This window comes from Sciurus carolinensis, chromosome 3 (genome assembly GCF_902686445.1).
Source record: "Sciurus carolinensis chromosome 3, mSciCar1.2, whole genome shotgun sequence".
Taxonomy (NCBI): domain Eukaryota; kingdom Metazoa; phylum Chordata; class Mammalia; order Rodentia; family Sciuridae; genus Sciurus; species Sciurus carolinensis.
The window spans coordinates 41,845,250-41,915,976 of record NC_062215.1 but is presented as its reverse complement, the minus strand read 5'-3'; the positions used below and the strand labels follow the sequence as shown (position 1 = coordinate 41,915,976).

General features: G+C 40.9%; 1 protein-coding gene and 1 long non-coding RNA gene across 3 annotated transcripts; one reads left to right on the top strand and one right to left on the bottom strand.

Annotated features, from left to right (window-relative positions):
* Positions 1-26,636: 26,636 nt before the first annotated feature.
* On the bottom strand, positions 26,637-28,385 carry LOC124979619 (uncharacterized). The gene is made up of 2 exons (XR_007107654.1): positions 27,620-28,385; positions 26,637-27,486 (listed from the first exon to the last, which is right to left on the bottom strand). It is a non-coding gene; the product is annotated as an uncharacterized LOC124979619 (long non-coding RNA).
* Aldh3a2 (aldehyde dehydrogenase 3 family member A2) lies at positions 28,020-51,725 on the top strand. 2 transcript variants are annotated; one of them, XM_047544068.1, is made up of 11 exons: positions 28,020-28,384; positions 29,819-30,050; positions 30,806-30,891; positions 32,774-32,982; positions 34,229-34,346; positions 36,297-36,438; positions 38,116-38,282; positions 40,092-40,191; positions 44,563-44,798; positions 45,751-45,867; positions 48,156-51,725. In XM_047544068.1, exons 1-10 carry the CDS (start codon positions 28,232-28,234, stop codon positions 45,829-45,831), a joined length of 1,524 nt encoding a protein of 507 aa, XP_047400024.1. In that variant the 5' UTR covers positions 28,020-28,231; the 3' UTR covers positions 45,832-45,867; positions 48,156-51,725. The 2 variants fall into 2 exon arrangements, with proteins under 2 accessions (XP_047400024.1, XP_047400025.1); XM_047544069.1 differs by lacking the exon at positions 45,751-45,867 and having other exon boundaries at positions 48,156-50,153.
* The last annotated feature ends 19,002 nt before the right edge of the window (positions 51,726-70,727 follow it).

Genomic DNA, 70,727 nt, shown 5'->3' with positions numbered 1-70,727 from the left:
TTAGGCAACCACCAGACTGCCAAAAATTACAGGTGTCGCATGCCTGTAACGCCAGCAGTTTGGAAGGCTGAGGCAGGAGGATCACAAGTTCAAAGCCAGCCTCAGCAAAAGTGAGGCACTACGCAGTTCAGTGAGACTCTGTCTCTAAATAAAATACAAAATAGGACTGGGGATGTGGCTCAGTGGCCGAGTACCCCTGAGTTCAATCCCCAGTACCAAAAAAATAAAAAATAATAAAAAGTCTGGCAATATCAAGTGTTGTTACAGATGTAGAAAAACAGGAACACTTATGCACCTCTAGGGTGAATATTAACTTATACAACCACTTTGGAAAACAGTTTCATATTAGCTAATAAAATTGAAGATAAATAAGATTCATGATTTTTTAGTTCAATTACTATTTATAGACCCTAAAGAAAATTATGTGTGTATATGCCATGAATATAAATGAATATGTATGTCCAAGAATATCCATTGCAACATCCTAATAGCCCCAGGTGTAAGTAACCCAATGCTTGTTTATAATAGAATAGATCATTGTAGTGTATATGTTCAATGGGATTCAAAGCTTTGTTAGTCTCTCTCCATGGCCATAACAAATAGCTGATCCTCAGCTGAAAAGGAGGAAGGCTTGGCTTACAGTTTCAGAAGTTTCAGTCCATGATCAGTTGGCTGCAAGACTTTGGGGCCTGTTGTGGGAGTGAATGGCAGAGCAAACCGCTCACCTCATGAGAGCCAGGAAGTAAAGAAAGAGACAGGAAAAGACTGGGGTTCCAATATCTAGCGCCTTCAGGGGAATGCCCCCAGCGAGCTAATTTCTTACCACCAGTCCCCACCTCCTAGACTCCACTACCTTTTAATAGAGCCATGGGCTGGGGACCAAGTCTTCAACACCTGGGCCTTTGGGGACATTCAAGACCTGAACTATAGCAATAACTAAAAGTGGAAATGAATGAACTATGGCAGCATGCAGTATGATGGGTAAATTTTAGCAAAATAAAGCTGACATAAAGAAGTAAGGAGCAGCCAGGTGTGGTGGCTCATAACTGTGATTCCAGCTATTCAGGAGGCTGAGGCAAGAGGATCCAGAGTTTGAAGTCAGCCTGGGCAGCACAGAGAGAAGCTGCCTCAAAACAAAACAACAGGGCTGGGGAGATAGCTCAGCTGGTAGAGTGCTTACCTCGCAAGCACAAGGCCCCGAGTTCAATCCCCAGTACCGCAAAAAAACACAACAAAAAGGGACATCGTGAAAATCATAAGGTAAATCAGTAGAGGAAAATCATAAGGTAAATCAGTAGAGGAAAGGGATCGGGGAGGGAGGGGAATGTGCTGGGGGGTGATATTGGCTAAATCATACCATTTTATTGCATCATGTATGAATGTGTAACAACAAATCCCATTATCTAATGATAATGCATCAATGAAAACTTTGGAAAGAGAAAATTAAGGAACAAAATGATAAAAAGAATGCCTCCATTTAGAAAGGAATAACATGCAAAACCAGAATAGATTGTTTCTGGATGGGTTGATCCAGCCACACTTGCTATCTCTTGAAGACAAGGAGGGGAAGTAATGGGCGATAGGATCCTTTCATCTTCAACTTTGCAAGATAATGTGGTTGTGGGAATCTGTGGGAGTTGCCATGTTTCTCAGGGAAGTAGGAAACAAGGCTCTCAGTTGAGAGTGTGATTAGGAAGGAGGCTTGGAGGAGGTTTGAGAAGAGAGGGAGTGCGATTGCCTGGAAAATAGACTTATGATTCTCAGACAGCAACAAGGGCCCACTTAGGGTTTCAAGTCCTGAATTTAAAATGAATGCAAACTGCAGAATTAGGTGTTTTTCTTCTGGGTACAAACTGATAAATATACACAATGATCACAGAAATGGTTTTATATTCTAATTTTAAAAATCAAGTCAGTATGAAAAGTTAAATACTCCTGTCACCACCAGCACCTCACCCTTAGCCACCAGCCCAATTATACATAGGAAACTTAATTTCTTCTGTAACTTTCCAGTTTTTCTCTGAGCAAAACCAAGGATGTTATTTCTTTCATTTCTTTTTTTCAATTTACTTTAGTTGTACACGGACACAGTATCTTTATTTTATTTATTTACATTTTATGTGGTGCTGACCTAGTGCCTCACACATGCTAGGCAAGCCCTCTACCACTGAGACACAACCCCAGCCCTATTTCTTTCTTTATTATGCAAACAATAGCATAGTATACAACATGCACTGTCTGGCTTTTTTTTTTTTTTTTCATTGAATCCTATAACTCAGAGATATTTCCATGTTAGTACAATGAAAGCTTTCCTGTTTGATTCCACTGTGTGGTTGTACAATGGTTTATGTAACCATTGGTTTATGTATCTGTCCTATAAGACAGATACTCAGATTATTTCCAATCTTTTGCTATTATAAACAGTGCTGATGGTATATATCTATTTGTTCATTGTCCCTCTCATTATAATGGCCTGTGAGGGTAAGAAGTTTGTGGGTCTAGTCACTGGTTACTTCAGGTCCAAAACAACATGGCATACAGTAAGTGCTCAATAAATGCACAAATGAATGAAATAAGGTATCCTCAAATACTCTATTTTCAGTACTCTTGCATGCTCCACTTTTCTAGTTTTCTCCACTGCTTGGTGCAGTTTAGTCATTGTATTAGGGTTCTCTAGAGGAACAGAATCAACAGGAGGTATGATTATAAAAAGGGAGTTTATTAGGTTGGCTTACATGACCAGAAACTGAATAGTTCAAAATGGTTGTCTACAGGCTAGAGAGCTGGAAGAACCAGTAGCTGCACAGTCTAAGAGGCGGAAACCCCAGAACAAGAGGGATCAACAGTGCTACCCTAGTCTAAGACCAAGGCTTCTGGAAACTCCCTGGAATATCACTGGCAGAGTCCACTTTGGAAGAGTAAAGAAGCAAGAATCTGATATCCTTAGCCAATTGAAGCAGCAATCAAGAACCTGTTTAAGAAGAGTTGACCTTGCATCTGCATCTGCTTCCTTGTTCTTCCAGCTTTTATTCCATCCAAGCCACCATCCTATTGGGCAGCGCTGCCCACGCTTAGGGAGGGTCTCCACTTCAGTTCACCATCCCACATGCCAGTCATTCCTAGACATGCTCTTATGGACACACCCAGAAGCCTCTTAATCATCAGCATCTCTTAATCCAATCAAGTCGACAATTCAATTTAACCATTACAGTCATATTAGAGGGATTTAAGATGAAGCCCTGGTGAAGCTAGAACTAGGCAAATCTAATGAATGCCCCTACTTCTCCTTTATAAACAACACTATAATGAATAATTGTCTACACACTTCATTTCATATGTAGGTATTTCACATAAGTGCAGATATGTCTTTAGGGATACAGTTCTTCCTTTAAATTTTATTTTATTTATTCTTAGTTATACATGATAGTAGAATCCATTTTGATAGAATCATACAAGCATAGGATATATCATATTCTAATTTGGACCCCATTCTTTTTTTAAATTTTTTTAATTTTTTAATTCTAATTAGTTGTACCTGACAGTAGAATGCATTTATACATTTTGATATATCATACATAAATGGAGTGTAATCTCTCATTTTTCTGATTATACATATTGCAGGATCACATCAGTCATGCAGTCATATATGTACATGAGGTAATAATGTCTGTTTCACTCTACTCTCCTACCTACCCCCATACCCCTTTCCCCTCCCTTCATTCCCCTCTACCTAATCTAAAGTAAGTCTATTCTTTCCTAGTCCCCCCGCCCCACTTATGAATTAGCATCCACATATCAGAGAAAACATTTGGGCACGATGGTGGGGTTCACTTAGGTAATTTCATATGTGTACATAGGAAAATTATGTTAGATTTATTCTACTGTCTTTCCTATTCCTATCATCCCTCCATTCCTTTCATTCCCCTTTGTCTAATTTTATTCCCATCGCCTCCTTTATTGTGGTTTAGCTTCCACATATCAGCAAATTCAATCTTTGGTTTTTTGGAATTGGCTTATTTCTCTTAGCATGATATTCTCTAGATCCTTCCATTTGTGAAGGGTTGACATGTTTGACTCCATGGAAATGCTATAGGCCAGGCTCTATGGGCGATAAAGACTAACAGACTCCATTTTACCTTGAGACTCCATTTTGTGTAGGAAATGCTTCTCCCATGGGAACGCCCCACCTCTGTTTCCATCAACAGTTGCTTATCTTGACTTGTTCGGTAATACAAAATGATGAAATGACAATTTTTGTATAATGAAAAATTGTTCTCTTTTTGATTCCTACTTTCCTAAACAATGTACCATGTTAATGGTGATGTCAACAGTGATTGTTTAGATGTTGGTAACCATTCTTCAGTTTGTACCTAACTAAGTAAGGTTCATTTTGACCTACTTCCCCCTCTGCTAATGATTTCAGATCCCATGATATTAGTTTGTAATTTTGAATCATAGCAACAGACACTTATGATTGGTGTACTGATTTATGGTATACAAACCCCTGCAATCCTATCGTCAGAGCTGTTCTCCGAATAGCCATTTTTTGGGCATTGTGTGAGACAGTCAGCCAGTCAGCTTAATAAAGACTCTCAAATTTGGGACTTCACAGTGGTGATTGGTCTGTTCCTAAGTTGCACTCCACAACACATTTACTGGCAAATGTCATAAAGTCATTCTTCTTTAAGACTGAGTAATATTACATTGTGTATATAGACCACATTTTCTTTAACCATTCATCGGTTGATGGGCATCTAGGTTGGTTCCATAGCTTACCTATGAATTGAGTGCTATAAACATTGATGTGGCTGTCACTGTAGTATGCTGATTTTAAATCTTTTGGATATATGTAGAGGAATGGGATGACTGGGTCAAATGGTGGTTCTATTCCTAGTATTTTGAGGACTCTCCGTACTTCTTTCCAGAATGGTTGCACCATATTGCAGTCTGATCAGACACGTTCGAGTGATCCCCTTTCCCCACATCCTCGCCAACATTTATTGTTACTTGTATTCTTGATAATTGCCATTCTAACCAGAGTAAGATGGAATCTCAGTGTAGTTTTAATTTGCTTTTCTCTAATTGCTAGAGATGTTGAACATTTTTCATGTATTTGTTGATCATTCATATTTATTCTTTTGAGTGCTGAGAACATAGCCCATATTTCTTCTTTTGAGAAGGGTCTGTTCAGTTCTTTTGCCCATTTATTAATTGGGTTATTTGTGGGATACAGTTCTTATAAGAGGACTTGCTGGGTCAAAGTGAATTTGTATTTTTGATAAACTATTGCCCAGTTACTCTCCAAAGTGATTACACCATTTTTATACTCCAGCAGCAATAGATAAGGATCCCTTTATCATGATGACATTGACCACAGAATATATTGGGAAACTTGTATTTTTGCCAAGCTGATAGGTGATAAGACATTTCAGCGAACTTTTAGTTTGCATGTCTCTTATTAGGAGAGAGATTAAGCACCATTTTATATGTTCAAGGGCCATTTGAATTATTTTTGTAAAAACTGGTCATGTACTTTGCCCATTTTTCTATCAGGTTGTTGGTCATTTTCATCTGGACATTAAGAAGCTCTATGTAAGGGTAACTATATAGAAACTTGCCCACTAATAAACATGGCTTTATCAGTGTCCTGGAATCCAACTTATTTCAGATGAACAACTGTTCCTTTTGGTAAAGAACTGGAAGGGAGGCAGAAAAGGAGTGGAAGCTTTGGCTTCATTTATAACTCAAATACAGTTCAAAAACAACAATTCATTTTGAAAGGAAATTAGATCAAATGCAGGAAATTAGATCAAATGCAGGTGGACTCCCTTGTATCATTCTTCCTTCTGCTCCAAATTCCAGTGAAATAAGTGATAGAAAATACCATTTGTGAGTCAGAATTCCCAGACGATTAAAAAGTTGAAGGAACCAGAAAACTAGAGGGAGGGGGGAAACAGCCCAAAGTCCTAAATAGAAGGTTACTATTATAGCACTTCTAACAAAGTTCCAGAGTTATACAAGACCACAGGAGGTTCTGACAGAAATGATCAGGACAAATAATTTTAAAGTTTTATTTGAAGGAGTTGGGACAATTAGGCCTTTTTCCTTCCTCAGTCCATTGAGTTTCTGGTAGCTGCCATGTTTGCTCTATGATGGATCCCTGAAAACTGGTTTCTCAATAAAATAAACACTCCACTAGATGAGAACTTATGGCATAAATGCCAGGACAGGAAAGGGCAGCAGAACAAAGCCCAAGGTAACTTTAGAAATACATGGAAGACCACCAGCACACTTACTCTTCAACCTAACCAATGCAGTAAGACAAAAATATGAGGTGAAAATGTGGGAGAAAAATAAGAAAAAGTACCATTATTTGCATATGATGAGGTCACCTACCTAGAAAATGCAGAAAAGCTGAAAAGGTATTAGAATGAGAGGTTTCAGAAAACTTGTTAAACTATAAAGTTCACTTCCAAAAACTCCATAGCTTTCTTACATTTAATCAGTTACCAGTTAAAATTTTAATTAAAAATATATTCACACTGGGCACAGTGGTGCACACCTGTAATCCCAGCAGCTCCAGAGGCTGAGGTAGGAGGATCGTGAGTTCAAAGCCAGCCTCAGCGATGGCGAGGTGCTAAGCCACTCAGTGAGACCTGGTCTCTAAATAAAATACAGAATAGGGCTAGGGATGTGACTGAGTGGTTGAGTGTCCCCAAGTTCAATCCCTGGTACCAATAAATAAATAAATATATGTATATATATTTATAAAAATATATATGTATTTTATATATATATGAGTATATATATGAGTGTGTGTGTATATATATATATATATATATATATATATATATAGTCACAATAGTGAAAACAAACAAACCACTAGAAAAATCTAAACACCTATGAATCAGGCCTCACAAGAAGTAGGCAAAATCCACAGGAAGACACACTGCTGCTGACCTGCTAAATCTTCTCATGGGCTTGAAGTTGGTAAGCTGCTCCATCTTTCCTTGGTTCCTCTACTGGTGCCTCTGACCCTGGACCAGGTATGTGTGGTCAGCTCTTTGATGAAGGCTTTGGCTTCTGCAAGATACTTGTCTGTCCCCAGGATCAAAGATGGTAGAAACTAACGAGTTTCCATCTGTCTTCATGGGGTCCCAGCTTACGTGTGGGGCTTGCATCATTTTTGATCTCTTCCACTTTGTATCCATCTTCCCTTCCTGCTGGCTTACTCCAGCATCAGATACAGCAACAAGGAGAGATTTATTACCCAGCTCCCACAAGTGTGTAAACCAGTTCCCTGTACTGAATATATATGAAAATGTACACACCTAATCCCCAGTGGTTCTGCTTCTCTGGATGAAGCCCAATCAATACAGTACATTTCAAAGGTTAAGCATAAAGCAAATGGTATAAATTATACTACATGGGCAGAAGTGTGCTCTTAGGAAAAAGGTCATTGTTGATCTGTAGGACCAGAAAAGATAATATTTCTGAAAATTTTTGGAAAATTTTTCTGTCTAAATCAGTCTCAGTTACTGTTTCAGAATTATAGATGTCAATAATCCAAATTTCATAGTATACACAGAATTACTTTAAATGTTAACCCAACTTCCTTTCACCCAACTTCCTGTGTCATCTCAGACAATACAAGTCAGTAAATAAATCATAGTATGATTTGCAATAGCACAAAATAAAGCACAGAAGCTTGGAATCAGATTCAAAATACTGACCCCTTCAGTTATTAGCTGAGTCTTTAAACAGGTTCCTTTTCTCGGTTTGCTCAATTATAAAATGTGGACAAAATACTGCCTGTCTTATAGTATTGTAGGGAATATTACATATAAAACTCTTTAGCAAAATGCTTATTACAAAGCAAAAAATCAACATTAGTAATTATTGTTTTAGTCATTCTATGTCACAAAAAATGTATTTTTCAAATAGCCAAATGTTTACAGTCTGCAGTCTACAATATCCAACTCTTTTTTAATATTTCTTATATTTATTCTTTTTTTTCTGTTTATACTCTGCGTGCTTTAACACTGAACTACATCACCAGATCTTTATATTTTTAATTTTCAGACAGGGTCTTGCGAAATTGCTTAGAGCCTTGCTAATTTGCTGAGGCCAGCCACAAAACTTGTGATCCTCCTGCATCAGCCTCCAGAGTCGCTGGGATTACAGGCATGTGACACAGCCCAGTCCACATTTCTATGTTTTTTGTTTGTTTGTTTGTTTTGCGGGCTGGGGATCGAACCCAGGGCCTTGCGCTTGCAAGGCAAGCGCTTTACCAACTGAACTATCTCCCCAGCCCATTTCTATGGTTTTAAAAGACAATATTTTCTGATTGCCATCACCTTAGTAATTACAGGCAATACTTAGATAATGATTATTGTATGCCAAGCGATGTTCTAAGAGTTTACCATAAACTAAATAACTTAGTCCAATGAAAACAACCTTATGGCATAGGTGCTACAGCTTCCCCAAGTTGAAGTGTCTGAGGCATGGGGCTATTAAACAACTTGACGAAGGTCCTTAGGTGGCTCTGGACTTCTTGATAAGCCCTTGGTTCTTGCCATTCGCTCCCTCTACCTACCCTCAGAGACAGTCATTGGGACGTACACAATATCTACAAATAAGGATTTAATTGTTCTTTCCCGGACTGAACATTTGCTAAATTCTATCAAACTCTTGATTCCTAATTTTCTAACTTGATAATACTATGAAAAACATTTTCACTAACTGGAAAAGGACCTCTTATGTGCCAGGCACAGAGGGTGAATAGGAGGAATGAAGGATGGGGTAAAAAGGTAACACATGACTAAAAGGTAAATTATGATCGCTTTACTCAAGGAGCTTACACTTACTGACTTATAACTAATCTCATTTTTTTTTAATAATTTGTGTTAAACTGTGCTTGAAGCATATGATTAACATGAGTCCCAGGAAGGAATGCATTCCTGGAGTGGAACAGGAAAAAACGCACTGTCGTGCTCCTCCAGTGCTTAGTTGGGTGTTCATGCATAGGAAGAACCTGAATTCTAAAGTTTTGTGGTCAAGGGTAGAGGAGACTGCTTGAGGTGGGGCACCTCAGCCTACTCTATCAGTAGTCTGGGATTCGGAGACTACCCCTCAGGCCCATCTGTATTCCACTCTTCCATATTCATTTCAAGTAAGTGGGAAAAAAATGTCCACAAATGGCCTCTCTATGAATGTTTCTGTAAGCTTTATTTTGTAATAGCCCCAAACTACGAATAATCCAAATGCCCATCAATAGGTGAATGAACAAACTGGTATATCCATAATATGCAATACTGCACAGCAGAAAAAAGGAATTGACTCTTGATACATGCAGCAACATAGATAAATTTCAAGTGTGTAGGCTGTTCACCAGAAAAATCAACCATGTAATTACAGAGTTGAAAATTTCAGCCACACTCCCCAATATCTGGGGAAGAAAAAGGAACTGCAGTTCAATCATGTGACCAATAATATTTGCACAATGAAACCCCAAATAAAAAATCAGGGCTATAGAGCCCAGAGGAGCTTCCTGCTGGTCAACACTTGATACGCTGGGAGGGTGACACACCTGAATTTCAAGAGAAGAAGGCCTGGAAGCGCTATAACTCCCTTGCCTGTGTGTCCCTTTCATTCAGCAGTTCCTTAGTCATATCCTTCATGGTACAATTGCAATCATAAATCATAACTACCACCTCTTCAGTGAGTTCTGTTAGCTATTCTGGCAAATTACCAAAGCTGAGGGATTGCAGGAAACTCTGAATTTGTAGTTAGTTTGGCAGAAATGTGGGTAGCCTAAGAATACAACTTTGCAGTTGGCATTGCCCTCTAACTTGTGGGATTTTATTGAATTGAGGAATATCCAAGAGGTGTCACTGGTATCAGAACGGCCCTATCTTTGGTTTACTGATTCTTCCGTCTGCTCCAATTTGGTGTTATATCCCCTAGTGAAATTTTTACTCAGTTATACTACTCAGCAACAGGTTTATGTTTGGTTCCCTTTTATACTTCCCTTCTCTTTTTGCTATTCCTATTTTTGAGATATCAAGCTCCTAGTTTCCTTAGTTCTTTGTTAATGGTTCCCTTTATCTCTTTGAGTATACCTAAGACAGTTGCTTTAAAGTGTTTCTCAGGGAAGTCGGTTAACTGGGGTTCTTCAAGGACAATTTTTACTGATCATTTTAATTTTCCTGTGAATGTGCTATCTGTACTTAAGTATACATCTGGTAACTCTGTATTGAACACTGAACATTTTGTTTTTTTTTTTTTTGTTTTTTTGTTTTTAAAATAGCATTTATTTTTTAAATGTTAATGTGTGCATTACAGGAAAAATAAAAACACAAGCAAAGAACAAAGTCATTCAGTCACAAGCAGCTTAGTTGGACGTGTCCCTCCAGGTCGTGCATATACATACACAACATCCCATTTGTGATTGAGATTGTAGTGTGTATCATGCTTTTCCACACATCATGAATACTCACCAATTCAAAATCCCAAAGCTACATGAGTATTTTTGATAACCAAGAATACACTATACCAACTCAATCTGTTATCCTTTCTTGGGGACAAAAATTTCATTGAAGACAGAAATGGCAACAGGCCTCTAGGATAGACATATTGGCAGAGTTACAACTAAAATAATGCATTCCCTTAATGCTCAATTTAAAATGAGACAAAGCAACAGGATACACCAAGCTTGTTTCATTACCAGATTTCTACTAAAGTATTAGCAAGAATGCATGTTCCCAGTGAATTAAAGTATTCCTATAGTATAGCCAGAAGATGCACACACCAGTGGCTCACATGGAAATGTCAATCCTTGAGCACTTGCTCCTGTGTCTCCCTGTGTGCGCCCCTGTGCCCCTTTGCTGCCAGCCTAACGAGCAAGTCCTGATACACAAAGCCCAGAGACAAAGCAATTCCATGTCCCAGATGCATCTTTTCTATCAATTATAACTAAAAGTTATTTACAAATTGGCTAATTCACTAGCTCTACTTTTTATGATTCACTGTTACCCTCAGGACATCTAGAAAGCTTAGATGTTGTGAAATAAAGTATGAACTTTGTGCACAATAAACACAAGTACTTTACCAAAAATGCATATAGATCTATGGTTATAATCTAAACCTGCCTTCCAGATATGGAGCTACTAGCAAAGAGCATGTCCCCTCACCCTTTCTCTTCTCCCTCAGCACCATTTCAGTGACTAAATTCAGGACTACCCTTAGCTCCAAGAGGTGGATTAACAAGGGTCATTCCCAGAAGACAGTTCTTCCTAAAAACTAACAAGGATATTTATAGGGATTATTTTGCTACTTCTAACAAACTTTGGGCATTAGGACTTATCCTTTAATACCCAGCAATACTAACTAAAATGCACATATAACAATGGCTAGACAATCGGAACTAATCTAAGGGCACAGAGTGCTTCTCTATGCATACTTTCTCATTCCCCCACCCACCACCCAGTGAATCTTCCACATATTCTCCAAGACATCAAGTTCAACAATTCCATTCTCCTAAATGGCAACCATTCCTATACAGTAACAAAAAATACTTAAAAGGCATTACTTTAGTCCTTAACTTTTACCATGTGTTGTGCACCTTTAAACATCTAGAAACACTAGATGTTTCCAACAAGGACCTAAGTTTTAAACTATACATACAGTAGCACTGAATAAACTGCAACTTACTGAACAAAGGCTACACTCTGAAGCAAAACCCCCTCTTTTTAAAGGCTAGAATTTGAAAGTGTCTTCCAAACAAGAACATTCTGGCCTAGAACCCTTCCCCTTCTAGTTTCTTATCAACATAGGGGTCAGATATATGCATCTGTAATGCTGAGAGATGACTAACAATTTCACTTCCTAAGTGGTTTTAAGAACAGTCTTTCCTATGAATTTAACATGAAGTATACTCAATGTGTTAGTTTACTAACTCTACTTGTCATACACTGGCAACCTGTTTAACATCTAGATAGACTAGATGTAAATTAGGACTTGTGTCCTTTATATACACTATTTACATAGTAAAACAAAACTCAGATATAAGAGACAATGGTCAATCTTGCTTCACAGAAAATACGTTGGTATAAAGCCCTTTGCATTTTCTTTTCCTTCTTCCTCCCTGAACAGCACAAATACAACGTGTACTGCTCAGAGAACTGTTTTGATCATTCCATTTCTAAAAGACAGTTATTTCATTATGGATTTTAACAAAAAGATATCTACAAAATGTTTTATTTACTACCTCTACTTTTAACATACTTTGTGCACTTCTAAACATCTAGAAAGACTAGATGTTTCAAATAAGGACTTAAGTTTGTCCACTATGTACATAGTAGTGTTAAATAAACTACACACATGTAACAATGGTTACATCTGAAAGTGTCTTCTAAGTAGGATCACTCTGGCCTAGAATCCTTCATTTCTTCCACTTCTTTCTCCCATGTCACATGTGCCACATCTGAGTGTCACATGATGTTATAATTTCACTTCCAAAAGTCCTTTTCAGAAGACTGCCTTTCTATGAATTTTAACACAAAGTGTACAAAATGTGTTAGTTTACTAACTCTACTTTTGTCATACATTGGCAACCTCTTTAATATCTAGAGACTAGATATTATAAAATTAGGACTCCTTTGTCCAGTATATATACAATATATACAGCACAGCAAAGTTAAATGAAATGCACATCACAGGGCAATGGGTAAGCTGAGGTTTTCTAGCACACTCTTAACAAAACATCCTTGCAACTTCTTCCCTCCCACCTCCCTCAACCCAGTGAACAAGTACAGACAGTATTCTGTTCAGAGGTGGCTTAACAATCCCAAACAGTATTTCCCATCACTTTTTAAAAGCTATTTACAAAGTTTTAATTCTACCACTTCTACTTTTAAATATATCAAGCACTTCTAAATATATAGAAGGACTAGATATTCCACATAAGAACCTGTCCACTATGCACACAGCACTGGTAAATAAAATTGTACACGTAGCAATGGTTAGAATCTGAGGTATTTTCTAATATGACCATTTTGTCCTTGAACCTTTCTATCCTCGCATCCCTCTCTTTCAGTCCAGTGGACAATTACAGGCATATGTAACGCTTAGAGATGGCTGAACAAATTCATATTCAAAAGTCATTTACAGAGGACAAGCTTCCCCATGAATTTCAACACAAAGTGTACAAAATGTGCTAATTTTACTAACTACTTGGTCATACACTGGCAACCTCCTTAACATCTAGAGACTAGATGTTGCAAAACTGGGACTCATTTGCCCATTATATACACTATATACACAGCAAAACAAAATGCACGAAACAAAGAAAATTGATGTCTGAAAATGTCCCAGGTATGAACACACTAACATTTTACCTTTTGCAATTGCTTCCCTCCCACCTCCTCCACATCACTGAACAAGTGCAGACAGTACTATACTGCTCACAGAGGAGGTTTAACAGTTCCCTTCCCCAAAAGACTATTTCATATGAATTTTAGCAAAAAGATATTTACAAAGTGATATTTTACTATCTCTACATTTAACATACATCGGGCACTTCTAAACATCTAGCCAGACTAGATGTTTCAAGTAAGGACTCAGTTTGTCCACTATGTACACGACAGTCTTGAATAAACTGCACACATGTAACAATAGTTTTAATTTTAAAATGTCTTCAAAATACGAGCATTCTGGCCTGTCACCGACCCAGTGGGCTATAATGCTCAAAATTTTCAGAATACAATCCTTCCTAGGAATTTTAACACAAAACATACAAAATTTGTTTACTAATTCTACTTTTGTCATACACTGGCAACCTCTTTAACATCTAGACAGACTAGATGCAGATTAGGATTCACTTGTCCTTTATATACACTATATACACAGCAAAGTAAAACAAAACCCATAGACATAAAGTACAAGTCTTAGCTCACGGTAGGCACACCCAAGGACCAGCACACAATGTACGACTCAAAAGGGGGTTTGGCTACTGCCCCCCCCCAAAAAAATTTCATAAGAATTTTAACAAAAAGAAATGTACAAAACGTGTTGCATGTTACCACTTCTACTTTTAACATATATCAGGCACTTTAGAACATCTAGAAGCCTAGATATTTCCAAAAAAGTACTTATCATTTTCAACTATCTATACAGTAATGAGGAATAAAATGCACACACAAAACAATGGTTACAATAGGAAAATGTCTTTGACATAAAATCAGTCTGCACAGGACCTCCTCCTCCTCACGGTCAGTCTTCTCCACGTCCTCCAACCCCCTTAACAAACGTGGACACGTGCAGCTCCAGAGATGGGCTAAGGAATCCATTCCAAAGCCACTTGCAGAAGACATTTCCGATTTTTAAAAACAAAAGGCCATTTACAAGACGTTATTTTCTAACCATCAGACCTCGGCAACCTCTTCACATTGAGATGTCCAGACGCAGCACGGTTTTAACAGGTTGGGGGCAAGTTGAGAGCAGCTTTTTCATATTATATACACAGGCCTTCTACACACGGCCAGGACCTCTCCCCAGGGTGGCGGCCACGCACGTGACGACCGCTTCTCTCGGGAGAACGCACACCAACCGCCCGAGGCCGCGAACCGTTCCACCCGTCGTCGTCTTCGGGGCTTCGCTCACCTTCTGGGACGGTTAAGGCCTTTGTTCGCCCGTCCCGACCGGGCGCGGTCTCGAGGAGCCGCCCCGAGCGGTCGCCGAGGGCCCTTGTCTGCGCGGCTCCTCTGTCCAACGCGCGGCCGAGCTTTGGCGCGTCCACTCTCCTCCGAGGGCCCTCGAAGCCCCTGCCGGCCTCCGCAGCGTCCGGGCGGCCGCCATTCTTCTCGCCCCGCCACGCCCGCCGCCACCCAAAGGCGCCACGAGCTCTGCGGCGGCTTCGGCTGGGACGAACAGGACTGGGCCACGAGACCCGGCCGCCCGCGGGGTCCGGGGGCCGGGATCCGACAGGTCGCCGCCGCCATCAGGTCATCCAGCCAGGGGAAGAGGCTCGCAGGTCCTTCACAGGCAGGGCCAGCCAGTGGGCAGTCGCAGCGGGAGCTCCGGATGTCTGCAGGGAAGAGGCCGCGGCCTGTCCCCGGGCCCCCCAGCTCACCCGCCGGCCGGAGGCCGGAGGGCCCCAGAGGGCCCGGAGAGCAGGCCGCACTCCGTTCCTCACCACGCTCTCGGCCGGAACTCGAACATTTTGAATATAGGGTGTGACAACTCAAGAAACTGACTTCTTCCCACTCCCCAGAGTTTGTTACTGTTGCTTGATAAGAATTGTTGTTTTTTGTTTGTTTATTTGCTCTGCTACACTATTTTTGTTAAGACAGGACCCTTTCTTGTGGGCGGATGTTGAAGCCTCTTAAGAGATTCACCTGGTGATTTGCAGAGATTTCCTTAAACATTTTTGACTCTTATGAACAATAGCACCACTAGAAATATTCATGTATAAATTTCTGTATAGACATATATTTTAATTTCTCTTGGAATACACCTAAGAATGGAATTGTTCTGTCATATGATAACTCTGTTTAACATTTTGAGAAACCACCAAATTGTTTTCCCTAGTGGTTGCACCATTTTGCATTCCTGCCATCAATGTATGAGGTTCCAATTTCTCCACATCCCCAGTGACACTGTTCATCTGCATTGTTCACAACCATTTAGTGCGTGTGTAGTGATATCTCCCTGTGGTTTTCATTTGTACTTATCTAATGGCTAAGATGTTGAGCATCTTTTCATGTGCTAATTGGTCATCTGTATAACATCTTTGGAGGAATAGCTATTCAAATTCTTTGTTCATTTAAAAAATAGCCAGGTGTAGCATACTTATAATCCCAGCTACTAAAAAGCCTGAGTTAGGAGAATTGCAAATTAAGAGGCTAGCCTGGGCAATTTGGAGAGATCCTATCCCAAAACACAATATTAAAAGGGTTGGGGATGTAGCTCATTGGTAGAGCACCTCTGGGTTCAATCTCTAGTAACACAAAATAAGTTTATTTTTATATCAATTTTAGGTTAAAGAAAAATACATAGAAGGTAGGATTCCTATAAATGCTGCCTCTGCAACAGAGTTTCTCTTATTATTAACATCAGACATTAGAGTAATAAATTTGTACACTATAAATGAATATTGATACATTATTAACTAAACTCCACATTGGAGTTCACTCTGGTTTGTCCAACTCTGTGGGCTTTGACAAATGTATAATGCCATGAATCCACTATCACTGTATCAGAGAGAGTAACTTCACTGCCCTAAAAATCCCCTTTGGTCTGCCTACTCCTCTTATCACAATCTGGAACTCCTTCCTGGCAGTCACTATACTTTTTTAAAGTCTGTGATTTTGCCTTCTCCAGAAAGTCATATATTTGGAATTACAGAAAATGTGACATTTTGAGACTGGATTCTTTCACTTTAAAATATGTATTTAAAGTTATATATACTCCATGTATATGTAATATGCCAAAGTACACTCTACTGTCATGTATATCTAAAAAGAAAAAATTTTTCAGAAAAGAAAAAGTTCTCAAAAGGCCTGGAAAATGGCAGGATGAGCACCCAGTACAAATCTGCTCCTCCACAGAATAGAAACAAAGCAACAGATGTGTAACTGTTTGAGAAGGTGAGTGGTCACGGGTAACCTTCGGAAATTGACAGCAGAGAAAATGAATCCTAGTAAAATTCAGAGAGTAACAAAGCAAGAGAAACAGAATACCCCAGCACCTGGCATTTGGCACCTCTCTTGGGGGTAAAGGTGAAAGAGTCAGAGCATGACTCAGAAGTCTGCCTCCCACACATACACAGCTTAAATTAAGGTGAGGGCTGGGGTTGTAGCTCAATGGTGGAGTGCTTGCTTGGCATGTGTGGGGACCTAGGTTGGATCCGCAGCACCACATAAAAAAATAAATGGATGAAATAAAGGTATTGTGTCCATCTACAACTGAAATATATTTAAAATAAATAAATAAATAAGAGAGCTGGAGTCTGCACAAGAAGCTAGCTTTGGAAAATCTCGCTGCATCTCTCAGCTATAGCCAAGACCATCTTGGAAAAATTCCCATTGTCTGAGATTATACTGCTCTTGAGGATCAGAAAATCAGGCACAAGCACATCTCCAGGTTTCTGTGGACACCTCCCTGCATTGACTGGGCAGAAGGCAGCCATCCAAGACCCTCTTGGCTTGGGGGAGTCTCTTGACACAAATCCCCAGAGAGTTTTATGCCACAGGAATGTGACAGGGAGATAAATAAAGGGCAATGCCCTCTGGAATCAGCAGTTTCAGCAAACCTGCCCTCTGTGACTGGGAACACCAGTAGTATGTAGTTACAGCTGGGGCCAAGTCTGAAGGCAGTGGGGTCAAGAGTAGCAGATCACTCAGTTTCTGCAAACCTCCTCCAGCATAGAACTTGGTAGTTCAATTGCTCCCCAGTCCTCAGAGGCTTTGGCCTTTGTCACACCCCTGGGCACATAGACTGAAAACCTCTGGAATGAACATAGACCTGGAGTGGGCTGCATTCTGCCCAAACTTGGTTGGCAAGAAGGTCTGATCCACCACCACCTAGGTTGCACAGACTCTTCCTGCTGGACACAGAACTAAAATCCTCCAGGGAAGAAAGAAACACTTATACGCTTATAAGCTGATCCTAAGGAAAGGTTCAGGAATGTTGTTAATGATTCATATCTGTGATATTTCTAAAGAGGAGTCATTCAGAGGTCCCCTCTTACGAAACCAGTAAACAAATGACATGAAGAAAATATTAGTAATGACTAAAAACATCATGTCTTTAACAAGTTCCTGGGGATAAATTACATATTCTGTATAACCTCACATTTGTGAATAGCAGAATTATACTGAAATAAAATACACTGAAATACCTCACCTTTTGTAGCTGAGAAATGAAATTGTAGGTGACTTCAATTTTTTAAATATTTTTAGGTTTTTCCCCAATTTTCCATGTTAATATAAAACTTCAGTAATTAAAATGTTATTTAATAAATATGAGCATTTGTTATGTATAATAAATAGCAAGCAGCTCATTAGTAGGCAAAGAAAAAATCTGACACGTCACTTTTTCCAAAGGAGCTTAGAGTTTAATAAGCAAATTCTTTTTATTTATTTATTTATTTTTAAGGAAAGGTGAAATAAATATAAAACCTCAGTTCATTGAATAGTATTTCCCCGGTGTCCATCACAGTGCTTTGGTAGAGAAGAGACAATAGCAAATATTTGGCAGTTCTGTTACCAAATAAAGAATGATGAATTCCAAGTTGACAGTGAAGTATCCCATGGGTCCCAGACTTTACCTGTTATTAAAAAGAGACACAAAGCCAGGCATGATGGTGCTTGCCTATAGTCCCAGCTACTTAGGAGTCTGAGGGTGCAAGACCACTTGAGCCCATGAACTTGATGGAGGCTGGGCAACATAGCTTTAAAAACAGTAGGAGAGAGAGAGAGAGAGAGATGACATTGAAGACAATTACTTCTTAAGTCACCAAAAGATCTTTCCAAGAAGACAGATAAGAAATGAAGTCCCTGTGTTTATAAGACAGAAGAAAGTTCTTGTGATAGCTGCAAGATCAACATTTCCATCTAGAAGTGAGGACAGGGTAAAATTTTTTTATCATGTAAAATTTTACCTATGGTTGGACACAGAGCAAAAGGAGTTATTTAAATACGCATTGCAGCATTCATTCTGTTGTCTCATTACACTATTTTTTTCTAAAGAAAATAAAATTCATTGTTACTAAAATCAATATGAAATACAGATATGAATATAGGCATGGAAAACACATAACAAAAGCACATGAATTATGTTCAAAATTCTATACATTTTAGAACCTCAATAAAATGGGTGATTTTCTTCCCTCTCTCTCTCTCTCTCTCTCTCTTTCTCTCTCTGGTGCTGAGGATTGAACCCAAGACCTCATGCATGCTAGGCAGGTGCTCTATCACTGAACTATATCCCTATTCCAAATTTCTTAAAAATATAAATGAATAACATTGATACAATTAAGGTTTCGGAATGATTTTCATAAAAGAAATTGAGAAATTTATAAGAATGAGTTCATGACAGTTCTATAGAATTCCACCAATAATTTATGAAATTGATTATTTTATAAATAAAGCATATAAAAAAGACCTTTTAATTATTTATGAAATGAGAATAATGTTAATACCAAAATCTAATAAACAAAAAATAAAATTAGACTAATCTTGCTTATAAATACCATTGCAAAAATCTTAAATATTTAACAATGTGAATTCAGCTCCTCAAATAAAAGAATATCATAATCAGAATAGATCAATATGAGGAGACCAATAATTATAATTTATCATCACAATTGTTCTAAGGAAAAAAAAATAGGCTCAACTTCATTGGCATTAAAATGGCATGTGACAGAATACTCAACCCTTCTTTTGGTAACATTCAAAAAAACACTCCATGGACACTTCATAACTTTTTTTTTGTGTGTGTGTGTGTTGCTGGGGATTGAACCCAGGGCCTTGTGCTTGCGAGACAAGCACTCTACCAACTGAGCTATCTCCGCATCCCCATAATTAAAAAAAAAAACAAAACACATACACAGACAAATCTTTGTGTATGTAATGTGCATATATTTCAGCTCCAAATTTAGCATGCTATTTAACTGAGTAACATTGGAAATATTAACACTGAAGTCATAAGACAAGAACTTCCACTAATGTCACAACAATTTATTATATTACTATAGGCATTAGGAAAAAGAAAGAGAACTATGAATTTGTGGTTAAAAAATCTGTAAAGAGTATCAAATTAAGATTATTCACAGAATATATGACTATATACCTGGAAGACTGAGAATTGACTAGAAGTCACTGTAAATAATAAGAATTCAGAATTGTAACAAGATTCAAATTCACACACTAATTAATGGCCTTCATCTGTAATGTTAAAAGAACTGTGGGAGGTGAGGGTGTAGCTCAGAGGTTGAACCTAGTATGTGCAAGTTCCTATGTTCCATCACTAGTATTGGGGGATGGGGTGTAACAAAACTTCAGACAGATTAAATTTAACAAAGCCTATGTGAACAAAGATGATTTGTGAATTAGACAGCACTCAGAAATACAAAAGGCTCAGGGAGCTCCACCCTCAACAAACATATATGTATATATCTCCTACAATAGGTTTTGGTTCCTTTATTTACTAAGTTAACATTGTCCTTTGTTATATAAGAACTCAAGTACAGAGACAGCCTCAGGGCAATGGTTTCCTGTTTATTTAACTATACAACCACCTAGATCATATAATGGAAGGAAAGGCCTTATCTACAGAAAAGGATAACTGTCTAGGGATAAACTTAAGAAATGTGCAAAAGTTCTATGAGGACACTGATAAAAATATGCCTGAGAAGAAACTGACATTAGCTATGTGAACATAAAATCTGTGTTAGGAAAGCACCAATTTCATAAAAACATAGCTGGCTTCCAGGTATTGGCCATAATATTAACAAATAATTTTACTTCTTCCTTTCTAATTTAGATGTATTTTCTTTTTCTAATTATTCATGTAAGCAAAAATAACCAATGTGGTTTTGGCACCATTATGGAAGCACAAATAACTGCGACAGAAGCAGACCTCAAATGGATCAGCAAGCTTTCTTTTATTCTGCAGTGGAGTCAATCAATCAGGCACTGAAGGGGCTTGTTTTCTGTGTAAAAAAATGGCCTCCAGTTAAAGAAGGAGTCTGAGTTATATAGTTTACAATGAGGGTGAATTAATCATTGGAGACTGAGGCAGAATGTGTTGGTTTGGGCAGTCAGGAAAAAAGTTGTAAAACTTTTTTTTTTTTTTCCTGAACTCATTGTCACTGGGAAAAGCTCAGAACTTGGTGTTTACTGCTTATGTTCTTACTCTGGGACCCATAGTTACCCAGAGCTTCACTATTTGCTTTTCTCCTTCCAGGACTAATCAGTAATGGGAAAGGGTTAAAGTCCAGGGTCCAGCATTTCAGTATCCACCTCCTCCCTTCAGAACCCACTGTTTTGGGGAAGGAATGGGTGTTTGCTTTTAGTGGAGATGCTGGGGATCAAACCTGGGAAGGGATGAAAGTTTACTTTTTTTCCCCTTGGGGCCCATTGTTACTGGGAAAGAATTTACTGGGAGAGGATTAATGTTTGGCTAATTTCCCTCCCTCCTCCTGAGCCACACCGTCTTTCAGTTTTTCCCAGGGATTGTCTCGTAGGAATATTATTTTCCATAACCCTTCAGTTCTGTCTCAAACTTCAAATACTATGTTGAGTAGAAGTAGCAGAACCAGACACCCTTATCTTGGGCTTAGGGAAAAACTTAGCCTTTCATCACTTAATATTTGCTGCAACTTTTTCATATATTGCCTTTATTACATGGAAGAATCTTCCATTTTTTGAATCATTTTTATTTTTCTCTCCCCTTCCACTTTTTATTGTGATAAAACATACATAACAAAATTTACTATTTTACATTTGCAATTCAGTGGCATTTAGTATATTCACACTGTACAATCATCACTACTACCTACCTCCAGAACTTTTTCATTATCCCCCAACTGGTAATTCAGTTATCCATGGTAACTCCCATTACTACCACCCCTTCCCACATCCTACCACCATTCCTGGTAACCACTTCTTTCTGTCTCTATGAATTTGACTATTTTAGGTATATCATACAAGTGAAATTATATAGTATTTATGTCCTTTTCATCTTAGGAATTTTGTTTAAACTTCTACTTTCATAACTCTTTACCTTTTGTTCTCATTTTCTGTTAAAGTGTTCTTTACTCTTCCACTTCTTTCTTAAGTTTTAATTACTTGTTTATTCTCTCTTGTATGAGAAACCCGCTCACCTGCCCAAACCCAAAGAATGGACTCAGAGATATGAAGTGCAGCAGAAGTAAGACTTTAGTGACAGTCTTGCAAGGTCTGCAGGCACACCAGGAACAGTTATAGAAAGCAACTTATTCCCTGGCACACAGGTCCTTTCCCCCATTTATCACAGGCCAAATACTATGGGGGTTACAATCTTTACAGGCATCACCTAAGTTTCCTTATAAGGTCATTCCCTTTTTGGTAGACTCCTGAACCAATCAAATCTACGTGTACTTCTTTGAAAAAGAGTGACTCCTGTGGGGCCTGACTTTGGACCAATCAATTTTACTTGGTTCTGCACAGGCTGCACTGAGTGGGGAGTGCTGGGTGGGAGTGGGGGAGTTTTTACTCCTGATGTCTGCCAGTGCGAGGTAAGGATATGCTGACAGCTAGCTGGTGGTTCTGTGCTTTATGGTCATCACATCAGCAAACTGCTGTGTAAACTGGCTACCAGTAATCCTTCATTCCAAGCTGAGCCATTTGCATCCTTTTAACTAAATACCTTGCTTTGAAAATAGACTATCAAATATTTTATTCCTCACTTTTGTTGTCTTATCTATTCTTTAATCTTGTAACCTTCCTTTGGACTTTTTTCAAAGATTATGTTTAAATCTTCCTTTCAAGAGACTAGATATTTCTTTTGTACAAGGTTTGTATTTCCTTTTCCTTAGTTATATGTACATGCACATGTATGTAGTATCTATGGCCCCATGATTATTCTTTTAGGCTATTACTGATTTGTGAACATAAACTACTATACCAAGGCTAGCATTTGCTGAAGAGGGATGTGGTAAGAGTTAGGAAAGATATTCGAGGCAGTCTGAGGCTGCAATTCAGATTTTATTCAGGTTTGCTTAACCTTCCATAGAGTTTGTTATTTTTAGTCAAGTAAATTATGCAAATAGTCAATAAACATATGAAACGGTGTCCATCATTCTTAATCAGTAGGGAAATGCAGGTTAAAATCACAAGGAGGTATCACTACACATCTACTAGAATGGATAATTTTAAGAAACTGACATTAGCAAGTGTGAGAGAGGCTATGGAGTACCTAGACTGTTCCATACATTACTGGTATGTATGGTGTTCCAGTTAAATTGATATAAACATGATGAAAATTTATTGGGCTACTAAAGTTAAACATGTACTGCTTCTGCCCAGAAATTCTATATTAGCAATTGGGTAGGGGCAAAAGAGTAACGATCTGGGTAGTAGATATACAGGTAGGTTAATTTTGTAATAACTCATTATGTATATTATTTTGTATTGAAGTAGTATCTAATCAAATGTACTATTTATTATCAAACTCCCCACCCCAAAACTGATAGCCTATATGCAAAGTTTAGGTCTTTGATCTTCTCAGTTGTTGGCAGAGAGCTTTTTAAAGGCAAAGGTGAAATAAACAATTATCTCAACTTCTGGGGATGGAAAACTGTGTGTAACTAGGACTTCTTCCTTTCTTTTTTCCGGGTCAATTTCATTTCTTAGAGAACTGGATTGGAATTACTTTTTAATTATGTCCTCCTACAAGGAGTATATTTATTGCTTAGGAGTATTATCACAGTTGTAAGATGTTTTATTTCCTCCTCTACAGTGTAATCTGAGGACTGAGACAATAGAATGGAGTGAAATTTGGTAAGTTTTTCTACAATAAAGTCTCGTTTGATGGCAAGTGGCAAATAGTCAATTGGAACTGTTGGTCTCTAACATCTGAAGATTTACTGGCTCATGGAACCGAAGTACAGATGTACTTTTATCTTCAAGTACAATAAGTCTTATCAGTACACTGTCTCTCAACTCTCCTTTCTTTGTATTGACTTTATTTTCAAAGATTTGTTTCCCTCTGGGTGCCAAAAAAAAAAAAACTAGTTTTGGAGAACTCTACGATGATGTCAAACACATATACAGTGATCCTGTAGGGAAAAGCGTTTCTCTTCCACGATAGTGTTAACAAAAGTTCCAGGGAGGGCTGAGCTTGGGACATTCCTGAATCAATCACTGTGCTGAGGAGGATTTGATACTCTGCCTAGATAGGCATGGATCACAAGAACCCCTGGGGTTGTGATGGGGAGTAGTGAGAGAGTGAATTATTGACAAAAAGATGCCCCTTTTTTAAAAAAGCTGAAAATGGGGGTTAGAAAAGCCTGGTGGGCAGGCCTACTAATGTTACTACAATCTACTGCCTTTCCTGAAAGTAGCTTTTGAGGACTCATCCCATATTCTTGTATCCTGCAGTTGCAATTTCATTGACCCTTAACTACTTAAATGAATGGATCATATTTGAAAACCAGAAGAGAAAATGTTTCAATTTGGGAATATAGTAAAAGAATTCTCAGTCCTTTCCTGGATTCCATAAATAAATTGCCTGGTTCTCTTTTAAAATTCTTCCCAGCCTGCCTTGTTCTGTTAGTGTTTGAATGTGGGTTTTAAATATGTCCAACAAAATGCCATCAATTTGTTTTTCCAATAAAATGTGCAAGAATTGGTAAGAGTCAATTCGTTGTGATTGTGCCACTAGAATCACAATACATTCATTTTGTGAATCCCTCATGTCTTATCGTCAGTAGAAGCAGCTCTTCTCAGAGATTAACTCAACAGAAATGATATTGATTGCTCTTCAATTTCACACTGGAATTCCATTTATATTCAAAAAGATTCATAACATGGTTCCTGTTTCAATTTACCTTACATAATTCATGCTTACACAATGTTTATTAGCTCAGTTTACAAATGTTCACTCTTTCAGATTAGATAAAAAAGGTAGTAACTGAGCATGCTCTGTGATAAACTGATTTAAACATTGCCACACAGTTCTAGACACTTGCCAGGCACAGGCAATCCTCAATTATGTATGGAGTTGATTTAAAGATTTGGTATGTCCTGGGGGCTACTGCCTACAATGTAAGAAGTCGTTTACCTTCTCCCAGGCCTTCTCTTACATACAATTTCCCAACCTTAACCATAACATCTCAGTATGGACTGGTTTGATTTGTTTTGATTTGATTTAGCAGGCAAAGGAGAAGCAGAGGTGAAGAGTTTGATAATCTTGCCAATTTTCTTGCTTCACTGTTTTAGTCAGCTTTTTTGCTGTCATGACTAAAAGACCTGACAAGAACAATTTTAGAGGAGGAAAAGTTTATTTGGCACTCATGATTTCAGAGGTCTCTCTGTCCATAGATAGCTGGTTCCTCTGCTCTGGGTCTGAGATGAGGCAAAAAATCATGGTGGAAGAGTGTGGTAGAGGAAAGCAGCTCAGAACATAGCACCAGGAAGCAGAGACATAGTTTCCCTCACCACAGACAAAATATAAACCCCAAGGGCTCTCCCCCAGCATCCCACCTCCTCCAGCCACACCCTACCTGCCTACAGCAATCCCAAACAGTGAATTGATGTACTGATTATTTTGAGACTCTCATAATCCAATCATTTCACCTCTTGCATTTTTTCACACATGACTTTTTTTTTGGGGGGGGGTCTTCTCATATTTAAAATAATATTCACCAAGAATCTCCTTAAATAAGCCTCAAATTACAGACTGTTGAGAAAACCACAAGTTAGCTGGACATTCCAGGTAAAGGAAATGGAGTACAAAAGCCCTGGGGTGGGAATGTTTTCAGAGCATTCAGTGAACAAGGAAGCCACACTGGTTAGAACCCACTAAAAGGGAGTATCCTGAACTTGAGACCATTATGTTAAGTGAAATAAATCTCAGAAGGTTGAGAGTGATGCTTTCTCTCATATGTGGAAGCTAGAAAGGAAAAAGGAAAAGAAAGGTGTGTGAGAGGGCAGGGATCTAATGAAAAAGGGTGTCAGTAGAGGAAAGGGACCGGGGGCTGGGGGGGGTTTGAAAATGTAAGTAAGTGATATTGGCCAAATTATATTGTTATATTGAGTGTATGTATAAATATGTAACAACAAATCCCATTATTATGTACAATTATAATGCACCAATAAAAACGTGGAAAGGAAAAAAAAAGAGGGAGTATCCTACAAAAATAGGTATACCCAGAGGCAAGGACATACAGGGTTTTAAAATATGGTGTGGGCTTTGGATTTTATTCTCAGTGTGATTGGAAGCTGTTGGAGTTTTGAGCAGGGGACTAATAAAGTCAGGGTGCCTTCTAAAGGATCAACAACAGCTAGGTGAAGAAGTAGGCTATAGCAAAGTCCATCAGTCAGAGACTAGTCACAAAGTAGAAAACAATCTATTATTTCATAATGGGTGAATTTTAAGAGTAACAGATGTCAAAACAAAGAATGGGGTGGTACCAGAGATCAAAAGCTTCTACAAATACCCCTGGCTGGAACCCAGAGGGCTGAACCAGCTCCTGTGCTAAAGTCAAAATTAAAGACAGGCAATTAATGTGGAAGAGGTGATTGGGTCTGATAGAGAAAAGGAGGCCTCTGTCTACTAGAAAGGTGTCACTTTGACCAAGGAAGGAACTCCTAGAGTCAGGAATAAGCCAGGTGGCACCAGAACCTACAAAATGTCTACGCATTCTGTGTCCCTGCAGTACAGTCTATAAAAAGGCAAGTGTAGAACTGAGAAATAATAGATAAACTACCTCCAAAGAGGCAAAAGCAGAAGCAGGGAGACCATTAGGAGGCTCTTGCCATACATAGTTCAGGTGAAAAATGATTACTGTTTAAACTAGGGTAGAAGTGGTTAGATTTAATATATATTTTAAAGACAGTCAAAGAGAACAGTCAAGGACTTCAGTTTGAGTAAACCGGACAAAGGACAGTATCATTTATTGAGACAGGGAACACTGGCAGATGCATACATTATATTTGGTGGAGAAGAATAAAGAGTTTGATTTAAAGTTAAGACTCCTATTACAAATTCAAATGGAGATGAATAGAATGTGGTTGAATATACCCTTTGGAATTCAGAGGAAAGGTTGGGATTAGAGCCTTCTCTGACCGATATTCATAGTGACTGGGAAAAGAGGACCAAGGACCGAGTCCCAACGGCACTTGAACATTTAAAGAGAACAGAAAGGGGAGAAAGATCCAGCAAAGAAAAACCTAGAGGACTCCAGTGGTCTAAACAAAAACCAGAAGAGTGTGGGGGGTGGGGGTGGGGGATGAAAACAAAAACAAAAAACAAAACAAAAACCAAACCAACTTTTTCTAGAAATGAGAATGACCAACTGTGCCAAATGTTGCTGAGTAGGACAAGAATGAGAACTAAGCTCTCCTTTTGGATCTGCAAAAACTAACTGGGAAGGAAAACCTGAATAGCGTGGGTTCCCCATTCGGCGGAGTTGTGCTCTAAAGGTGAGCAGCAAACCGGGATGATATGCAGCCAAGAAAGGGAGGGAAGTTAGGGATGCGGTTCAGTGGTCAAGTGCTGGCCCTGGGTTCCATCCCCACGGCCGTCCCCCAGCAAAACAAAACAAAAAAGCCTGGGAGACAATAATGTTCATTAAGTATATTTCTGGAAATGATCCCTGTGCTAGCAATACAGGAGATGAAGACCTGACTTCCTGCCCTCGAAGGAATTTCTGAGCTCCATCTGCGACGCTGTCAAGTCGTGGCAGCTAATTCGTGAAGGGCAGGCTAGAGCTGGGGGCAACTGGAGATAAGAAGGGGTAAGGGCAGGTCCTTCCTCTTCCTTGTGGCCTCGGGGGCTGGTGGCTTGTTTCTGACGCGGGGCTGGGCTGGTTTCGGGCACCCACCCTCCCACCCCGCGCCGAGGCCCTGCCCACCTAATCCCAGCGCGTCTGGCAGCCCCAGGCCTCCTGATTCTGTTAATTCAGCCACATCTGAAGAGCCACATAATGCAGGAGGAAGGAAACCCGCTTTCCAGGGCGTCTCGGTGTGTGGGCCGCATTCTCTGGGCGTCTGGGTACTTCCTGCCCGATGTCCGGCTCTCCTCAGCTGCTCGTCCTCTGAAACTCAGCTCATTCTCGAAGAGTACTCTTCCCTTTTTCTGGAACCACCCATGGGTTCCTTTCCCCGCCAGGCCATCCTCTTTACTCACCTCTGCACCCGAAGGCCCCCCTGCCGGGCTTGTGGTCAGAGCCAGGGAGCGGGCGGGGGCCGCGCGGTCACGTGGGCCGCCAAGACCAATAGGCACGGGGCTCGGGGTTGAGCTTAGCCTTGCTGAGCTTCTGTGGGGCAGTTGGACTTGGCCGGCGGTGAGGCCGCGGGGGATCTAGCACTTAGTGGGACAGGTAAGGGGCGGCCTGGGGTCAGCGGTGGGGGTCTAACCCGGAGAACGCCTGAGAGGAGGAACAGTGCCCGCTAGCCCCAGCCTCCATCCGGTTCGCCACGCCCCAGCGCCCCGGGAGCTTGCCTTTTTTCTTCAGGACCAGACCATGGAGAGCCAAGTCCAGCAGCTTCGACAGGCTTTCCGGTCCGGCCGGTCGCGACCCCTGCGGTTCCGGCTGCAGCAGCTCGAGGCCCTGCGGAGGATGGTGCAGGAGTGCGAGAAGGACATCCTGGAGGCCATCGCCGCGGACCTGTGCAAGGTAAGTGCGCGGAGGGAGGGGCCGGGATGACAGTCTCGCGAAGCCGTACTCCGGAACCAATTTCCGCCCGAACTTTTGCTTTTCTGATTATGCAAGCACTGTGGGAGTATTCGTTCCAGGAGTACAAATAAAGAAAAAATTTCATGTCGATTTTCCGATTCTCCCAAACCTCCAGTCTTGCTTAGAGCCAGCCCTTGTTGTATCTGCAGATATACTGAAAGTGCATGCGTTTCCTGACCTCCATAGTTCCTCTTCTGAGAATTTCTTTTTATATTCTTGCCCATTTTTCTGTTGCATTTGTGGTCCTTTTCCTTATGATTCGTAGGAACTTTTTGTATATTCTGGACATCTGTAGTTTTTTAGCCTGACTTATAGCAGATATTTTTCTCCAGGTCTAATCTTGACTTCTAACCTTGTTTATGGTTTCTTTTGTAGACAGTGGTTTTGGGGGGATATCGTTTTTGCACTCAGATTTTTCTTCATTTCTTTGTACATTATTAGAGTAGTGCTCCTTAAATTCTGCACTGATGGTCTCACCTGGGGATCTTGTTACAACACAAATTATTACTCAGTAGATCTGGGATGAGGTCTGAGATCCCAAGTTTCTAAAGAGGTCTCCTGTGATTCCCTGCTGCCTCTTTTGGAAGCACACTTTGTGTAACAAAGTTTTAAGTAGTATTTAGGGTATAAATATATTACCGTGTTTTCTAATATCACTTTCCCCTTGTTTTTTCTTTTTATGTACATTCTAGGCATAGCAAGGCCTTCTTCTGGGTTTATGATTCTTCCTTTCTCCATCAAAGATTATTTCAAGGAGTAGTAACAGTAGTAACTATAAAATTTCCTTTGGAGTACTTATGGGGGAGAGGGACTGTGATATTAAATAAACAAGGTGGGGTAATTAAGAACAGCTGTGAATCATTTATTCATTCTATAAGCACCAAATATTTGTGTGTGTGTGTGTAAGTACATGATTACTGAAGAAATACAATAAGTTCCCATCTCTTAAGAGCTTTAAACTTAGCTGGGAAACAGAACATACACAGGTAAAATGTGTGTATAGTTATAAACCAGTCTGTTAAAGGTGAAATATTAAGATTCAGGTCAAAACCATAACTACTGTGATAGATAAAATGTGATCAAGGCAGGGCATTATTAATCAGGAAGGTCTCCTGGAGAGAGATAATATTTAAACCTAGTTTTAAAGGACTTAGATTAACAGAGGAGGATTTAAAAGCATTGAATATATTAGAGAGGAAGTTAATAAGTTCTAATAGAGGACTTGGAGCATCAAAAGAAATCTGGATGGCAAACCAGCTAGTGTGGTAACACATTTGTTGTCACTATAGATGTACCTAGACTGGGGCTTTTGAGGTTCACGTGCAAGTCTGTTGCACTCATTGTGCCAGGTTAACTTTGATTTTCTTCTAACAGAGTGAATTCAATGCATACAGTCAGGAAGTCATTACTGTCCTCGGGGAAATTGATCTTATGCTGGGGAATCTTCATGAATGGGTTACTGCTAAACCAGTTAAGAAGAACTTGTTCACTATGCTGGATGAGGCCTATATTCAACCAGAGCCTCTGGGAGTCATACTGATTATTGGAGCTTGGAACTACCCCTTCGTTCTCACCATGCAGCCGCTGGTGGGAGCCATTGCTGCAGGTCTGGTGTCAGCTTATGTTCTCTATACCTTATTAGATGGGATTATTCTCTCACATTGGTTGTAAAGTACGGATCATGGCTTATTAAGTACATTTACTTTGGTGGTTTGTCTTGGTTTATACCAGAAGTGTAATGAGAATTCATAAATACATATTTTTAAATGAGCTGCTGACAAGATTTGAATGACTGGAGTAACTGGGAAATGAACCTGTGAAACTGAAAGGCATCTAATGAGTCAATAGGCACAGAAGTTTGGGGTCAGGCATTCATATTTAATGTGATTTCATTTGCTGACTCTGGCCTTGAATGTACCATTTGATTCTGTCTGACCAGTTTTCTTTATTCAGATAAAGGCTCTGAGAGTAATACTAGCTTGGGGTGTATACCAAATGCCAAGAGATTGATTTCTTACTTTGGAGAATCCAGATTGACAACTTTATGTTGACATAGCCTGTTTGCTCATTACTTCCAGGGTAGAGAGTAGAATCCATGAGCAGAATTGGGAGAAAAATGATAGCTGGAGGAGTGGGAAAGGCTAGAGATATATGAATTAAGGAGTTAACAGTAAAGAAGGAGAAAATGAAAAGGAAGAGGAAGTGAGACAAGCTCTGATGTTCCTTGATGAAGACCAGATTTAAAACACTGCAAAATAATTGGAATACCTAACCTGTAACCCCTACATGAACATTATTTGGGTAGCCATAAAAATGACTGAAGTATTTGATATTACTGTTCTGATTTTTTATTTTGTTTAGGAAATGCTGTGATTATCAAGCCTTCTGAACTAAGTGAAAATACATCCAAGATCTTGGCTAAGCTCCTCCCTCAGTATTTAGATCAGGTAAGAATATCTTGAACTATTTCAACACATCTGTTCATATTGGAAGGTACACATTTGATTTTCCCATATGTCTTTGCTAGCTCGGGAATTGTTTGCAGTTTCCTTAAGCCTTCAACAATTGGCTTACCTTATAAAAGAAGATAAGTTCCAAATTACACTATGGAATAACCTGTCTATTGTGGGTACACAATATATTTAGGCCTGTGGCTTCATAAACACCCATGCTATTTACACATATTCTTCTACAATATGATGTTTTGGATTAATCCTTATTTGTACCCACATGATTTTTAATGAATTACTTAATGAGGGGCTAGCACTGTGCTGGATGCTAGTTTATTTTTGTCACTGATAATCTGTTTTGTTCTAAAAGAATATAATGCTGTATTATTATATAAGAGTACTTCTGCTTTTCAAAAGGGCACACTTGTATGAAAACTACAGAAAGTAAATTCTCACTCTGAGTTAAAGTGCTGGCATTGAAAGTGTCAAAGTCTGAATAAAGAAAATTATCTCCATGGCCGTTGGGTGATTTATCCCTCTGTCTGAGTCAGAGTTTCTCATGCTCTTCTAGGGAGGAAGATTGTGACAAATTTGGGACTGTTGAGTTCCACATGAAATTGCTGTGGAATTCATTTAGCTTTCAACAGCAAGGCAACTTTAAAATATACTGCCTGTAGTGTACATATTAATTTATAATGACCTTGAGACCTTCTCTGGCTCTTGGAATAACATTGTTTTCTTTGTTGTCTTATCATGACAGCCCACAGAACAATTTTGTTCTAATAGCTGTGGTTATCCAATCCAGAAGGATGAAATGGAAGATAGTGAGATATCATGAATTGAGTAGGACATGGAACCAAAAGATGGAAGATTAAGGTCCTGCTTTTTCCCTCATCAGGGGTAAATTAAACAGTAGTTGACTCTGTCCAGGCAGGGAGGGAAATAGGCCTTAATCTGCAGTTAGCTTATTATGGAGTCCATCACGTATGCTGTGGATATGAAGCCACAGAAAAATTAAAATTTGAAAGTGTTGTGCAGTTGAAACATGAAGTGAATGAGAACTAATTAGCCTTTCAAAGAGAAGGAGATCCATAAGCCAGCTTTTGCTTCACACTCAGGACTCAGAATCTTTTCAATATTTCCCTCTGTCTTCCTTCTTTGCCATTTGTTCACAGTTGTTTTTCATGCTATTATCCAAAGTAGTCTTTCTTTTAGAGTAGCTGCTAATAATAGCACAGTGCATCTAAAGGTTCAGTTCACAGAAACTATGTGAATTCTCCCACTAACAGATAAGAAGACTGAGGCTCAGAGATATCCAGTAGCTTGCATTAGTGAGTGCCAGAGCCCAGAATCAGTCCGAATGTACTTCAAAAGTGAGCATTCTCAGTCCCATGCTATATATATCATTCATTCAGCAGAAATGAACTTGGTTTCTTTCTTGGACTAAGCCCTGTTCTGCTTTGTATATAGAGAGAATATATAGATTAAACCAAGCACCTGGGACCTGTCGTGTGATCATTGATAGTAACCACTTTCTCACCCAAGTCCTCAGCTTCTGCACAACACCTTTCTTTTCTCTCATGCATTTCCCTGGTTATATTCAACCATTTGCTCTTGTTTGTGCCTTCATTGCAAGCTCATATAGAAAAAAATGGTTCTTTCTGGGTCAGTTTCACATAGGTTGATCAAAGTTCCCAGACACCAGCAGACACTATGTCTTCAATTTGTCCTCATCATTTTCCTCTTCCATCTTTACAGGCATTTATCTCAGTCTCCTGGTTTTACTGAATATTACATGTTAATGTTGAAGAAATTGCTGACATGTTAGACCATAGGATTAATTTGGCAATGTAAGAGTTTATGGTTCTCTTTCTTTGAGGATCTGTATGCTGTTGTTAACGGTGGTGTTGAGGAAACCACAGAGCTTCTGAAACAGCGATTTGACCACATTCTCTATACGGGAAATGCTGCAGTTGGAAAAATTGTCATGGAAGCTGCTGCCAAGCATCTGACCCCAGTGACACTTGAACTGGGAGGGAAAAGTCCATGTTACATTGATAAAGATTGTGACCTGGACATTGTCTGCAGGTGAGTCTGGGTCTGGTTTTCTGATTTTCTCAGCACAATGGAGACTTTTCCTAATAGATTAATGTAATCCTTTGCACTTGAAACCCATGCCTTATGGTTCCAAGATATGTCATTAAGTTTTTGTGGTCAAAGTGCTGAAGAGTAATAGAAGTCTTTCACAAACTATCTTTTGATGCCACTATCAGAAATGATGAGCCATGGGTTCTGATATTGTATAGATGTCCTTAGGAATATTGGGAAAGTTCTTTCTTTCCTCAAGATTACAGATAAATCTGGTGAGAAATTTTTTGTTCTCTTAGCCAGAGATCCAGGAAGTATATAATCCAAAGTATTGTGTGTACCTAGCAAAACCTTTAAATTCTCAGTTGAAGAGGTATTATGTTGTTGTCTTAACTGAGGTCCTTTTTTGACAGAAACCAATATTCTCTGTTAACTTTGAATAGCATCTTGCAGTCAAGAACTAGAATATAAAAGGATTCAGGTTCTCTTCTTGAGGGTTTACTACCAGGAAGTGCCTGAAACACAGAACCAACTCTGCTCTGGGTGTTGTGGCTTTCTCTTCCTTTCAGAGATGGGGAGCCAAGAAGGAGGTAGGGAGGCAGGTCAGGGTTCCAGGTGGGCTTCATAAGTAGAACATGAGAACCTCTGTCAGTGAATGTTGAGGTCATGGCCTCTCTCCATACATAGGAAGGGTTTTTCAGTGGGAAGGGCTCCACATAGAGGGAAGTGGTTGTTGATACTGACTGTGTCCTGCTTTACTGCCCGCACATCTTGCCAGCAATAGCTATAGCCACGGCCAAAAGCAACAGAGTCTTAAGCTAACTCTTTTCATCCAGGACAGCCTTTTGGCTGGAGAAGAGAAGGAAAGGGGTGTTAGAAGGCTCTTTCTCAAACATCATTGCCCTATGTAAACGTATGATTACACAAATGGTATGCCTTGACTCTATGTACAAATAGAGAAACAACATGTATCCCATTTGTATACAATAAAAAAAAAAAAAAAGAAGGCTCTTTCTCCTTTCCTGAGTCAGGCAGTGACTTTACTGCTTTTCAAGTACTATTTCACATGAACTGACTTGAAAACCTTCCTGCCAACTGATTTAGAGATGAATTTTGTTTTTTGTTTTGTTTTAAAAATATTACCAACTAAATATTGAATCTATTTTGGTTGGAAAACTTTCAGACAACACAAAGTATGTAACAAATGAAAATTTGAATTTTATAGCTAATCTAGGTTTTTTCCTAGACGCATAACCTGGGGAAAATACATGAATTGTGGTCAAACCTGCATTGCTCCTGACTACATTCTCTGTGAAGCCTCCCTCCAGAATCAAATAGTGCAGAAGATAAAGGAAACCGTGAAGGTCTGTGTTTTAATACATCTGATTCCACCAATTTCAGTAATATAAGGAATCAATGAACTATTTGCAGGCAGCATCCCCATCCCTCCCAGGAAATTTCTAGAAGCATATATGCCTGAATGAACTTATCAACCAGTTAAAAATGCTCTGTGTACCTTTTATAAGAACGGGCAATAGGAGAAAAGTTAGGTTGATGTAAATCCACTGTCTTTGATTTGTTGATTAATTGTGGCATATTCTTAAAAAGAATAAAAGTAAATAACTGTAATTTTTTGGGGGGGAGGTACTGGGAGTTGAACTCAGGGCCTTGCACCTGCTAAGCAAGCTCTCTACCACTGAGCTATATCCTGAGTCCTTTTAAATTTTCAAGATAGGATCTTGCTAAGCTGTTGAGACTGGCCTTGAATTTGTAATCCTTCTGCCTCAACCTCCAGAGTCACTGGGATTACAGGCGTGTACCACCATACCCAAGCTCTTTGTCTGTAGTTTGAAGAACATTACCAATTCCTTGTAGCATAATCAGAGACCTTTTGGCATATTGGCCTTTGCTGATTAAAGATATCAGTTTTTGTATATGTATAAGGCCTGGATGGCCAGTTGTTTGAGGGAGTGAGTTAAACAAATACCCACTTATAGAGTACCCTTTAGGTGGTTTTCAATTTTATAGGATGTTTAAAGTAAAGTTCTGAGTGAGGGAACCAAAGAAGGTTTCATGGTAGTATCCTGAGCTACGATTTGAAAGAAATGTAGGAATGTAGGATTTAAGTTGGTAGAATGGAATGGGTTTACCCATATTGCTGAGTTCAGTGGTGGGAGAGGGTTGCTGTGCACCCTTTCTGAAAGAAATTGTTGGAACAATTGTTACTTGAGCACTAGAAGGAAGGAACAAGAACACCAAAGAGGGATGAAGCATCAGAGAATGAAAATTATGTACCAGGAAGTTGAGGGAGGTAAGATAAGGTGCTAAGGTCTTAATGTGGTTATTGGACATTAGTAATGGGACTGAAATATGGACCCAGACAAGGAGAACATGAAAGTTGGCCAGATACCAGGGACTGTGGGATGGAAGAAGAGTAATTAAAGACACCTATGAGATTGAAAATATTTCAGAATTGGCAAATTGCTCAGTTGAGTATGGTGATAAATTCAGTTTCAAAGGAATAGGGCCCCTTTGTCTTCCTTTGAGACATTTTCACATTGGTTCTCATCTGAGCTTCATATTAGAGTCACTTCAGAGCTGTTTAAAAGTAAGTTTTCAGTCCTTATCCTCCAAAGATCAGGTGGTCTGGATCCTTCAGGTGATTTTGTGATGCAGTTAACCCTGAAACCCACTGTTGGTAGTCCTGGACTTTGGACCCAAGAACATGCATTTCTGCAAGCTGCCAGCGTGATTCTGCTACTCAGACTTGAGAGTTGCTCGTGGTTGGGGATGAGTGAATAATGTTCATTTTGATTTGAGATTAAATCTGGAGCTCTCACAAGGCTTTGAAATAATGCAGCAATTCAATAGTTTTGGGTTTGTTTTACCCAATAAATATTGATTGTATATTTATTGTGGTTCTTTGACCTTGGTATTTCCTAAAGCTGTATTTTGATCCTCGAATGGTTTCACTGTCATCTCTGACTGGTAGAAATACCAGTCCAGAGAAGACGTAAGTCAACAAAATAGAGCAAGACTTGTTCTCCAACACCTGCTTCCACATTCACCCTATGGTAGATTGCAAGAAACTTCCTAGGAACCTACTAGAACTATGGAAAATAATAGATCAGTTGGGGGTATGTTTTATTTCTTACCTTAGACCTTCCAAAAAGCTTAAAACTTATTGCTATTGTACTACTACTACTGTGAAGATATAAAACCAGATTGATTTTCAGGCATAAGTGGATATGGAACTCAAAGAAATTGAAAAATGAGTTTGTGACAATTAAATACTCTTTTTTTAATTTCAATAGGAATTTTATGGAGAAAACATAAAAGAGTCTCCTGATTATGAAAGAATCATAAATCTTCGTCATTTTAAGAGGATACGAAGTTTGCTTGAAGGACAAAAGATAGCTTTTGGTGGGGAGACTGATGAAGCCACACGCTACATAGGTAATGGAAACTTACCTTTTTCTATGGGAAAATGACAACTTGGCAGTTTTTACTTACCCTACTTATTGACCCTAAGTAAATTATTATTTATGCATAGTATTTCATTATTAAACTATTAAATACTGCTTTCTAGTATACTGCTTTTCTTAAGAAATATTTTTAAATGGATGAACATATGCATGTTTAATACCACTTGTGTTGCACTAATTTTTTCATAATTACATGTATATTATCTGTTTTTTAAAATCCCTAATGACCCTGAGAAGCAGAATAGAACTTTACAATGATCTTGCATTCGTGGATGGGAAAGCAGCACAAAGAAAGAAATAGCTTCATCAAAATTCCACAACTAGCCCAATGTCATTGAAAAAAGCAAAAATAATATTTTGATTTGTAATGCTTAACTTTATTATTTGTTTTTTCCTTGTGGTTTTTTTTTTGCTATAAATATGTATTACTTTGAATTTAAACATGTTCTTCTAAAATAATATATAAAGCAATTATAGAAATATGACACATTGTTGGCAAAGAATCTGCTCCAGATTGCTTTACTTAACCTTTCTTATCCTTTAGGATGTTGCAAGAAATCAAAACAACAACAACAACAACAAAAACCCAACTTAAAACAATAAAACTTGAAGGACTTAAGTAATAAGGAGAAAGTTATTCTTTTATAATAAGCTGTCCTAGTCTCTCTTGGACTGGATAATTCACTGACTCAGTGATATCCTTAAAATTCCCTTTATGCATCTTTTTCTTCTCCATCCTTTCTATAGCAGCTATGCCCACTTCTAGCTAGTAATTGGCAAGAAGAAGGGGCTATCATAAGTTGCTTTGTCTAACTAAAAGGTCCCCCTGAGCTGGAACTCTGTTATTGCACCTGAGCATACAACTATGCTTAGGAGTTGGGAGGCCCAAACCAGATTGGTTCTGTGACCCAAGGAAGATGTGGGTAGTGAATTTGGGAAAGCAGCTTGTATACCCCAGGAGTACTGCTACAAAGAGCTGACCTCAGCCATGCTACCAAAAGAACCAAGTAGAAAGTAGGGATAAAGAAATAGAGCTAACTTGTTATTTTCAGATGTTTCTCTTAGTTACTGATCCTGTTTATTTACAGGGTCTTCTTGAATACCTAATTGATGGCTTTACCTTGGCATGAATGCTGGCACATTGCACAGCTTATTCAGCATCCATTTTGCTCTTCTTTCTTGTGCACCTTCCCCGTTGTAGACAAAATAGGGAATCTTGACCTTCTAAGTTTGGTTTCCTAATCTAACAGAGTTGTAATAATATGCATGAAAGAACTTTAATTAAGAAGAAGCAATATGAAGAGGAGCTATCAGTGTTTTCAGAAAGACCAGTTCAGAGAAAGATGTAAATATAACCTATGGTTAAATATGCTCTGACTTGGAACATGGTTAAATGTGAATAAGATATATTTTGGTATGTATCTTCCTCTTGGTTTGCACAAGAATCCCTAGTCCACTTGCTTTGAAAATTCTTAATTGGATAGTTCAGTCACAAAACCAGGGCTGGCACCTGATAAGAGGACTTTTTTTTTCCCAAAAGATATGACTTGGGTGGGAGAGAGTGGAGGATGGGTAGGCGACCCAGTGAAACAAAAGTAAGGTGAGAGTTTTGCATTTTTGTCTCATTTTCATTTTATTTTCTATTTAGCCCCAACAATACTTACTGATGTTGATCCTGAGACCAGAGTGATGCAAGAAGAAATTTTTGGACCAGTTCTTCCAATAGTCCCTGTGAAAAATGCAGATGAAGCCATAAATTTCATAAATGAACGTGAAAAGCCCCTGGCTCTCTACGTGTTTTCTCATAACAACGAGGTAAACTTTATAGAAAACAGCTCAAACTTTATAGAAAACAGCTCACTCTCATGAATGACTGTCATGTCATATTTCCAAAGTCTACCAAATGAGTTTATATTCATAGCTTGTTGTTTTGGGTGATGAGGCCCTGGGGTTATCCCTGCATCCTTCCCTTGTTCCCTGGAGTCAGATCTGAGTCCACAGGGATGAGTGTCACGAGTCTTTTTGACTCATAAACACCTGTATAATTGGGAAACTTGTAAGTACTAGCAATCAGTGCTTTTGTGACATGAATCCATAGGGCATTGCTCTATGAGAACCTGTCCTCGTAATCAAAATGGCATTCATAGCCATTCAGATGCGGCTGCATAGGACAAAGATCTTTGGCACCATCATAAATAATTGTGATACTTTGAATTTCAGTTTCTCAAATTACATTACTTTTCTGTTAGAATGGTGAACTCATACAGTCTAGCATCTGTGCCACTTTCTGCATAGCTCACTCATTTGTGTCTCTGGGTAATGGGCTACTGCTAAAAAACAGTGGCCACTTTGTGGGCACTCTCCAAAGAAGTGGGAAAAGAAAAAGGGGGAAAATGGAACCAGTCAGTCTGAGGAGTTCATGAGCCAGGTGTCTTCTGGATAGTTCTGCTGGTAAAGGAGCAGTTAGTTGTTCTGTGATAGCTTCTGAAGCTTATGATGCTAATGAGATATAATTAGCGATAAATACTTGAAGTGAGATGATATGTAGAGCTCAGAAAAGACTGAGTTTTTCATAGAACAGTGGTCTGTCATTTAAAATGACTGTGGATAGATAATGTGGTGAGTGGGAACTCTGAAGCCTAAAGTCTCCTGACCAGGGTACGGCTGGGTAGGGAGCACTTCCCAGCACTGGGTCACCTGAGTTCACTGCAGCCCAGATTTGACATCTACCCTGAAGAACTCTCAAGGTCTTGTCAGCACTCAGGTGAAATGACACTAGTATTATATCATGACCCTTTTTGGATCTTAGGCCAGCCAACCATTTACTTCTTTAAAAACAGGATGCTAAACCTAAAATCTTGAATATCTTGCATTTCATAAAGACTAATACATTTTAATTGTATGCCATAATTTAGAGCAGAGATTTTTAGACTTCGGATTTCAATTTCTAGAAATCCAAAGATTTTAGAGAGAAATAATTTTTTAAAAATGGAAAATAATCTGAACTATCCCTTATAAAAGCCTTTTGCTCCTCTTTTGTAGAGAAATAAGTCTATGTGGTGATCAAGTGAACAGGCTCCATGAAAGTTCAGGGCTGCCTACTGCAATGTATAGTTGAAATACTGGGAACTGGAAGTGATTTATGCTATTCATTCTTTTAGATTTTGGAATATTTGCATATACATAATGAGATATCTTAGGGATGGGACCCAAGTCTAAACACAGAATTTGTTTATGTTTCATATACACATAGCCTGTAGATAATTTATGTATGGTTTTTATTAATTTTGTGTATGAAATAGTTTCATGGGGTGGAATTGTCTACTTGCAGTGTCATATTGTCACTTAAAATGTTTGGGATTTTTGAGTATTTCACATTTCCACTTTTCAGATTAGAATGCTTAACCTATACTTGATATGTCTGAGAAGTTAGATATCAATCATGTTTGCTAAGTTAACCATAGTTTGTTTTTATTCACTTGGCATGGTGTCCCTAAACTCAAGAACTCCTGCTGGCATGTAAAGAATATGCTTCCCTTCCACACAGTCCTACCTATGAAGAGCTCTGAGTGCTCCCTGAGGTGCAGGTGTCACTGACCTGGATGCCTTTGGTCTATTCCTTAGCTCATCAAACGGATGATTGACAAGACATCCAGTGGTGGTGTGACAGGCAATGATGTCATCATGCACTTCACTCTCAATTCTCTGCCTTTTGGAGGAGTGGGTAAATATTACTTTCTTCTGCTCATAGTAAATTCAGAAGCACTGCATTTCAACAGTCATTTGTGCAGGCTGTTAAAAGAGCTGACTGCTGACTAAAGAGGGGTTTAGTGGGAGAAAAGTAGGGGTGGCTTAAAAGAGAAAGTTGGGCATCCATATGATGATGGAAATGCTGTGAATCTTGACTGCGTCTCTGCTGATATCCTGGTTGTGGTATTGTACCATAGTTTTGCAAGATGTTACCTTTGGAGTAAATTGGGAACATATAAAATCTCTATTATTTCTTACAACTGCATGCCTATTGACAGTTGTCCCAAAATAAATTTAACTTAATTTTTTTTAAAAAGAAAAAAAAAAAAAGAGCTGACTGCTGTAGGTCACTGCATGATTGTTCTCTTCTGAGAGGCCTTCCCCAGCCACCCAGTTAACTGTAGTTTTCCTGATTCCTCCCATCCCAGGGTGAATCTATCCTGTCACCACTTTCTGTCCTCAGTAGCATTGGCTACAGTTGTGGGTACTGTTCATTTCATTGCTTTACTTTTTTATTGTACTCCTATATTTAGGGGATATGAGGACTAAGACCCAATCTCAATTAGTAAGATCTCTCCTCCCCTCCCCTACCTCTCTCTCTTTCTCTCTCAATGAGGTAGTCAAAGAAACATTCAGGGAACAGGCAGCTTCAAAGGATTTTCTGATATCCCTTTGTTTTCCACTCAGAGTAGTTCAGGTGTAATCAGTGACTACCTGTATTGGTTCCCCAGCTCTCTCTGGGGAAGAAGTGGCCTGTGCTTGTCTATTCCTTCATTTAAAGAGAGTGAGACTCCTATGTTCTAGAGAAAATGGGCTGTGGATACAGCCTGGTCCTGGTCATTCCCTTTGGATGTGATCTGCCTCTCTCTTCCCTACCTGAGATGATTGACTCACCTTTTTATTTCTTATTTATTTCTTATTTGGGACCTAAGTGGTAGGCTTAGGCTGCTATATAGTAGCAATAGTACAGAATAATCAATGTGGAGAAATTCTCACAACAATGAGCAAACTATAGAAGCAACTATCTTGAAAGTCCCTGATTTATTCTCTCTAAATGTAATCGCATAAATTGCTCTCTGGGATGAATGGCCAATTTGGCAGAAATATCTGTTCTTGGTTAAGGAAACCTTATTCCATGGCTAAGGAACTCTGGCCTGCTCCCATGAGTGCTAGGGGATGTAAAGATATCACCAGCACGCAGCACAGTACCTGACATAATGGCATACATGATGAGGGAAAGGTGGGGAAAGATTAGGTAGATACTACCATATCCAGACTGGGGAGGGTGGTGGCAGGAGAGATAGGGGTGCATGAAGGAATATTTTGGGAGTCAAGCAGCAGAATTTCCTGATAGAGTGTATGTGAGAGAAGTGGTGAATGGAAGCAAGTAGGGCTCCTGCAATTTTGGCTGGAATAAACATAGTTTATAGCCCAAATTCTTAGAAGATTAGACTCTGTTGTCTATAAGAGCCTCATCTCATCCTGACCCCAGGATTCTGACCCCCAGAGTGCTACTGCAGCAAATCTCTGTCATTGTTCCATATGATGTTACCAGTGCCCCATTTGTACCTTTAAATGATTGGATTTAGTTCCTATCTCTATTATTATCTCTATTATTGATGTGGTATCATCAGTAATACCCTCTTTTAAAAACAAAACAAACCTTTCTCAGCATTGCAAAAGCAATATGGATTTTTTAAAAGAACTTGGAAAAAGAAATAGAAGAGCCTAAAAAATAAAATTTAAATTATTCATAAGCCCACTATATGAAGATAACTGATATATGCCTTACATATATATGTGCACGTATACATAGATTAACTGTTTCACTCAAAGTGGTATCCTATTGTATGTGACAAGTAGTGTGAGTTTTTCCCATGTTAGTATGCTTGCATGTCATGATTGTAGTAACTGCATACTGTTACTGTCAGATTTGTTACCAATTCCTACAGTTATATTTTTGGGTATTATAATTTTTTTGTAATATATCTTTGTGCAATCTCTGATTATTTCTTTAGGAAATATGTCTAGAAGTTTAATCATTGTGTTAAAAGGGTTTATATCTTTTTTTTTCTGAAGTAAAATACTTTTTTTCTTCTGATTCTAGAAGCAACATAGGCTTAATGGCAAAAAGCCTAAGCAATTAAACAAACAAAACACCACAGAGTGTTATAAGGAAATATGCAATAACCTCTAAGCCATAAACTCTTAAATATATGTATAACACCAAAATTTCTGGTATGTAGCTTAGCTTTTTCTTTAGAGTTGCTTTTGACACATCTTGCCATATATCCTTGCAGAGTTGTATTATCTATTTCCATGAATAGTATAGGAATGTCCACTTACACTGGATTATTCCATTACAAAATTGCTAGACAAAAAAGTATACATCCTTTCATTATTAGTGAGAGGAACTAAAGATTCTTGTGAATTTTCTTTTTCTGTCCTGTGATATTTTGTTGTGTTCACTCTTATTGATTCATAAATGACCTTTTTTTGTAAGTAAGAAAATTAGTTGTAGGTCATATCTGTAACAAGTTACTTCTTTCCAGATTGTATTTTGTCTGTCAGTTTTGTCTGTGATTTGAAACTTTTATATAGTCAAATCTGTGAGACTTCAACTTCTAATATGGCTTAGAAAAGTCTTCCCTACTTCAGCATTATAGATATTCATATGTAGTTTCTTTAAATTCTCTAATTTTCTTTTTACATGTAACCATGTGTTTAATTTTGGAATGTTTCATGAGAAAGAATGTACCTTTATTTTTTTTTTTTTCCAAAGAGTAAACTGATGCTGGGACCATCTTTGTCATAATCATCCTTCTATCATCTATATTCAATAAAAACAATTACTTGCTTATCTTTCCCTGAACCAACTCCACAGTTTTAATTTCAGTAGCTTTATAGTTAGCTTTGTAGCTAGCATATAAAATGTGCTTATTATATGCCAAGTATAGAGTTGAGTCTATGCATTTTAGAGATCAGTAGCTAGTAAAAAGTAGAACCAGGGACTGACCCCAAGTTTCCTGTCTCTAAAACCCATATATGCAACTGATCTTGTAGTTTACTCCTCAGGAACAATTCTGCTCAATAAATCCCTTGTTATTATTTTTCAGTGTTCTCTTGCCTATTACCTAAGTGAGTTGAACTTTAAAATCAGTTACCACCTCCTCCTACTCAAAGAAAAAAAAAATACCTTTGAAATTTCCTGGAATTTTGATTAAAATTGCTTTAATCCTAACAAATTATATTGGGAAGAATTTATATCTTTAAAATATGGAGTCTTAGGGGGAAAGTGTTCCATCGCTTCATACAGCTGTTTTATGTCTATCAGAAATACTTTGTAACTTTCTTCATGTGTTGGTTTTTTTTAAGTACTTTTCACCCCATTTTTCTTCCTTAAGTTCTTCATACATTTCCCTCCAGTTCCTTCCTACTTTGGTCATGCCTTTGGCTGGCCTCTTGGCCTCTGCTCTTCCTCAATGTTAGAGTTTCTCAGGGTTTGGTCCTGGAGCCTTATTTGTGAACCATCCTTACTTCCTGAATGATCTCTTCCTATAGTTTTAGCTACCACTTCACCTGTATCCTGGCCCTAAAAACTGCCCCTTGTCCTTTGGTTGCCTCATGGTTCACCATGCCATATACCTGCCATTCTCCCTGCCCAGCACATTCTTCTCCCCTTTGTACCTGTCAGTCTGTGGTACACATAGTATAGTAAGTTAGAAAAAATAAACACTTTCACAGAACTGGCTTCTTAGAGGGCAGAGCTTTTCACTTATTCTCACCCAGCTGCATAACCCTGTCACCCTAGTCTTTGTCACTGTCCAGGGACTTGAAGGAAGCAAGTGGGTGAGTGGGATCTTGGATAAGTAAGTACAGCCTCATCGGGATGATAAGAGTTGAGCTTGTGTAACATCTAGAGTCAGACTGACATATTCTGGCTTTGCCACTCAGCAGTCACGTGACCTTAGGCAGGTTAACTGACCCTGTGAATTCCCTTTCCCTTTTTAGAAACTGAACTGATGGAACTCAATACAGTAGGGTTGAGGTGAGACTTATCATAGAAAATTCATTCAAACTTTTTACATGGTCCCTGCAACCCAAGAAAGGCTTCAAATCCTTGCCTTGCTCTTGGAAAGCATCCTGGTTGAAAGGGAGGTTGATTGTGCTGGAGACAAAGTTGGGGAGGATTTCTTGAAAAGAAACATATTGCAGGCAGAGAAGTTCAATGTGGGCATTCAGGCAGCAGGGAGTGCATGTGGGTTTTCTGGATCTGTGTGGAGGCAGAGAAGTAACCCAGGTCACCTACAGTGGAAACTGTTGTGTCTGTTCTCTCTCTCTTCAGGTTCCAGTGGGATGGGAGCTTATCATGGAAAACATAGTTTTGATACTTTTTCTCATCATCGTCCCTGTTTATTAAAAAGTTTGAAGAGAGAAGGTGCTAACAAACTCAGGTATCCTCCCAACAGCCAATCAAAGGTAGATTGGGCAAAATTTTTCATGCTGAAACAGTTCAACAAAGGAAAACTCGGGCTCCTGTTGTTCACGTTCCTGGGTGTGGTGGTAGCAGTGCTTATCAAGGTGAGTCCCCTTTGCTCATGAGGTGCCAGTTCTGGTCCTGTCCCAGTGACGGCCATCTTAACTTCTTTTCTCCTGTCTTAGGAGCTTCTCTAGTTTTATAAATTAATTCTATCAAGATTCTACATAAACTTTTAGAATCTCAGACAGGTTCAGTGAACTTAGCCTGCTAATCCAACTACTTGTTTTTATAAATAAAGTTCTTGGCACACACCCACATGCACTTTTTGATTTATTGTCTTTGCCTGCTTTCCTGTTAAAATTGCAGAGTTGAATAGTTGTGATAGAGATTAACTGGCTCTCGTGGCCAACATTTTTACAGAACAAGTTTGCCAGTTTCTGATCTAAGAGTTTAAAACACTGTAGAACTTGCTTGCAGAGTCTTGAGCTGTCTAACCCTCTGATCCTTATGGTATTGTTCTTCCCTCTTCAGCTTCAGTTTCCCTCTTGAATGTGCCTGAACTCAGCATGGGGATGGTGGAGATCATTCTGTGGTAGACAGTAGTGGAGGCAAAACAGCTTTGGTGAGGGATATTTTCTGAGGCTTGAGTGTTTTCCCCCATAGTTAACTACTTGATAATGTTTGACTTTAGTGACTGGTTATCATAGAGATGGGCTTGCCAAGAGGCCCTTGTAAAATCTGCCTTCTCCAGGCAGTTTGTGTATATCTGGTGTGAAGGAGAAAATCTGTGGGAAGGAAAGTTAGAATGGAAAGGGGAAAGGCACCTGTGTCCTTGGAGCCCTTGGCCAGCTGAGGAGATGCATTGAAAATATCAACACCACCAGTGAAGAATGGGCATGAAAGAAAGGCAAGATTCAAGTATTTAATGGCAGTTGCTATATTTATATCTGTGTTTTGTGTGAAATTTAAAGGGGGATTGGCTCATCTTATAGTAGCACAGCTTTGTGGAAGTGGAGATAACAGTTACATTTGAAATCATTTGGGTTTTCTCAGAAATACCAAGCTGTGCTGAGGAGAAAGGCCCTGTTGATTTGTCTGGTAGTTCACAGACTGCATTGGTCCAGTGAACAGTGATGAACAGATTTCAAACCCAACTCTGTTAAGAGTGAGGTAGGAACTCCTTGTTTTCTTTCTATACATATGGTAGGCCACATTGGGGGGTATGTTTTTTGTTTTGTTTTGTTTTGTTTTGTTGGTACTTGTTTTTCTCCAGCTAGAGGCTCAGGGGTTTCTGAAAGTAGAATGTTTAAACTTACCTGTCTTACTTCAGACCTTGCCAGAGTATTAAAACTCATCTTACTCACAGTTTTAAAAAGGAGAGGGTGGGTCACTAGGAGTCTAAGAAATGTATAGGGGTAACTTCTGGGCCTATATCATTTCTAGAAAAAGAGTGACCACATGTAAGCCTCATTTCCCTACCCACTCACCTTTCCTGGAGGAAGGGCCTGCTCTTTCAGACCTGTAGTCATCATTTAGACTTTGAATTCCATTTCATTATTTAAGAATAAATTAAAAATTTCTGGGTTATTCAGATTCACTTTGAGTTTTTTAATAAAAAAGTTTGACTTTGGAATTCATAGTGGCAAATGTATTGAATCAAACATAACTTGCAATTTAGGAGGTTTCTGCTTTCACTGTTTTATCTTTCCAAGGGTGGAAATGTGGTTGGAGACAGGCTTGGGTTTCTGGTCATTATCTGCTTATTTTGCTCTTTTCCTGAGACAGTGGACCCCTAGTCTAATATGCATCTTCGTGATTAGGGTAGAATTTCTCAGCCTATTGAACAAGATGGAAAGCCAGGCTAGGTTTGTGCTCCCCAGTCTTGCCCTGTCCCCAGGAAGGCTTTCCCCGGTGCAGTGTAATGTACCAAGTAGGTTTGAATTCACAAGAAGTGTTTGGCAGTCAGGTCTTTCTCTGTACAGATCTAGAGAAGCAATAACATATAGAATCCTTTAGCTGGGAACAAGAATTTGTGGATTTGATTCTTGGCTCAGTTATTGACTTAAGACTTTGGTCAAGGCCTTTCCTGAGCCCTCACTTGGGCCTGAGCTACATGGTACAGAAATGGTCATTAGTGGTTTCCCAGATACTTTGAACTCTTTCTTGCCATTCTTTATCCTACTAACTGATGTATTTGTTGCTCCTATTTTCTTTTGATTCACTTTGGATGGGACCAGGTGAATTTGGTTTTCTTTGCCTCTTTGCTGCTTCTCTACTATGGTTTCTGAGATTTTACTCCTCTTTTTATCAAATCATGTTTACTTTTAAATAAATGACTAAATCTATATTGTGTATTTACTTGTCTTTTTAAAAATATCTTTTTTACTTTTAACTGACATAATGTATACATTTATGGGATGTAACACTTGTATAAATTTTTTGGGGGGGGATGGTACTGGGGATGGAACCCTAGGATTCTTTATCATTGAGCCACATCCCCAGTCCTTTTTATTTTTTATTTCAAAACAAAATTACTCACTAAATTACTGAGTCAAGTCTCAAACTTGAGACCATATTGCTTCATCCTCCTGAGTTGCTGAGATTATAGACTGTGCTACCACACCTGGCTTCTTGTACACAATTTTTAATGATAAGATCAGGGCAACTGGCATCTGTCATCTCATATTTATGATTGCTTTGATAAGTCTTCACTTACTGTAATTATAAACATTTTTCTGAAATTGCTTTTCTGTACATAATAGTTCACTTATTAGATATTTGGATTTCATTTTATTAATTTACTAGAGTTCGGACGGATTTGGAACACAAGTTCACAAAGTAAAGTTTAAAAAAGCTTATAAACTAGAGAAAGCTTCACAGGTGGTCTGAGTTTTGAAGGGTGGATAAACATCATAGGTTAAAGTTGATGAAGACCATACTTCAATAATTAAGTATGATTGCACTTTGAGGTCACAGCACTTCATTAGCTTCAGTAGGATGGATTCCTATTTTTGAATTTTAGAAACAAGTTTGTTTATCAATTTTCAAATTTTGTATAGGTTTCAGCTTCCTGCTTTCAGTGCCCAGCATAATAAATGAGTATTTTCAACTCCTGTCTCCACTTACCATGTTGGTTTTTGAACAGAATACAGCCTCCATCACCACCTATCTTATTGTTACTGTTGAGGAAGGACATAACCCTTTATCTTCAGTTGAAACCACACTTAGACTTCTTAAGGATACATAATCCTTTATTATATAGTGCATTTAAGAATCTCTAAGCACAAGGCCCTGAGTTCGATCCCCAGTACCGCAAAAAAAAAAAAAAAAAAGAAAAAGAGAATCTCTTAAGATGGGGTGTTTGTTAGCATCCTGGTATTTAAGTTGTGTTCCAAGACTATTTGTTGTTGAACTTTTAAATCAGTTAAGTAACCTAGATCTCTTTCTCCTCTTTCCAGGCTGGATACTACTGAAGAATGATCCTATTCAACCTCTTCTATTGAATATTCCTCTATCAATGGCTAATGAACTGATTTTTAACTCCTACCCAAATCAGAAAATACGCAAATATGCCATGACAAAACCTAAAAGTCATTACCACTCACCGTTAATAAAAGTTGCCATTTCAGCCAAATCCCAACATTCCCCAATAATAAGAATAGTTAGGAAACTTATTCTAGATTGTGCTAGGGACAGGAATGTGTTCAGCTAAATCCAAACTCCTTGAACCTGCTCAGTGACTTCTACACTCCAATTCATAGGACATCCCATCCCTTGCCCTTGCTGCTACCATCATTGGGTGAAGCTTTCAAGAACTCATTACTGCCCAGGGATATCAGTAGTCCTCTATAGTCAAAAGAAGTAAGGTTAGATATTCCTGGATCCAGGGGCTGGGGAGATAGCTCAGCTGGTAGAGTGTTTGCCTCGCAAGCACAAGGCCCTGAGTTTGATCCCCAGTACTGCAAAAAAAAAAAAAAAAAAAAAAAAAAATTGTGCGCTAAAACTCGTGTTGGGGGAGCAAGGCTATGAGTGGAGGTTGCTCCTCATCCATTGGGACTTAGGGACTTGACTTCCAGCAGTTAGAGCTCTTCATCCTTTTCCATTCATTCTCCATCATCTGGAGTGTGTTTGGTTTTAACAGTCTGCTGTGGTTATTCTTAAGTACTTTTTGTGAATAATATCACTCAAAGCATCTTACAAAGTCTAGGACTTGCTAGAAAATCTTTGCCAGTTTCATGCAAGTATCACCTGTCTTTGACATGATGTTGAACTTAACATCTTACTGAAACCTAACTAGCATTTTTTTTTAAATGCTATAATTAGAGTAAGTATAAATACTGCCGTGTGCAGTAGCATTTGCCTGTAATTCTAGCTACTTAGGAGGCTGAGACAGAAGGATTACTTGAGTCCAGAAGTTCGAGGCCAGCCTAGGCAACGTGGTGGTAAAATAAATCTTCTCAGGACCCTAAAATTGCAAGTTAGTAGATCTTCGAGGACAAGTCTTTAACCATCTTATTTCTAGAGTACCATACAAGTAAATTTCACTTTTTTAAACCTCAAAGAGATCCCTTTCTGTTCTATTCAACTTGCAGGGCTTAAAATGGGGGAATCATTTCCTGTCACAAAAAAAGAGGCCTTGAATATTAGGACTTTAGGGCTTTAGAGCTTCATGGGGAAGAGACAGTGGATAATATAGAGAAGTTTAGTGAATGCTGTTTAAGTTAGTTGGCCATAATAAAGAGAATGGAGATGGTAAGAGGATCTCCTGAACAAATGGGCAGATCTCACTAGAGCCCGAGGTACCTCATCCAAGGAGGAAAGCGCCAAAGGAGGCCTGTGTGGAATGGCATTCTCTGCCAGGGAGTGCTGTGCTATGCCTTGGAGCTGCTGGTTGCAGGGACTTTGGTTCCTTTGCTTGATATGAAAAGAGACTTGGCCCACTCAATGACAGAATGTAACTTGCACTATCGAATGTATAATCAATTTTGTTAAATAATTTGTTCCATTAAGGCTGTCTAGTATGGTATATCTTTACCACCTTACAAGGTGTCAAGAATTAATCACTGGCCTAATTTAGGAAAACAGTTGTTTAAACTGTGGTTTTGATATAACGATCAATCATAGAATATCTTATATAAAATTTCAATATAGAATTTTCATTTACTATATTAATTGTATTTTGTAATTTCTAGTTAAGCTAAATTATTGGCTTGTCTACTAATATATTCTCCTAAATAAATGATTATACTTCATAAAATTGGCATGAATTTTGTATCATTCTTCATGTGAAATCTCAGACATGCCCTGTTGGAGATAATCCTTTGATCATGTTTTCTTTAACTATTAAATTTTCTCCATTTTTTTCTTTTATCTAACAAAGATGGTTTTTGTTAACTGTCTTTGTTGTACTTTCTCATTTTAAATTCTTAGCCAAAAAATTTTTCTCAGACTTTGATTTCTGCTTGCATGGGGAGGAGGTGGAGAGGGAGAGGGAAAAGGAGAAGAGAGATATTGATTGATGGCTACCTGTGACCTGATTTACCATTGAATCCAAAGATGTTCACCAATCCCAGGTCTCAAAAGCATCCAGAAATTTGGATCAGCACTGAATTCCATCCTGAGGCTCTGTGGCAAAATAATCTTTGCTGCTCTGGTTTTTATCATACCACTGCTATAAGAAAAAGTACAGTATGAGCAAGTATTTCTCTATGATACATGAAAATGCTGGTGGAATGAAAGAACTGGAGAAAAGGTAAGAGATCTATAGACAACCCCCTGCCCTAGCCAGGGTCTTATAGCACCTGTGTGCAGGGGTCAAGGGGTTCCCTGGGCAGGGCCCACTGCTACCTTCTCAGAGAGTTTATAGAGGATCTGAGGACAAACAGGCATCAGGCTATGCCTAGGAAGTGCAATTTATACTGTTAGTGGTTTTTGCAATTTTGTTTTATTTGAATCTTTAATTCAAAGCCATTTATATTCTGTGTGCTCTGTATGTGTATGTGTGTTTTACTGGGAGTAAACCCAGGGGTTTTCTGTGAATGAGCTGCATCCCCAGCTCCTTTTATTTTTTGAGACAGGGTCTAAGTTGTCCAGGCTGGCCTTGAATTTGCAACCCTCCTGCTTTGGCCTCCCAAGTAGCTGGGATTGCATGTGTGCATTACTGTGCCCAGCTTGAAACCATTTATATTCTTGAATAATAGTGACAATCCCGGGACTCTTATTTTTCCAGTGGGCTAATGTCTTCTGAAGAACAGTCCAGGTCAGAGAAGAAATAAACCAATTTGACCACAATAGAATTGCTGATCTGCACTTCAGATTTTTCTGAATGTCACTACAAGGTGCCCAGTGAAGTTCTTTCCTCTTTTTTGAGAAGTGGTTCCAAGTGTTCACCTGCACTGGACGCATGGGTGCTTTTGTAGGGTAGACTATGTGAGTGCACAAATGTATGCTGAAGGTAGCCACATGACTTTCTGCTTGTGTGCTCTTTGGTAGTCCTGATGGCCAGGACTGTGGTGACAAGCCATACTATTACTGTGGCTGATTTCACTCCCAAGCAGCTGTGGGTCTGCTGGTAGGAGCTGCAAGGACAAGGGCTGCCTCGAGTCAGACCTTGAATTTGCCATCCAGGTAATACTATGGGGAGCTGCCTGTAAACTCTGTAGAAGCAAACAGGAGCAAACTTGGTAGTCCTGGAGGTAGGGGTAGAACTTGAGCTTTCCCATCCAGAAGCTGAGGCTGCATTTGTTATGCCATGTGACTGATTCTAAGGCTCAGTGCCTTATAAGAAAAAGTTCCTGCACAATAGGAAAATGTGTGCTGTACTTGCAAGTAAGACCAGAGAAGGAAATATGTGGGAAAGCATCTTGAACTGTGAATTTACTATACAGATAAAGCTTACTACTAAGATCAGTTGAGGAGTATTTGTTTGAACCTGTCCTTGTGATAGCATGTGGCATGTCAAGTGTAACTTTTATGTATGACTTCAAAAGCACTTATTAAACTCTTAATTGATCATATCTTAACGCCTTCTCTTGTGACAATTTAAACTCCCAGAGTTTTAATGAACTGACTACCGCACTGATGAGGGGACAGCCCAGGATGAGATGAAGTTGTGGAGATGTAACCTGTAAGAGATTTGACCTATTTACTCAATGCCTGGTACAAGACCAGCCCTGGGGTGGGAGGGGCCCCTGTGCATCGAAGCTGGGGCATCACTTCATCACATGGAAATTGAGTATAAACCACTGAGCTGCCTTCTGTGGATAGTTGATCAAGGGCAAGCTGGTCTTCCTGGACCAACAACTAGAGGCCAAGAAGTGGCTTTCTGTCTTGGAGTGGGGTTCAGTGGATGAGAACATGAACTTTAACACCTTATGGGCCAATGTTCAGAGACTGTCTTTGACCTCTGCAGGTCATGGGGTAATGGAGAAAGTACCGAAATTCCTTCAGCCTCACTTCCTCAGCTAAGCGTGGGAACACGTGGCTGCCTCTCAAAACTGTTGATGAGAAGTATTTGAGGTAGGACCTGGTACTTCCGTGCTTCGTGAAACAATAGATGTTGTCTTCCTAATGGATCTCATGGCATTTTCATGAAGATAGGAAGAAAAACAGCTTGGGTTTGCACAGTTTCCCTTCATATAAGGTACATGGGGTGACTAGGAGCGATGTTCTGCTGACGTTTGTGTAAGTACTAAAGCAGAAGCACCTGTGACGGCATTACCTGGAGAACAAACCACCATCTCAGGCCCAGACCTGGGGACTGTGCTCTGCTTTCTGAGGCTGCAGCTCCGTATACATCTGAGCTTGAAGGGAAGAGAGCATGCCTATGTCAGCCTACCGCCCTCCTAGTCACCACTGGCCTCGTATTCTCTGCCTTTTAAACAGATGTTAAAGCAGCACATAGCCATCTGTTCATAGCTGTGGATTTTTAATTGATGATTTAAGTCTGTTACCAGTATCTTAATTTTCAAGATGACTTCCTTTGTGCACAAAGGCAAAACCATGTGACAGGATTGGGATCTGTGGGGGAACTACCCTTAGGTGCTCTGCTATGCTTTTCCTGTGTCTGAGAAGTAAAGGCTGCCTGGCCCTGCTTACAGTGTTCATCCAAGAGGATAGTGGGCAAAGTCATTTCATTACCTTATCTAAAATCCAAGCATACTAGTGGGTGCTTATCTGGTTTCAGGTTAGTTGAGTTGAGCTCTTTGCTTTTGTTTCATTTTCAGCAGTTGGGCCATCTCAAAAGGCTTGGCTTTTGCATTTCTTTTTGTAACTGTGGAGAGTGCTCACACTGGTCAACTACAATGTCAGGAATAAATGCTGAGGCTCCAGTGTCCCCTCCACATTCCCCACAGCTTATTCCCTAGAGCACCACTGCCAAGTCCTGATGCACTCTGCCTATGCTGGCCAGGGGCAGCGGACCCACTCACTACCTCTGCAGCCAGCTTTCTGTTCAACTAGAAGGGATAAATTGAAAAAAATAAAAATAAAAGTAAATTTAAAAGGTGACACAGGCCAGCATGCCTATGCAGAGGCCTGTTGGAGACAAGTGCCAAAGTGCATGTCAGGTAACCACCCCAGGCCTCTCCTGACTTCCTCACACCATGCATTGCTATTCTCATTCCAACCGCAAAGGTCAGCAGAGTGCCCAGAGGGAGGCCAATGATGTAATGTACACAGTGGCTCCAAAGGCCTGCTTCCCAATGCATTTCAGAACTCTGCCACAGATATGCTGGGAGAGTGACAAGGGAACAAGACCCTGAACAGCTTACATGGCATTGCTTTATTTATATCATGTAATTCTAACCGTGAGGAGGCTGTCACAGGGAGACCTGATCACTTGCATATATTAACACGGAACTAAGTGTGTCTTGGACAAAGGTCCTGGGTCCCCACACTTCACCATCATACTGTGTTTGGCTCACTAGAATGTAAAGGTGGAACTGGTGGCCAACTACCAGCAGGTCTGGGAGACAGGACTAACTTCACATGGTATATTGGCTTCCTGTGGCTGCTCTAGCAATGACTGCAAACATTATTTTACAGTTCTGTAGGCTAGGAGTTCAAAATTGGTCTCACTGTACTAATGTCAAGGACTGGCTCCTGCTACAGTCCTCAGTTTAAGTCTCTTTTTTTGCCTGTTCCAGCTTCCGGAAGCTGCCTGCATTCCTTGACCTGTGGCCCCCATCACTCCAACTTCTGCTTCCACCCTCACATCTTGGCTTTCCTGCTTCCTTCTTATAAAGATCTTTGTGATTGCCGGGTGTGGTGGTGCACACCTATAATCCCAGTGGTTCAGAAGGCTGAGGCTGGAGGATCTCAAGTTTGAGGCCAGCCTAAACAACTTAGTGAAACCCTGTCTCAAAAAGGGCAGTGATTAAGCACTCCTGGGTTCGATGCTTGGTACAAAAACTAATAATCCTTGTGATTATTTTGGGCCAGTTGGCCCAAAACTATCTCTGTATAATAATCCAGAGCTATCTCTGTATCTCAAGATTCTTACCACATCTGCAGTGTACCATTTGCCATGTAATACTCAGGTTCTGAATATTAGGATGTGGATTAGGATTCTGAATAAAGGTCTTTGGGAGCTTTTATTCTGTCTGCTACATGTGGCAAGATAGGTGGCATCTTATTCCGTATGCGATAGGCAGTCCTTGCCAATTGAAGTCTGTGAGCATGTCTTATCTCACAAACAAAAACTGCTTTGTAAAACGTACTCTTTGCTTTATTTGGTTAGTCTTTTTCCTCCTAATTTGATCCCAGATCTAATAAACTAAGGAACTAGAGGCACAGCTCATGTTAGTTGACATTATTTACCAGGAGGTATTTGGTTATCTTTATTTCATTCATATGAAGGGTAGGTATGATCTTGTTTTGCTTTTACACATTTGGGCAGATAGTTAATGCATGGAGGAGAGATATGTGCCTCTTGAACATCAAAAATAATGTGCACATTTCTGTATTTTATATATCAGTCGGGACCAATATTTCTTATCCAGGGGTGATTTTACCCCCAGGAGACATTTGGCAATGTCTAGAGATACTTTTGGTTGTCATGACAAGGGGGTGCTACTGGTATCTAATGGGTAGATACCAAGAATACTGCTAAAATCCTGTAATGCACAGGAAAGCCCCCATTACCAAAAAATATCTAGTCTAAACACCAGTAGTGCCAAGATTGAGAAGCCTTGGGAGCATTGTAAATTAAAGTGGCAATTTTAATGGTGACCCTGAGAAACTGAGGTTTGGGGCCCATTTTGGAGAAGCCATGGACCGGGGATTTAATAGGGAATTTCACAAGGTGAAACAGCTGGGGCTGGGGCTGAGTTCTCAGCATATCCCAAGTTGAGCGGAGGCTGGGCCTCTGTGTAGGAGAGACAAGAGCAGGCTGCGGCCTCCCACATGTCCCTGGATAGTGGAGCCCACGCATGAGGGCAGAAGAGACCCAGAAGAAATTAAAGGCTGGGGCAGACCTGAAAACAACCCAGTTTTGAATGTGTCTCCAGCCCACACATGGGTCCTTCTGCAGAGAATGAAAGCCTTACTAGCTAAGGTGTTTGAGCATAATCTTGACTAATGATTGACTGAATGCTACAGTCAGCAGATAAGAAACAAAAAATTCTGGGCAGAGAGATCAGCAATTGCCCATTGTAGAGGACAGTAGTCACAGAACTAGTCCAGGAAAAATATTAAGCAACCAACACAATAACAGTCCTGGAGTAAAAGGTCACACAAAACTCTCCAGGTCAGAGGCCACAAAATAAACCTCAATAAATTGAAGAGGACTGGATTCATACAAAGTATGCCCTCTGACCACACCAAAATACCTACCAGGAGGAAACCCCCAAATATTTGGAAATGAAATTAATAAGCTTTGAAGCACATGGGTCCAAAAAATACATCACAGGTATGTAAAAGTAGTTTGAACTTAATGAAAAGAAAAATGTATTACAAATGAAGTAGTGTTTAGAGGGAAATGCATAGTTGTATTTTTTTGTTGTTGTTACTGTTTATTTTTACAGACTGAGGAGTGAACCAAGAGGCAGTTGACCACTTGAGTTATATCCCCAGCCCTTTTTTATTTTTTATTTTGAGACAGGGCTGAACTGCTGAAACTGACCTCAAATTTGTGATCCTCCTGCCTCAGCCTCTTGAGGTGCTGGGATTACAGGTGCACACCACTATATCCAGCAGCAGGAAATGTATAATTTTAAATGCCTATGTCAGAAAAGAAGGAAGGTCTCTAATCAATAACCTAATAATACTCCACTCTAAGAATCTAATAAGAACAATCTATACCCAAACAACAGTGAGAACCAATGAAACCAAACCAAATATTAGTTCTTTTTAAAAATACATATACAGGTGGACACAATACCTTTCTTTCTTTCTTTCTTTCTTTCTTTCTTTCTTTCTTTCTTTCTTTCCTTTCCTTTCCTTTCCTTTTCTTTTCTTTTCTTTTCTTTCTTTCTCTCTCTCTCTCTTTCTTTCTTTCTTTCTTTCTTTCCTTTCTTTCCTTTATTTCCTTTCTTATGTGGTTCTAAGGATTGAACCCAGTGCCTCACATGTGTTAGGTAAGTGAACCCCAGCCCCTAAAACTTAGTTCTTTGATAAGGTCCTTAAAATTGAAAAACAGCAAGTATTTGATCTTAGTAAAATAAGACTAAGAAAACAAAAAAGTAGGACATAAATTACCAAAATCAGGAATGAAAGAGGGGATGTCACTACTGATCCCAAAGAAAAGTATTATAAGGGAATATTATGAACAACTTCATGCCAAAGAAGTTAACAATGTCCTAGAAAGACATTATTTAAATCAATTCAAATAGAGAAACAATATAAACACACAATAAACAAACACACAATAAATAAATAGATCGAATTAATAAATTAACCAGGAAAATGCCAACTGGAAGAGACAAAAGCAACAGTGCTGACAGATCCTGACCAGTGGAGGAACCATCAGTGAAGGGTTGGTCCCTATTCCATGCAAGTCACCCTGGTCCTGCTGCACCCAGGAACCTTTCTTTGGTCAAAAGGTCCAAGTCCCTTGCATGAGACTCATTCATTTGGATTAGATACTTTTGCAGGACAGGCACCATATAGAAGATGTTTTATTGCAGGGGTGGGAATTCCTGGACCAGCAGCAGCAGCACCTGGTAACATGTTAGAAATGCAGATTCTCAGACCTCACCTTTAACCTACTGATTTAGACTCCGCTGAGTGACCACAGCTATCGGTGACCACAGTCCTCCAGGGGATTTAGGTTAAAGCTCCAGAATCACTGCTTTCCTGAGTTGCTGGTTGGAATTTGCCAGTCTCAGAAAGCAGAGCCATGATGTAGGAGGATGTGAAGTAGCTCATTCTGGGGTTGGGGCCGTCAGGCCTCAACCTGTGGGGATGCTGTAAGGGCCCAGAATTACAGAATGAACTTGGACAGTGGAAGCTGAGTGCCAGGGAGGAAGAACCTTCAAAGAGTCTTGCTTTTATCTAAGCCAGTCTCCAGGAGAGTCCCAGAATCCCAGCAACCAGGGAGGAGTTAGTGGAAAGGGAACAAGGTGGGCAGGAGAGATGTTCCCTGTGCAGGGAGTGGCAGCTCTGGGTCAGATGGCAGGTGCAGCTGGTTTGGAAGGTCTAACTGCCATCTCCCAGGGCTAACCCTGACGCCCATGTGTTGGGCCCTCCCCTGACCCAGGCCCTTGACTTGGGATGCCAACATCCCAAGGTTCATCAAGAGAAGACTCCAAGCTACCTGTGCAGAGCATGTCCCAGAAAGCTAGATTACTTTGCTTGCACAACATCTGTAGCTCCCAGAGTGGCTACCGACCATGATATTGGGCCCCATGGGAATCTGAGGTCCCACATAAAGAGGTGTGAGTGAAGCTACACCCCAGCCTCTGGCAAGGGGTGGATTCCTGAACCAGGAAGAGGCAGGGCTGGAGTGGAGGGCAGCCTTCCAGCCTGGGCCCAGAGAGAGGAGAGCAGGATGGATGTGAAGAGATGCGTTCATGTTCAATGAGACAGTGACATCTGGGACTGGGAGAAGGGTTAAGAATGTACATGTATCCCACATAAGCCACCCATTCCATCTGGGACTTCAAGGCAGGTTGGCCTTTAAAATCAGTGTGATACAAAAATGAAATGAGTAAATGGATTTTAAAGAAGTGGATGTGGTCTTCAGTAGAAAAAGCTCCCTGTAAGAAAAAAAAAAAAAAAATCCGTGGAAACCATTTGTGAAAAAAGACTCGCCTTCCTCAGTACCACCAAAAAAAGAAAGAGAAAAAACAAAAAAAGAATCACCTTATAAATTATTAATATTATTATCATTATTATTTGCAGTGCTAGGGATGGAACTCAGGGCCTTGTGCATACTAGGAAAGCACTCTACATCTGTATCCCCAGCCCTATATATTAATTTGCTAAGTATAGATTTTTCTGAATAGTTTGTTTAAAGAGTTCACAGACACATATGAGTTCCAGAAGGCCAGCAGATGCCTACATGAGTGACATGGGCCACACATAAGGAAGAAGACAATCTGGATCTTGGAACTGTGGTGGAGTCTTTTGCCCTTCAGGGATGCTATCACCCAGCTCAGACCAACTGTGATGTGCAGGAGCATAGGCCTACCGTTGGATGAAATGTTCCATTTTTCAAGAAAATACAAAAATTCAGATTATAATGTAAAATCTCTCAATTTTTAAGTAATGCTAATTAATTTTCTTTAATTCTGACATCTGTGAATGAAATATCTCTTTCAGTGGACTGACTGTGGGCCTCTGTGTGTGAGCCTTGCTGTCAGTCAAGCAGGGCATGGGTCCCTTGGGTGACAGAGATGGGTTTTGGTATGACAGCTTGCACCCTCCTGTGACACATCTAGGCTCTCAGGTGGAGGATGAGGGCAGGCATGCTTTGGGAGGTTCACAGACCATGTGGTCACTTTGTGGGCCCAGATGGAGAGATCCATCAGGCAGAACAGGCCTGGGCCAAGGACAGCACAGGACAGCACCCTACCAGGGCCCCAGACATCAGGAGATGCCCCAGATGCCAGACTGATAATGCTCCTCTGCTTAGGAACAAAGGGCACATGACTTTGAAGGGCAGATTTGCAATAATAAGAAGAGGATTTCTTGTTTGCCTTTTGGACTGCCAGGAAAATCCTGCCCAGTTCTGAAACTCCCCACAGGCTACACCCTGCATGGTTTGTCAAGATAAACTCCTCTGTGCATGTGGCATGGCCAGGGAGGAAAGGAGAGTAAGCCAAAAGCCAGACAACCTGAGTTCTGGTCTCGGCCCTGCCATGAATTTTCTGTGAACCTCTGGACTATTGCTCTCATTCTTGGGGCTTGTTTTGCTCATCTGTAAATGGGGGATAGGGGTTGGAATAGATGATGTCTCCAGGCCATTCCAGCCTTGGCCTCTGACTTTGGGCATCAGACAAGGGCCCCATACTTGCTAAGCCTTGAGTGCCGTGCACACTCCCTAAGGGTTTGTTCAGTCTCTTCTCCAATGATTTGGGTCACCTCCCATGGGTGCCCACTCAGTGCCAGGCCCATTCTGGGATTCAGCAGGAAGGCCAAGGTCTACATCCTGGGTGCTTACAGCTTGATGGGGAGATGACACAGCAAGGACAGATATGTCCCCAGCTAACGTCCCCTGCTGTGTCCTGGGTTGGTGAACTCTTCATCCTGGGGAGGGGGCTTCTGAGCCTGGTGAGCTGCCCCACACTGTTGCCCACCCTGTTCTCTTTCACATATCCATGAGGAAGCTCCAATCTCATAGGCCACCACTTAATATATATCATGAGCCTGCGAGGGATGGCCAAGGAGCAGAAGGGGAATCAGTCCTGCAAGAACTGGCTGCACCAGCCAAGAAACAGAGGTGCCAGAGATGACAGTTGTTCTTGCCTGCCTGACACCTGCTGTGACACCCCCGTGCTTCCCATTCCTGGGTTCACAGGCCTGGGCATGTGGCATCTTGCACAAGGGGTGCAGGCTGGATTAGGGCTAGTATTGGGGTGGGCGGAGGAAGAGGCAGGCTCATTGGCCAGCACCAGGGGTGACCCAACTGGAAGCCCAGAGAACTAGTTTTGATCCCCACCCCACCCTCAACACCTTGGGATCTTGGGCAACTAACTACCTGCCTCTCTGAGGCTATTTTCTCATCAGAAAACTGCATGTAATAAGGATGCCAGCAGGAGTCATAAAGCAGAAAAGACTGCCCACACTTTGGAGAGGGGCACTGAAATGCCAGGGATCCTGAAATGAACTGTTCCTAAAATTCCCAGCAGGTGGTGCCCTCCTCAGGCAGTGTTGACTCTCTCAGAAGGCAGAACAGTTCAGGCATGCTGGGAATGCCAGGCATGGACTGGTGTCTGCTGTGCAGGAAGCTCCCTCTAAGTACGAACCTTTGAACTCTGCAGAGGTCCTGCCACCATCTGTTGCCAAGAGAGGCATGGGTCCTGGTGGGTGAGCTTTTTTTGGGCTCCCACCCACCACCTAGGTTTCCCAGGACCTTATGGGTCTTGGGCAAAGCAGGGTTTAGCCACACAGACTCTGGACATGGCCTGCCAGAAAAACAGCAGATGTCCTGGGTATCAAGAAAGAGTACACAGGGCTGGGGTTGTGGCTCAGTGGTAGAGCCTAGCGTGTGTGAATTCAATTCAGTGGGTTCAATTCTCAGCACCACATATAAATAAATGAATGAATAAAATAAAGGTCTGTCAACATCTAAAAAATATTTAGAGAATATAGCAGCAGCTATTTCCTGAGCACTAGCTGTGGGTCATGCCTCGGCCAACCTCTTTTCACTATTGTCTCCACTGTTTTTATGAGGAAGGCATTATTCATCCTGAGTTATGGCAAAGGCACGTGTTTGTCATGTCGTCCTCCTGGTAAATTGCAGCCAGGACCCAGCCCAAGTCTCCAGGTCCACTGCCAAGCCAGAGGTCCCAAGGAGAGCACCCTTTTGTGGCCTTGTATACTCCAGAGCAGCACCTGTAGGCCACGCAGCCACCTCCCACTGATGTCTTTTAGCCTCTGACTCACACCTGCACTGTATGTAGGCAGCTGAACATAAGGGTGAGGAGGTCAGTGAGCCAAGGCTGGGGTCCCAATTGTTTTCCTCTGGAGGTCAGGGAAAGCTGTGACCATAGTCCCATGTCACAAAGAGGGAAGACATTTATTTCCATTGGGATTATTATCATAGGACACAAAAGGAGAGGAAATACAGTTGGAACCCATAGCACTCTAGCTATAAGGTCATTGCTAACATTTATTACTTTACTCCTTCGATGACTTTTCTGTGTTGCTCTCATCTTCAGCTGGCTCTCAGCTGGTCAACGTGCTTCTACTGAAAGTTTGGCCCAAACCTTCCATCATCCCTGGGGTTCCGAGCCCCAGTGTCTCTTATATGAAACCAACTGCTTCCAACTGATGGGGCACTTGGGTGAGTGGTCACCCTCTTCTATTGCTTAGCTCTTGTCACAGGGATGTGTATCTTGTTGTGCAGAGAGGGACGTGTGACAATGGGGAGGTGATCAGGGAACCCAGTAATAGGGGCACAGGCAGGATAGTAAAGAATAAATATGAATCCACTCACCCCTCCCCCGGTTCTTACCAAGATAGATGATATTTAATGCAAATGGCCCACCACCAGCTTGGTATTCTTTTGGGTCAAAGCTTTTCAGAGTGCTGACTCACAGGGCTTTCAGCGGGTTAGTTCATCTTCTCAAGGTCAAATCCTTGTCTGAGCATCTTCAAAATCCATTCCCACAATATTCCCCAGGATTGTTGTGATAGAAGTTTCTGCACTCTTACATTTCTTCATGGCAAAATTCTCCCCCACACAACTTCCAAAATTTCAAAACCCAGACTTTGGCCAGTTTGACCCTGGGTGATTATCAACTTCCTGCTATAATGCAGGAGCTGCTGCCTGCCTCTCCACTACCCGGGAAGGTGGCGCAGTGGGGGCTGCTTCTTCCACTTGTGGGTTTCAGGGCTCTCTAGTCCTCCAGATTCTCCCAGGGAATGATGGGCTGTGACTCCTCTCTTTTCCAAAAAAAGGTCCTATTATTTACGTGGTGATAGCAAATTCAGCTGGGACTACACAGAAATCAGTAGGCTCATCCACCCTCTGGGTTTGCTTTTCTGGAATTCAGAATGTGGAAGCCAAAATGAAGTTTTAAGCAGATTTAAAGACAGACCTGAGCATCATCCTGTAACCCAGTAAGAACTCTGTCTCTCTTCAATGCTTAGGAGCAACCATGCCACCTTGCAGTGCGTCACACTCTGGTCTCAGATGCCACACACTGGGAACTGATCAGCAGCTCATCTCTTTCAAACAGGGGTTACTAATCCCCTAGATTATGAAAGCCAGTCCCTGTGACATCTGCAACTTCTCCCCTTCCAGGTGATAATGTGTTCCCAAGCCCCCTCCTTTCCCTTGGGATACATGGCCCACGATTTTCTCCCTTATGTCAATTTCTGTGTCAGTAATGGCTCTTTGATGGAAATGGTAGATACTACTTGTGATAATGGCAAAAGATGAAAGGGAGAAGAATTGTTGGCAGGTGATCTAGATGAGAACTGAGCAGAAAAGAATTGTGGCATTTCAAACTCCCAAGATCATCAAAGGGAGACCCCCTGAGATGACAGCTCCAAACACCTTCAGTCCCAGAGACAAATTCCAGGAAGACCGAGAAAAGAACCAACCTATGATGGGGAAGGAGACAAAAAGGGTGGGAAGAAGAATCAGGAACCACCTGGAGTGCACGGTGGTCTTTGCAAAGGATGGGATGCTGTGCAGATTTAAAATATGGTATCTCCAGCACATTCTGCTCTGGTTTTCTATTACTGCATAATACATGTCCCCAGAACTTGGTGTCTTAAACATCATTATTCACATCTTGACTCCGGGTTGCCTGGGCTGAGCTGGGTGGTCCTTGTCCACCTGGCTGGCTGTGTCTGTCATCACAAGGGGCTCAGCCAGACTAGTTTGATCTCAGGGCTCATCATAGGCAGTAGGGGTGCCTGTCCTTAACTGAGCTGTTACACAGAGCACTACTTCCTCCTTCAAAGGGCTTCTCAGCAAGGAGCTGGATCAGAAGACAAGACATTCCAGGGTACAAAGTGGAAGCTGCCTGTATGTCAAGACCCAGACTGGAAAGTCACCCAGGCCCCTTCTGCCCCTTCTACTGACCAAGATTTAATGAAGGAGTAACAACCTTCATATCTCTATAGGAAGAATGGCTGCGAGTCTACAGCTTCTGCTGTCCACCAATACTCTTCCTTCTCTCTCTCCTCCTCAATCTCTTTTTTCCTTTTCTACATAGCCCATTTCTCACAATTTATCCCTGAGACAGGGCAGAGCAGTTGCCCTGAACTTGGTGTTGAGGGGACTTGGGCCTGCCCAGTACCCTGACAGGAAAGGAAAACCTATGTTAGCTAGCTGTTGGTTGCTGTGACAAAATAACCAAGAAAATCAACTTAAAGGAGGGAAGATTTATTTTGGCTCATAGTTTTAGAAGTTTCAGTCCATGGTCACTTGGCCTTATTGCTTTTGGCCTGTGGTCAGTCAGCATATCATGGCATGCAGCAACTGGTGGTATGGAATTGCTCACCTCATGGCAGCTAGGAAGCAGAAAGATAAGAAGAGTTCAGGGACAAAATACATCCTTCAAGCTCATTCCTCCAGTGACCTACCTCTTCCAACTACACCCTACCTCCTAAAGTTCCTACCACTTCCCAATAGCACCACCAATTGGGGACCAAACGTTCAACACATGAGATTTTGGGGGACATTTTAGATTCAAACTGTAAAAGACCTAAAGTGAAAAAATCTGGGCATGGCAGGAGGCAGAGATTGGGGTAGGGTAGGTGTCGGGGCACCGCGGACCCCTGGCCCTGGGTGTGGCTTGGCTGCCTGGGTGTGGCATAGCTGGCTTGGCTTACTTAGATGCGTATCCAAGATGGCACTTGGCAGGCTGCCAGTATGGTTGACTTTTGCACAAACAACTGACATCATTTTGAGGAAGTTCCAGGGATTGGTTAAGTTCCCTCGTGGACAGTGCATGATCACTGCATGTCTACATTTACTGCCTGTATCTGTTCATGCTCTCCCCTCGTGCTCAAATGCTGATTGGTTACAGTACTGTAGATATTGGAGTGTAAGTTCCTCAAAGAGAGAGAACAAAGAAAGAACTGGGAGGATGGGGGTGCGCGCAATAAAAGGGCTGAAAAGAACCAGGTGTAATGTCTCTCTGCGGGCGGGGAGTGCAACAGGTAGGGGAAAGATATGGGGTAAGGAGGCTTCCAAGCAGCTAGGGGGAGCTTTGCTAGCTGGGGTAGGGAGGAACAGTCCCCTCCCCGCAGCCTCCCTTCAGGCTACACTGTGGCCTGTGCCAGGAGGAATTTATAAATCACTAGGACTCAGTCATTGTGGGCACAGGAAGACTAGGTCCATTGTGAAGAAGGGTCGTGAAACTGGCTCCCAGGATGAATGATGGCCAGGTACAGTCAAACTTTGTTCATTCAGTTATGCTTTACCAGGTCCAAGGCCATTGCTTTTGCCCTTTGGCATCCCCAAGATGTATACCTGCAGTTCAGGGGTGAAAGCCCTTCCCTGTAACTCCTCCTTACTGCCCTGTGACTGTAAAACCCCAAGTTCTCCACTGGGGAGATTGAGGTCTCTGGCGTCCTGGTGACCCAGCCTCACATGTATCATCAGGGTAAAGGACAGCTGAGGAAGACAGCTTTCTGCCTCCTTCCTGTCCCTGGCTCTTCTGTTGAGGAAATCCCTGAAGCCACTCAGGACTTCCCTCCCACCACCTCTTAGACTTTGGCAGTTGCTTCCTTTTCTCATTATCTCTACCCCGATACCTCCTCCCTCTACCCCTCACCCTCTCCTGTTCTTCTCCTAACAAGATCTCACTGGGTACCTTCCAAGCCCAGGCCATGGGACTCCAGAAATACCTGGGGCTTAGTTCCAAGGCATTTCCAAGGCCTGTGGGTGAGGGGCAAAGGACAGGTTGCTGATTATCAAAGAAATGGAAATAAGTAGCTAGCACTTCTCCATCAATGGGTTGCTAACACCTCCGTGGAAGGGGAAGGATCGCACTTCCCAACAAAAGCAGTTACCCTCTGGGGCTACTCTTTCCTGACTTCTGGGCACGTCCACAGGGAAGAAAGACACAGGGATCTATAAAAACACATTCCCATGGACACCGGCTCTGAGTCCCTGGTTCCTCTCCAGAGGAGCCTCTCTATATATATAGCTGTTCTGTCTCTTAAATAAAACTTGTTTTCTTGCCTCATTTCTTGGGCATTTAATCTTCAACACCTGCTATCAAGAGGATAGATGAAGCCAACTGGTGAAACCCTCAACATGACATTCGATACCTGCCAAGTTCTAGGGCTTCAAGGCCCAGAAGATGGTGGGCATTTCCCTCTGGGGAAAACTTTGCAAGAAATAAAATAAATGTTATTCAGTAGTGGAAAGAAGTGAGCTATCAAGTCATGAAAATACATGGAGGAAACGTAAATACATATCAGGAAGTGAAAGGAGTCCATCCGAAAAGGCTGCCTACTGTATGAGTATGACTATATGACAAAAGGCAAAAAACTAGGGAGACAGTACAAAGATCACTGGTTGCCAGGGGTTGGGGGCAGTGGGCTGGGTGGATAGGTGGAGCAGGAGCATAGAGGAATTTTAGGAAAGTGAAACTACTTTGTAGGATACTGTAATGTGAATCACTAGATATATATCACTAGATATATGTCAGAACCCAGAATGTTTAACACAGAGAATGCAAATGTATACTATGGACTTTAGTTCATAATAATGAATGGATTTTGGTGATCAATTGTAACAAATATACCATCCTCAAGATGTTAGTAATAGGAAAAAATGACGGGGGCGGGGCAGAGGTAAAGGGGTATATGAAAACTCTTATATTTCTTTAAACCTAAAACTGCTCTAAAAAATACACTAAAAAATGGATAGCAATTTATTGAGGTTTCTAAGGGAAATGCTCTTTTTCTTTTGCATGTCACTGTGTAAATGTAGCAGCACCTTCTTCACAATAGCCCCAAAGTGAAAACAACCCTAGTGTCTGTCAACTGATAAAAGGATGAACAAAATATTTTGTATTCACACAATGGAATATCATTCCCCCATCAAAGGAATGAATGGAGTACTGATCAAAGCCACATCATGGCAGAACCTTGAAAGCATCACACTAAATGGAAGAAGTTGGACACGAAAGATCACATACATGTTTGATGCGAAAAGTCAAAACAGGCGCATTTGTAGACACAGAGTTGATGAATGATTTCAGGGAGGTGGGATGAGGAGCAAGGATGACAACTCCAAAGGGTCCAGGGTTTCTTTTGGAGTGATTAAAATGTTCTAAAATTGATTGTGGTGATGGTCACACATACCTGTGAATACACTAAACCCACTAAATCGTATACCCGAAAGAGGTGAATGTGGTGTGTGAGTTGTATCTCAATAAAGCTATTTAAAAATTGTGGAACAGGAGCAAGATGCTGTGGTAAGCCCCTTTTATACATCAAGATTGTTTACTTATAGAGATGGTCTGTGATCTAATGTGGAAAGACAGATGTTCTAGAGTTTTGGAAAATGTATAGGACGTGGATCAGAGGCTCACTGTGGGCAAGCCAGAAGGGCAATGCTGTCTGTCAGTCTTGCCACAGCCAACCCCATCCCCTTGCCCCCTGGTGGAGACCCTGCAGGTGTCCTACAGCTTGAACATCTGACTGAAGGAAGCCCCATTCAAGGGGTAGAAATGGACTTTAGCAGTCCTCGGTGGCCCCAAGTGGGCTTGACAAAGAGATCCAACTCAGGAGCCCAGCAGTCCTCCCCACATCCTAGTAGGAAGAAGAACTGCCTGCCCCGGCCTGGGGCAGGGAGGAGAGGGGTGTACATGCCCCAAACTTGCTGCCCTAGCCTGACCTCCCAACCTGTGGCACAATCCAGAAAGGACAGGGTCAGGGAAGTTTTTGCTTGGTAGGTAAGGTGGGGAGACCTTACTCACTGATGGAGTTAGGATGTTCATTCTGTGCCCAGACTGAGCCAGATTCAAAGTCATGGGGACCAGCAGGTGCATTGGGGACCCACAAAAGATTGAGAGAGAGTGAGTGGGGACATCTCAGGCCAGTCAACTGGGAGGAGCCAAGAACCAGGAGGTGGGGATGTCGAGGGTGGCAGCCGGAGGTGCTGCTAGGGACATTTTAATCACTCCAAAAGAAACCCTGGACCCTTTGGAGTTGTCATCCTTGCTCCTCATCCCACCTCCCTGAAATCATTCATCAACTCTGTGTCTACAAATGCGCCTGTTTTGACTTTTCGCATCAAACATGTATGTGATCTTTCGTGTCCAACTTCTTCCATTTAGTGTGATGCTTTCAAGGTTCTGCCATGATGTGGCTTTGATCAGTACTCCATTCATTCCTTTGATGAAGGGCCTGGAATGGCAGACTCAGGTGTTGGGATGTTCCTGCGGCTATCAGGGCATCATGGTAGTCCTGAACTAAGGAGTCGGGGGTTCTCTGCCCAGGTCAGTTTTAGACTGGAATGGATCTGCAATTGAATGTTGCTGCAGCCAAAGTGAAAGTTTCCTGGAGCAGTCATGGCGTGTCTGAGGTAGCCTGCTGGTTGTGAGGCACATGTCAAAGATGAAAGAAAGAGGCTGGTGTGGTGGTGCATGCCTGTAATTCCTGCTGCTTGGGAGGTTGAGGCAGGAGGTTACAAATTTGAGGCCAGTGTGGGCAGCTTAATGAGACCCTGTCTCAAATAAAAAATAAAAAGGGCTAGGGACTGTGGTAGAGTCCCCCAACTTAGTGGTAGATTGCCCCTGGGTTTCATTCTCAGTAACATGTACACATGTGCACTAGTGCACACACACACATATGCAAATGTGGAAGAAAGAAAAATAAAGTATCTCTTGGGGAGTGCCAGGCAGACCCTTCTCTTCTGTTTCAAGGATAAACATTCAACCATAACAAATGGCAAATAGATCTTCTCCAGTCTGCTGGCTCTGCTCAATTGGCCACATTGTCCTGCATTGTTGTACCATCAACCTCTGATAATTCAGCAGAAAAGTGTGTGGTGATCAATTTTCAATGTCTGCCCCAGGCACAGGATGGAGGAGTAATGCATGTGTGCTATGCAGTAGCCTCTCTAACCTACCTCACAATGAGCACAAGCTAAGGAGCAGAAACAGAAGGAAAACATATTTGTTTCTCTCTAGCAACTGTTGGCCTGAAAAAGAACTCAGTGTCAGGATGCTCAAAGGCCTGATTGTCATCCTGCCAGGTCATCTCACTGGACCTGGGTCTTCTCTGCTCTCAAACCTTTTCCTTTCTTGGGGTAAGGTAGGTATTACTCCAATTTCTTCCATTTTCCAACACTGTAACCTCCTGTCAAGCATATGAGCTTTGGGAAACAAGAGTTTTTTCTCAAGCCAAAAAGTTACCAGCACAAACATTTATTTCCCAGAAGGCCACATGAAGACTTGTGAGATCATGTTTGGTTCCTGCTCAAAGGAAAAATGTTCTGTGAATGCAGCACCCCGGGACCAGGCTTGGGAAGAATTCCCAGGAGGGGCAAAGCAGTTGCTTGGGAAGCTTGGCACCTACTCAGCACCATTATCATGTGAAGGAACAAAGGCTGTGAGCTTTAGAAGTGGGACAGTAAGGAGGAGACATCCTCTCTTCATATACTTCTGTACTCCCTCCCCAAACTGAGGAGCCTCCCGCTCTTCCTGCTTTGCTAGGAGACTGAACCCTGTCTGAAGTGTTGGGAAATGCCTAGAAAGAACTTCCAAAACATTCTGAGCCTTCCAGAGTCTGGTGAAATACAGGGCTGCCATTAGGGCCTGGTGGAGGGTCTGGGCCTACAGTGGGTGTGCATTCCTGAGTACATGGCTTCCCCCAGGCATTTCAGATTTTGCATCTTGGAACAAAGAGATGGCCAAGGGCTGCCTGGCTCTGGGCCTGAGCAGATGCTTTGCATATGCCTGCCTTACTTGCCCAGACAATTTTTGGTGCCTTTAGGAATTAAGCAGCTTAGGCCAAGCCCAGTTGATGTTTTCAGATTTTCCTGTAAACAAAAGATGCAGCTTATATAACATTTCTGGCTGGAGAGTTTGCTTGGCTTGGCATGACCAAGCAGCTGGGAGGAGCTCAGGAAGCAGCTTGTCCAGAGAGGCTCTGGCTGACCCAAGGGCCTTGGTTGTCCCTGACCCACCATTGGGTCACCCTTTCAAGATCATTTTTTCTATACTTCTGCAAACTTTCTACCACCTGAAAGACCTCTGGAGCCTCTTTCAGATTAAGGGATAAAGTTCGGGAGGAAGTATCCGAAACAATAACTTACAACTATTAGCCCTTGCTAAGGCAATGTGCCAAGTGCTTTACATGCACGATCTCATTTAATCTCCATAGCACCCCTTAGAGGTAGCGGGGATACTGTAATCAATCTGTAGAACAAGACATAGGCTCAGAGTTGCTGAGCAATACACTATACCTCACAGCACTGGATATGGCCAATTGGCTCTAGCATTTTCTCCCATTTCTGTTCACAGCTTTCTGTGCATCAATGGTCAGAAAACTTAAACCCACATTTCTCACACTCCCTCAAAGCCAACGTTCTAGGTTAGAGTTAAGTGCTGATCTTTAGAGGCAATTTTGTGAGACTTGGCTTCTCTGGGTAAATAAGTTATGGAGATGCTATGGTCCTATGTGTTCAGTGGCATCTTTTGTTGAGGTCATAAAGCAATGAAGGCAATGGTGCCAGATTCCCAGTCCCAATTCACTGATCCTGGGGCGGTGAGTTCTTGCACTTCAGAGCTTTGGATGGACTCTGGAGGGTAGTACTTGTAAAACCCAGGAACTGTTCTTGGAGACCCAGAGCCTGCTGTGCCAGCCCTTCCAGTGATTTTGCAGAGATCTAAATGCCTTTATTGAATCACTTTCTACTGAAAATATCTAGATATTGTTTCCTGTGAAACCAAAACCTAAAGTGGTTTCTGCTCCCTTGGTGGACCCAAGAGAATCTTAGAAGCAGAGCTGGAGACCTGTGTGCAAGAACAGCATCCACCCTCCCTCCAGACTTCTGGAGGATGAGGGGGCTGATACAGTCCTAGAGCAAATTAGAAGCAAAATTGGGACTCATCTCTCTCATTGGATCAGAGTAAAGAGCTTGTGGCTGGTTTGAGAAAGGAGCCAGAAACAGGAGACCTCAGAGGATACCTGAGCCTGAAGGATTGGGGAAGAGGAGTCTTGGAGGGAGAAGCCACTGGGGAGCATGAGCAGAACTCTCAGGCAGGAGAACAGGGAGCCCTGTTTGGAGGACACTAGAACAAGGAATGGATCAAGAGCAAGAGGAGGAGAGCAGGATACCAGTTCAGGGGAGAGAAGGAGATTAGAGACTGTTGAGATTGTGGTGGGCAACACAGTTGATTCCCTCCATCGGTTAAGATGCTTTCAAATGTAAATACCTGAAAACACACTTCAAAATGCCTTTTAAAAAAAAGTAATAAGGAATTCAAAGATAAGGCAGTTTCAGAAGCTCAATCCTATTTTCAAGGAGTTTTGTTGCCTCCCTTTCTCTACCTTGTCATTCCCAGTAGATCTGCTAACCCTTGAAGGTGCTGTCTTCATAGGCATAAAATGGCTGTGCTATTCCAACTGTCATATCCAGACATGCCAATCTCTAGTAAAAGAGGGACCACATTTTCTTATGCTTCTATTTTCATCAAATGCAATAGTCTAAATGTTTTGCATGCACCCTGAAATCCATAAGTTGAAATCCTACCCCTGATGATGATATTCAAAGGTGGAGACTTTGTGAGACAATTGGTGTTTTCATAAAAAACATAGACCCAAGAGAAACTCTCTCACCCCTTCTGCCACATGAGAACACAACAAGAAGGTTCTATGTACTGCCAGGAAGAGAGCTGTCACCAGCATACAAATCTGCCAGCACCTTGATCTTGGATTTCCCAGGC

Bases quoted from the DNA above. Each gene is read 5' to 3' on its own strand.
- Aldh3a2 (XM_047544068.1), top strand. From the start codon at position 28,232: ATGGAGAGCCAAGTCCAGCAGCTTCGACAGGCTTTCCGGTCCGGCCGG. The intron at 30,051-30,805 runs GTCTGGTGTCAG...TATTTTGTTTAG, and splicing joins GGTGGGAGCCATTGCTGCAG to GAAATGCTGTGATTATCAAG. The intron at 38,283-40,091 runs GTAAACTTTATA...TCTATTCCTTAG, and splicing joins TGTTTTCTCATAACAACGAG to CTCATCAAACGGATGATTGA.